General features: G+C 44.8%; 3 protein-coding genes across 4 annotated transcripts in view; 2 read left to right on the top strand and 1 right to left on the bottom strand.

Moving 5' to 3' along the window:
• The first annotated feature begins 4,119 nt into the window (after window positions 1-4,119).
• calm2a (calmodulin 2a (phosphorylase kinase, delta)) lies at window positions 4,120-11,965 on the top strand. Its single transcript, XM_061227435.1, has 6 exons — window positions 4,120-4,244; window positions 5,819-5,849; window positions 8,121-8,264; window positions 8,381-8,487; window positions 9,016-9,151; window positions 11,218-11,965. Exons 1-6 carry the CDS (start codon window positions 4,242-4,244, stop codon window positions 11,244-11,246), a joined length of 450 nt encoding a protein of 149 aa, XP_061083419.1. The 5' UTR covers window positions 4,120-4,241; the 3' UTR covers window positions 11,247-11,965.
• A 1,878-nt stretch (window positions 11,966-13,843) lies between these two features.
• stpg4 (sperm-tail PG-rich repeat containing 4) lies at window positions 13,844-28,982 on the top strand. The gene is made up of 7 exons (XM_061228816.1): window positions 13,844-14,089; window positions 18,254-18,310; window positions 18,996-19,250; window positions 19,862-19,926; window positions 20,762-20,807; window positions 26,444-26,548; window positions 28,098-28,982. The coding sequence occupies exons 1-7, from the start codon at window positions 14,030-14,032 to the stop codon at window positions 28,203-28,205; spliced, it is 696 nt and encodes a 231-aa protein (XP_061084800.1). The 5' UTR covers window positions 13,844-14,029; the 3' UTR covers window positions 28,206-28,982.
• Window positions 28,983-56,124: 27,142 nt separating this feature from the next.
• ttc7a (tetratricopeptide repeat domain 7A) overlaps window positions 56,125-62,500 on the bottom strand; it is a 75,810-nt gene continuing 69,434 nt past the window's right edge. For both annotated transcript variants that reach the window (XM_061227836.1, XM_061227837.1), the window contains exon 20: window positions 56,125-57,337. In XM_061227836.1, the coding sequence (XP_061083820.1) occupies window positions 57,119-57,337 (219 nt within the window). In that variant the 3' untranslated portion in view covers window positions 56,125-57,118. The remainder of the gene's footprint in view (window positions 57,338-62,500) is intronic.

The raw sequence follows: 62,500 nt of genomic DNA, 5'->3' as shown, positions 1-62,500 counted from the left end.
TCGGTTTCAGTGGTTAAAGTGAAGGAGAAACTGAGGTCCTCATGCTCAGTTCAGCTGTGGCTTCTGCTGCCTTATTACACCCCCATTGGCCCCTATTTGGGTTGTCCTATTTGTGTACGATTTCTCAGTCAGAAAAACGCCAGCATTCAGACGCTTCCTTGCTTACACACACAACAGAAACCAGGACTCGAAGTCGCTGTTGGCTGTGCTGGCGACCGAGGCCTAAACCATCCCACCCCGAGCAGCCTTCTCCAGCTCCACACTGCATTGTGGGTTAAGAGAGACAATCACCCCTCTGTTTGTGTGTGTGTGTGTGTGTGTGTGTGTGTGGCGTGAGTCAGGACTGAGCGACAATAGGCAGTGACTAGGCAAGGGTGCCGTTCCGTGCCACATTCCTGCGGACGGACAGGAGGCAGTGTGGGATGGCAACGGGAAGGCGAACGGTAAAAACAGAATCACGCACCGAATCTAGAAGCAACGGGCGTGAGCTCAGGGAGCCTGCCAATAAGGAGATATAATTGCATTTGCGATCAGTGATGTCACAGTTTGGCAATGTTGTGCGGCTAAAGTTGTTGCGCCATTTTAGAACGCTGGGAGGGAAAGTGTGTATGTGTGTGTGTGTGTGTGTGTGTGTGTGTGTGTGTGTGTGTGTAAGTGTGTATGATTCATCCTTTCCCTTGTTTTTCGTTTATTAACAACATGCACTGACGGCAGTCAAAAGCGCCCAGTCCCAGATCCTGCCGTTCTGGGTGCTGTGCCACTAATTTAACAACTTAAAATGCCTAAAGTTTCACACTATAGAAGTTACCCGCACTGTCTGGGCGTGGTAATTAGAACTGTCAATTCTGCTTTGATGTTCCCCCACCTTCCTGTAGGCCAGCAGCGCAGACTGTGGGTCAGGAGTTATAAGGGAGGGATAAGGGCATAAGTGGTTATCCTCGTGTGACGCACTACTAGGAGAACATTCTCAACCGGGTTGAAAATAGGACGATAAATTTAAAAACAACAAGCGGAACATATTTAACACTCACACTTCCATCGTGTTTCATCAATGCCCTCTTGCGCAAATTGCGTATCAAAAAAACGTAGAAAGCGTGACCGACCGCCACGTTCCTCCTTTAAGTAACGGGGAAGGGAAGCACAAGGGCAGCACAAGTTTGAAATGAAAGGGATGCTCGGCGGATGACAGGAAGAAGCTGCTACATTCCTGACCCAAATCCCCCCAGGGCCTCAGCGGTTTCCCGGGGACAGATGGCCAGCAGGGAAGGACAGCCACCCAAGCATGCAGAAGCAGCTCCGAGGGGCTATCGGATACCCGGCACACACCCCCAGCCCACGGCTCATCCCCACCATCTACACTAATCTGATGACACTGTGTCACTCTCCTCTCCCAGGACTGCCGCCCGACGTCCTCTGGATTCAGGTTGCTGTTTGTTGTTTTCTTGCACACACACACACACACACCCACACAGACACCCTGGCCCCACACCACCACCACCTCCAATCCTCTGCAGGATCTTCAATTGGTATTTGCCCCTCTGGAGAGGGACGGTGTGCTACCGTTAGGGAGCGGTGCCTTGGTTCTTGTGCTCTCTTTTCCGCATTTAATTCTTTGGGTATTTGCCACCGCTCTGCCTCACCCCAAGACGGAAAAGCTCTTATAATAAGAGCGGGAGCTGCAGATGCCCCGGGAGTTCTTCGCCTGATTAACAGAGAGGGGACTGTCACGGGGAGATTTGCGACATCGGTCCCAGTGCGTTGAGCCAGAAACAAAGACTGTTTCCATGACACAATCCCACTCCAGCTATGTGACGAACGCACAGATTATACCGGGCTTCTACCGACTGCACGTACAAAATAAATGTAAACTTGTTAGGATGATGACATAAGCAACCTGCAGTGAGAGGAATGCACAGCAGTCATAACTTTATTAATAAAATACCTTTTCCTACATGGTGTTCATTGTATAGACCTCAAAGTGCACGGAAGAAATAACAATTAACTATATGCCTGGATGTGCATATATACACACTCGGTGAGCACTTTATTAGGTATTTATAATACTTTTTTTTTTTTTTACTTATTGGTCTTCTATTGCTGTAGAGGTTTGATGTGTTGTGTGTTCAGATATGCTCTTCTGCATATGCTCTTCTGTTGTAATGTGTGGTTATTTGCATTACTGTCACCTTCCTGTCAGCTTTGACCAGCCTGGCCCTTCTCCTCTGACCTCTCTTATTAAAAATGCATTTTTGCCTGCAGAAATGCTGCTCACTGGATGTTTTGTTGTTTTTCGCAACATTGTTGTGCATGAAAATCAGCAGTTTCTGAGATACTCAAACCACCCTGTCTGGCTCCAACAATCATTCCACGGTCAAAGTCATTTAGATCACACTTCTTCCCCATTCTGACATTTGGTCTGAACAACAGCTGAACCTCTTGACCTTACCTGCATGCTTTTATGCATTTATTTGCTGCCACATGATTGGCTGATTAAATATTTGCATTAACAAGCTGGTGTTCAGGTCTACCCAATACATTGCTCACTGAGTGCATATGTGCATGAGGGTATGTGTGTGTTTATAACATAGGCAAAAATAAAACCACATCAATGTTATCTACAATGCTTTTCAATCCAAGGTCTACAACACTTATTGAAACCACTAACCAAAGAATGATTCATGATAGCAGACTTCTATTTATTACCTTACAGAGAATGCAATATCACCTCATGGGTGGTGAGCTGTTTGTGCTCTGCAATTTAGATAAAAGCCCTCACTCACACTATTAAAAGGGCACAGATGTGCATTGCTCCTGTGTTGCAACTGTGTGTGTGTGTGTGTGTGTGTGTGTGTGTGTGTACCCAACAGCAGTATACACATTGTCTGTGTCTAGTAACATCTTTCCGGGATTTATGTGTTGCCCAGCCAGTTCATGACAGAAGCATGTCTGTGCATGTTCAAATGTTTTTCACCGCCCGTGTGTGTGTGTGTGTGTGTGTGTGTGTGTGTATGATGGCTGGGCCTAGCATGTGGAGAGGAACAGATGGACTGCACGAAAAACATGCTGAGAAGGAACTGCACTGGTTCTGACTGTCGCCAATCATCATCCTGTTCAGTGCTGCCGGTGTGGCAAATATGACCGGCGAGGAATTCACTTCAGTGGATGGAGCCTCACAGTTGGCCCCTTGTTCCATGTTGGTCCGGACTCTCAGGAATCCTAATGTAAAGCATAGTAGTTTAACCAAATAAAATGTTATTAGTTGACTGAAATTACTATTCCAATTACTCCTAGCTTTCCGCAAACCCCGTACACAAATGTATTCCACAAGGTAGAGCGGCATAAAAATTATTAACGCAGACTATTTCACCTCGTAAGCATGCGTGTTAAACTTTAAACAACGCGTCACCTAGAGGCCGTATGAAAGCAGATGACAGGGCTTAACCGTTGCTGGATAAAGTTCGCAACTTAACTGCAGTGTCTTCAACACCTAGCCTACGTCATTTTATGCATCCGATTTTGCAGAAACAAGAACTGCCGGTGTCTTTTTCTGTTAAAATAAGGAGCGCAGCCAAACAGTTTAAATTGTAGAATTATTATCTCTATAAAGAAAAATGACTGTTGTACAGGCCGTCGCTGTCCACTATGACGGATCGCAAATATGCGTAAAAGTTGCTGGTGTACGCCTAGGTGTAGTGTACTAATGAACAGACTCTCGCACTGGCGCCTGCATCAAGTTTGCAGAAAGCCATAATTGCCCTTTGCATTCCTCGCGCCGCCTTGGGCAGTTCATGTGCAGTCTGGCGCTAGAGTGCATGTCCAAGGGAGTGACGCATTGCAGGTACAAACGCACCAATCAGAAACAGCTATCCCTTCCTAGTACGTCCTATACGGTGCAGGCGCATTACAAACCTGCACCATGTATACATGCGCGAACAAATAGTTCTGAATAAAACCCCAATTCTGTAGTCGCTATCACGATTTAAAAAGATAGATAGTTATGCTTTTTTACTTGTATTTGTTTGTGTGCTTAAATGTTGGTCGATAAACGCCATGTGTAATGGGTGTTTGTGACTATGGTAACTAGGGAGAAATGACGCCGGCGGATTGATACAGTGTAGGGGCGGAGTTTTGAACGATGGTTAAAGGCGGGTCAGAATCGTTCTGCTATCATCCCGTGGTGATCCAAGCAGGAAAGTGTGTTTGTCTGTTGTGGAGCTAGAACTTGAAATTAGGATAATAAAATGGTAAGTATTACTAACGCTTACTGTACCATGGTTAACGTTAATATGGAGGACTGCTGTCCTGATCGTGATTCTACGTCTGTGGGGCTTTTAATTATTTGTAAATAAATACTTGGAGGATCAAGAGTGGTGTGTGTGCGTGTCCCGCCAGAATGCATCAATGTTTCTGATCGCGGCTTGAATCGATGTTAACTTGGCAAATGCTAGGCATTTTGTGGGCCAGTTTTCGCAAGTATCGTGCAGTTATCTTGGTGCAGCTATCTATTTTTCTTGTATCCAGAATGCAATCAAGCCGGCCCAGGAGTTTGTCGTCTCTTTCGAGAACGTTTCTTGCCGCAACATGCATCACTGACGCTTTTGGTTTAACTTGTATCTCGAAGCTGAGATCTCCTGCATAGTTGAAACATTGTCCTTTGATGTTAACTCACTTGTGCTGAACATTTCTTGCATTGCTTCGTATTACACTGCATGCACATCTTTGAATTGTATCGTTTGGAGGGGATGTTTTTTCCAAAATATTCAGCGACGTTGGTTGAAACATCTGTTTAAAATAACGTTGTTTCCGTTTTGCTTGGTTGCCTAACGTGACGTTAGCTAGTGCTCACATGTGAGTCGGTTAAAGCTTGTCCAATGTGCGCATCTTTTTATCATGCTCATTGCATTTTTGCTAAGCAAATGGTACGTTTCCGTACTGTACCATCTAAATTCCCTTGGGCTCACACCCTTGCGAACTTGACAACTTGTTACCTTAGATTATCTGTGTTCGTATCGCCTAACGTCAATTGAATTGACTTGCAATAGGCTTCCGCTACGGAGCACAATTATCCGCTGTGATGGAGCGAAGTTTAGTTCGCTAGCAGATCTGACAGAGCAGATGGTCGGCTAACGTTATCTGATTTAAATTGCACCAGTTTCTGTAAGTTCGTCCTTTGTCGTAACTAACGTAAGAGTACGTTAATAGTAATGTTCGCTAACATACCGTTGATTCATAACTAATCAAGTTAAGCGTGACTCGTACAGGAAGAGACTTTGCTCACCACACCTAGTTTTTTTTTTTTTTTTTTTTTTTTTGTTGCTCTTGGTGCAGCAGGCTACCCATTCTTATCAAGAGATACGTTACAATTTCGCTGAATGAAACAAGAATCGGGAACCTACACTTACAGCCATGCAGCGATTTGGCTATGTAATTTGCGTTGTCTCTAGGCACTTATCGGGTATAATAGTATACAGATGCTGCAGTCCAGCTGTTGGTATGTTAACTGAAATTAGATTCTTGGCAAAAGTGTGCAAAATTTTTTACAAGACGTGTGCTTCGTTATATTAATGTTGCGTTATCTAACCCGCCTAAGCGTTGGTAATGTTTGAGTTGTTCATTCCTGCGCAAACGCCTTCTATTCGTTCAATTTGGCTGTTAAATTTATATTGGGTGCTCTAAAACGCTGACCAGTTTTGGCTACATTGCAAGAAATAATGTGGGTTTACTCGTGCATCAACTAAACATTGTATGTCCATTGGGAGTTATGTAGTATAGCTTGCAAGTTTTTCCTGTGTGATTTCAACCCCTTTTTTTGTTGCAGGCTGATCAACTGACAGAAGAGCAGATTGCTGGTAAGATTGTCATCTTCCCTCATTTTCACTCTACTTGGCCTGTGGCATAGCTCCTGGCTGTGCTGCCAATATCTCTCGATTAGATTGTTGCCTTTTAAGGCTTCCCTTGGGGGCAAGCCTGTTCATAAAGTGCCCTTATGAATCTCAAGGCCATTCACAGCCATAATCTGTCTCCCTGCAAAGCTATAAAGCTGGGCCCGTGCGTTGCGTTAATGTGGGGGGGGGGGGGGGGGGGAAGAGAAACTTTACAATTTACTTGCAATCAGCTGCACCTGTATGTGTCCAATAAATGTTACTGTTGGTGCAGAATTGGAAGATTTAAGGTGGGTGTAGCCAGACTTCAGACTCCTGTGTAGGTGGAGAGATTGGAAGTAGCCTGCCGATATTGGCAGGCGTGGCGTTTCAGGAAGGGTCCATCTGCTGTCCTTGCCTTCCGTTGTAAAGCTGCGTACGTATATCGTATGTGCATTAGAGATTAAATTCCTAGAAATGTAATTCAACGTTAACTGTGACCTGCAGAAAAGACTTTGGTAGATTGTAGGATTTAGTCCATGTCCTTAGAATGATGAATAGTTTGCGCTGTGCTTGGCTAGTGTGTATTTCCATCATTCTGTGCCCTTGGATGCATGTTCCTTTACTTTTGGGTTGTGCAATCCCAGGGTCCTTGAAGGTTATCTTTTTTTCAGGAACGGTGCCAGGTTTTTGGGGTAATCCGGTGTGGTCCATGGGCGTTGTGTAGTTCGTTTAGATTTGGTGTGCTTTTGCTCTGCCCCATTTGTTCAGCTGTAAAGTCCCTGGACATTGAGTGTGAAGCCTCAACAAAGTCAAAGGTTGTGTAAAAAAAAAAAAAAATAAATAAAAAAAAAAAACCCTGACTCACTGCACCCTGTAGACTCACCAGCAGTGGCACGCTTATTTCCTGTCTGGGTGAATGTCGTCAACGACACAACGCCGTTGCGCCCACCTCGCTGTTGTTGCTATGCTACAGAAATCGAGTGTTTTGGAGCCGCAAGCCCGAGATAGGGGTCACCGCGGGTGGATCAAAGTTCAGCTTTTTTTAATTGGTGCTCTCCTCTGCTTGTGTGCGTTCTCCTCAGACAGGACTGTAGTTAGTGACGCACTGCTGGCGGTTTCCAGGGGAGGAAGGCTTGGTTCTGTTGCCATTGTGCGATATCCCCTTTTGACTGACACGGCCCTTTTGTTTGTGGATGAGGGCCTCTTTGTGTTTGCTGTTGGGGCAGCTTGTCGTGGTTAGGTTCTCAGCATTTTCAGTTGTACGCCTAAGCCTGGTCTGGCTATTGACAACAGTGTTGACGCATTGTGTATGCTGACAGTTTGCCCAGTGGACGGCTTCTGATTTTTGTCTTGTCTCCGTGAAGACGCTTTGCTTCATGCTAGTTTGCATTTGTGTGTAACCTGTTTGAAATGAAACTACACACTGTTTTTGGGCAGAAGGGCTGAAATTATGTTTAAGCCACGTTAAAGTTTTTATTCTGTTAAACTGGGTAGTAGTCCATGGGAAGGCATGCAGTTCAAGAGGCTTTACAGCAGAGGTTGTTGTAGAGTACATTAAGTTTAATGTAGTCATAGCTGCTGAATTTCCAGGTATCGTTCATTTTGTGTTGCTGTCCTAACTCTTGTACGGTTGGTGCCATTTCTGGTGGCCTTGGTCGGTTTGCCATAGTAATGAGGGCCCCTGAATTTAAACAGTCTTCCTCCTGTTCATCACTTGCAGTTTGTCTTGATTGGGTCTGGCAGTGCTGGTTTGAATGTTTGAAAGCAGAATTGCTTGGACATCTGGCAGGGTTAAAGTGGCTACTCAGATTTTGGGCTGCGCTTCAGCCAGTTTCAGGAACACCCTGGAACTTTCTTTGGTGGAAAGGGTGGGTCTTTCACCGTTGGTGGTTTTGGGTTAAGTTACAGCATTCATATTTTTAGTGTTTGAGGCTGCCTGTTCACTTATTTTTAATTTGTATTTTTCTTCCCCTATAACGATTTTTGTTGAAGGACAATTATTACATTATTGTATGTAGGCAGATCTGTCCAGTTTGGAATCTTCACATGTGCTTGGGTTTGCAGTTTTCAGTGGCACATCCAAACTCATCTAGTATAATGTTAAATTAAAATCAATTTGCTGCTGGTTGTACTTTTGGGCCTTGCCCAGCTTAAAGGAAGTGGACCCTGGCATGCGCGTTGTCTCCAGTAGGTGGCGCTCTGGCATACGAGTGTTTCCCCATTAATCCTCTTTCGCTCTTTTTTTCCCTCTGGCAGAATTCAAAGAGGCTTTCTCGCTATTCGACAAGGACGGCGATGGAACCATCACCACCAAGGAGCTGGGCACCGTCATGCGCTCCCTGGGCCAGAACCCCACAGAGGCTGAGCTGCAGGACATGATCAACGAGGTGGATGCTGACGGTGAGGCCTTACCACCGCTGGCGTAGCCAGGCGTTTTGCCGTTCGCCGTTTTGTTTGTTTCAGCGTTTCACGCCCCCCGATTTTTTGGCTGAACCTAATTTTTCTGTCTTTTTCAGGAAACGGCACAATAGACTTCCCCGAGTTTCTGACCATGATGGCGAGGAAGATGAAGGATACAGACAGTGAGGAAGAGATCAGAGAAGCATTCCGCGTCTTTGACAAGGTAAAAACGCTGCCTTCGCTGCCTGTGTGTGGGACCTGGGCCATGTTCAGCCCTGACAAAATGTAGCAAAACGTTTTTTTTTTTTTTTACCGAAACGGTGGCGCATTGAAGATCCTGTTACACACCGTGGGTGGACTGACTGACATGGTTTGCTCCTTGGGCTTCTGCGAACGTGCTCCCTGGCCTTTAAAGCATAGGCCTTCGTCATTATTGATTGGGCTGCACACCCACGAAACGGGAGCAAAGCTACCTCAAAGCCTGTTGTAAAATGTTGCCCACCGTTGGGAGAACATATCGTTCAACACTGAAATGTTGAGGGGGAAAATAAATAAATAAATAATGGCTGCTGTTGGAACCAGTCAGTGAAATCACCATCTTACCATTTCGGCTGTCAAAATGGTGTTTGGTGTCTCTGAAACCATGGGTGTATAAAATGGTGCGTTAAACTACCCGAATGATGCCTGTGTGTGGGACCTTTTTTTTTTCTGTCTGTGGTGAGGGTGACCTGGTTTGTGTCTCTGTGCCCAGGATGGAAACGGGTACATCAGTGCCGCAGAGCTGCGTCACGTGATGACGAACCTGGGTGAGAAGCTCACAGATGAGGAGGTCGATGAGATGATCAGGGAAGCAGACATTGACGGAGACGGTCAGGTCAACTACGAAGGTGTGTTTGCAGCAGCTTCTCCCCCCCCCCCCCCCCCCCCCCTCTATAGCGGTGGTCTCCAAACCTGGCAGTGGAGAGCTACAGAGTCTGCTGCGTTTTCACTGTTACTCTGCACTTAATCGACTTGGAGCACATGCACCATTCACCTCACCTGGTTACCTGGGTCTCATCAGGGTGCTGATTTTTAAGGTGAAAACAGAAACCAGCAGATCCAGTTGCTCTCCAGGACCAGGGACGGAGACCATTGCCCTACAGTTTGAGGACAAACTAGTTTGTTTCTCGCTATTGTGTTTTTTGGATGGTTTTGGATGCCAGTCACAATATGGCAGTGTTCACACTGACAATGGGTAGGCAATAGAACCGGTGTGCAGGTATGTGTTGTGTGGTTGGTGTAGGCGTGGTCTTGAGTGCAACTTGTGGCTATTTATAGTTTTCTATAAGAAGAATGCCTTGGGCTTTGCCTTGCTAATGATGTGTTTATTATTTTTTTTTATAGGAAAAATATATTTTTCAATACATTTCCATTAAATATCATTATGTAAATATAAAGGCACAATACTTGCTCAGTCATGATCCAGCTCAATGTTAATGTCATATCTTGATGCGACTACTGTTTGCTCTGCTGTCCTCTTACCCTGCAGTCATTTAGCTGATGCTTTTATCAAAAACCGACTTGCAATTAATTAAACTAAATGGGGGGGCCCACCCCCCAGGAGGAATGTGGGCCACTAGGCCACTAGGAAGGGTGACCCTTCCCTTGGTGCTGCTTCTAGCATGTTAGCCTGATGCTTTGTGCTGTAAATTATTCTTGGTGTTTTTGCTAACCTGCCTTGACCTAGCCTTGTAGACTTTCGTTAGGTAAATGTGTTTAGTCTCTAGACCAAACCGATTGATCTCTGGATTCGCTGACGATGTGTCTGGCCAGCGGTCATGAGCTGTCTGTATATATTTAGATGTACTTTGAACTGTAAGGCAAGCAGCCATAAGTTATTCCTCTGTTTTGGTAAAAAGCAAAAGACTCGGGAGCTTTTTCAGCTGAAATGTGTTTCTTTGGGCTCTTGTGCACTGGTCTTGTGACTTTTTATTTTTATTTTAAAGATGCGAAAGTTGTGGTGTGAACACTGCCTTAATGCTATTTTTGATACTTGATTAGTGAGGTCATCCACAAACTTGGTACTTCCCACACGTGACCTAGCACTGGCTCAGTTAAATTTCAGTGCTTGTCTGACGGGACATTTGGCTAGACCTGCGGGGAGGTTGCCCCAACAGAGAAGCATTGAAATTAAACTTTGATCCAGATGGAACTTTAAACATTTTTTTTATTATTTTTTATGAATTGAGGCAATGTTGTTTCTTAAGCTTAAAACATGCAGACGAAAACTAAGTATCCAAAGGACTACTTGTTTCATTGACTAATACTCAAGACGTTTTATTGGCAAACCTGCAACTCAACTGGAAAGAACGGGCACTTTCTTGGGCCTTGTATGCACTAGCATTTAAGTGAGTTTCATAAACCATGTCTGCTCCTTAAAGTCCCACTGCCAGGACTTGTGATTATTTGTATAGCCTCAGAGTAAGGATTAGAAACTCTATGAAACTGGTTTTTAGGTGTGAATTTGTTCAGGACTGGTTTCTGACTCCTACCTGTAGAATCATTTTGCTAAGCTTCAGTTAATTTAACAGTTTAACATCTTTATTTTTATAACTACTTCAATTATGACTGATTGCGATTCAAATTGGCTGAAGGAGAACGACCGTCAGCTCATGGGAAGCGGGAAATTGAGTCGTTTTTATTGATTTTTCTGTTCAACTAAGCTTTGCTGTGGTTACCAAGATGCACAAATGCTCAAATCCGCTGTCCAGGAAATGTGTTGCATGGAATGCATTCTAGCTTTCGCCAAACCACAGAATTAATTTGAATAGTGTGTATGAACAGGCCAAGGTGGCAAACCTCAACTAAAGCCTTACCAAAAACCAAACATGCTAGTGTGTACCAGGCCTGAGAATCTGTACTGCTTTAATATTCACTTGAACTCTACTAATCTTTTTTCTCTTCCTCTTTTCAGAGTTTGTACAAATGATGACAGCGAAGTGAAGGCCTTGTACAGGATTTTTTTTCTTTTTTTTCTTGTATAAAATTATTTGCCTTTTCTTTGTTTGTAATTTATCTGTAAAATGTTTATTCTCCCCTCTACCCTCCCAACCCCCCAGTTGTCCAAAGGAACTGCATGTGTAATACTTAGGAATCAAGTCCTCATGTCCCTTCTTATTTTAGCTGTCATTGTTTTCTTTCTTTCTGTTCTTTCTTTTTCTTTTGAGTGGAAATGTCAGTCATGTGAGCAGGTGGTGGGCATGGCACTGGAGCCATCGTGGGATGGCCGTACAAACATTTCTGCCATATTGCCCCAGGTGAGACCTGGGCCACCTGACCTGAAGTTGGAGAATTCGGCATGTTGGCTTTTCTTTTCTTTTTTTCTTTTTTTTTTTTTTATGTGGAGGAGTTACTCTGCATGGACTATGGACAAAGGTATATATGGAAAATTCTCAGCATTGCACTATTGCAACAAAAAAAATCTAAACTTAAAAAAAATAATAATACAAACGGGTGTATCCACCAGGTACTCGTACACTGACTCTTTTTGTATCTGCTGTTCAATACCAGAAGTTTGTTTGATTCTTACTATGCTTTTTAACGTTTTAGTCACATTTCTTTTTCCTTTTTTTTAACTGCTTTTGGCACAAACATGCCTCAAAGAATCCATTCCAAGTTGTATATTTTTGTTTTCCAATAAAATTTACAATTTACCCAAACAATACATGTCCTTATTTTTGTGAAATTGTTTGTATTGGTGTGGGGGTGATGAATTGAACAGAAATAAAGCCAAAAATGATACCCAGTATTGTAGTGTGCTCATCTGCACCTAAACCAGGGATGCTTGAATTGCTTGTGGCTAGTAAAGGTCACCTGACCAAAACAGGCTACCGGTGTTTCATGCTTTTGTTATGAATGCTTTAGCCTTTTGGTAACCTTTCAGTTCCTTACTTAGAATGTCTCCTGAAATCAACTTTAATTGGTCTGTATATTTAATAGCTTTTTAAATTTGTCTCTGAATTCCATCCGCTCAGTTTGAGGTCGTATTGGTCTACACATTAACATTTGCACACGGCTGTAGCCAATGAAGATCAAAGCGGCACTGCTCCTCTGGGGGGCTGTTTTGCATTGGTGAGGTGAAGGGCTAGACCGGAATCAAAGGCCTCGATTTTCAAATGGGATACTGCAGCACACCACACTAATTCACCCATAAATTACCCGGCCTAATTACAGCAGCGGCTTTTGTCTTCTCAAAGGTGTTGGTTCTACACTACGCTGAAGCTGCCTAATCACAGTCATTGTATTTTTTTTTTTTCTTAATTGAGCAGGCGAGTAGCCAGTGATTTAGTCTTTAAAAACTATTCTGGGACAACGAGAGGCTGGTCGGTGGCACGTTCAGAATGGGGGGTGTGCTTTCTTCCCTAAAATTGTCTGTTTTAATATTTCACCATTTCCATTAGAAGTCTCAAAGAATATCAAATGAGGTTTGCATACTGCAAATCTAGAAATGTTTTTGCCAACAGCGTATGATGTATGATTTCAGATCAGTATGGCTGACCACTCAAGTCACTTGGTGTGTGTGTGTGTGCTGTTAAAACCCTATTCTGTGCCGTTAACCATGTTCTAGAGGGTCCTCCATTGTCTTTATCTTCGTCAATAAGCACCATGCAATCCTCTCTCCCACTAGTGCGCCTCTTGGATTAGTTTTTGCTGCAGCCCTTGACATTATGCAGTACATGCATGTAAGCCATGAAAAAAGGTAATGCATTAATCTAAAACTAGCTCAAAGTTTCTTCTAAAATTTCCCTCGGGATGAATAAAGTATCTATCTATCTATCTATCAGACTTAGATTTTCTTTCTGAAAATCGAATCTTTCTGTGCATACTTCAAGCAGGATTGGTTATCTCCAGTTCCTTTCGCAACTGTTAACCAGGTCAGGGCTTTGGGATTTTTAACCACAACCCTGTCCTCTGCTTTGCGTCAACCTGTCAACCTTTTACAGCAAAGCAAAAGCATCATCAAAGAAATGCCTCCAAATTAACTGCACTGTACACACAGCCTGGTAATTACAGAAACATTGTCCATCTCCTCCTGTGTGTTACCACCCCCATTTATTTCTAAAATAAGGCTTTGGTTTGCATAAAATACATAGTATAAATAGATAAAAGTACATTTACTTATAACATTTTATAACTTTCACTTAAAACACTCACAAGTCAGGCTAACCTAATTATTTATCAATTTAAATTCATTTATGCACACGTATTCAGTTTCACGGTTTGCTGTAAGGAGTTGCAGGTATCTTGAATAAAGAGGTTTACCTAAAGTTCACCTGACCCTAGGAACCTGAAGTGACAACCAATCTTTAGCATGTCCTATGGATACCATTTCTTCAAAGTTCTTGTTCTTAACCCCAATAATAGTAGCCTACCTGATAATAATATCAGTGTCGTCGTCTCCCCATCCACCCCCATTCCCTAGGCGCCGATTACCAGGTTCCTCATCAATGATTCTTAACGATGATCAATTATTGATTTGTCGCAGCTGAAAAGTAAGTCAAACAAAACTGCAAGTCTCATCTTACCATGGTAATATCCGCACAGGGATATGTACTGTAATCTAGCTGTTTCATTACCATCTATTTAATATATCCTAATAACAATACGGTTCAATAGAGAGTCGCAGATAGTAACGATATGAAATGGTCGTGTAATCAGACCTGAACGACGGACGCTAGGAACACTGAAGACGCGGGACGACAGAAAACAATGACCATTGGAAGTGAATGAGCATTCACCCAAACGCCATAACGAAGCCTATTAAACTTCACAGAGCAAGGGAAATGGTAAGAACTGAAAAACAAACGACGCATAGGAGAGCTACTGTCAATGCATAGTAGTCGTTATTTAGGATTACGGAAATGCCTTTTTTTTAGTCGCTTGAATGAAATAACCTAGTCTATGTTTAAATAAGCTACTTAAAACTGAAAGTTTATCTTTTGATTTGATGTTATTGATAACATGGTAACTAGCTATACATTGAAGCGCTTTTCAAAATGAACAGAGCCACTGAAGTATTGGCTCTATAAGGATAAAACTGTTTGGAAGAAGGCGTGAAAAACAAAATCTAGTGAATATTCCAACGATAAGTTCTATAAACTATGTTTAATGTGTGTTAAACCATTGTGTTTTGTTTACAATTGAAATGGCATTTTGCTCTTACATCAAAAGAAGTGACCGTTCGTTTTAAAGTAACAAGACGCAGCCTAAACTTCCGCGGCCAGTCTATATTTGTTGATGAAAGTCGGCGGAGCATTCGGCCGCCTGAGCTGAACCGATGCAGTTCAGTCCCTAAGAGATTTTTGTTCACATTTTCCAAAGGGGAAATGTACCGAGACCTGTCTGATTGTGATAAATGCCGCGAGGCACAATGCAGGCCTGTCAAATGCTGTAAAAGGTGGTCATTAGCTCTGGCGGTGTCAATATTGCGAATTAAGTGAAGCAGAACAGGGGTGCTCCTTGAATTAGAAGGCATTGTTATAAAGAGAAATTCTCGACGACACTTTACTGAAACTCACTGACTCAAAAGACTGTATTCGGTGATCTAGATAAGCAACTGTATATGTTGTTAAGAGGTTTCTGACCTATTTTGCGCCCCTCCGTTGGTCTAAAGATAGATCAGCCATTCAGCAAGGCCTCTGATCCCATGTAAAGTTGATAAGGTTATGTTATGCTTTGAAATGCATTGCTCTGGAAGGAAGTAGTTAACCTAATTGTGAATGCAAGAATATTACACAAGTTCTGTTTTTATATGGAAAGCTAGATCAGATTTTAGACAGTTCTATTCCTGATTATCACATTAATTATATTAAAAAAAGTCCCAAAAAAAATTAAAATGCCTTTTTTTGATATCATTTGATAGGAACTCATGTTTATTTAGCACCCATGGTCAAATAAGCCAGTGAAAAAAAATAAAAATAAATTCATGATGAAAAATGTCTTTTACTTGATTTTTGGAAAAATACATAAGACTATATTCTTATGTCCAAAATGTGAAAAAAGTCCCAAAAAAAATAAAAATGCCTTTTTTTGATATAATCTGGTAGGAAATCATGTTCATATAGCACCCATGGTGAAATAAGTGGGTGAAAGACATTTTCAAGACATTGATGATGAAAAATGTATTTTACTTGATTTTTGGAAAAATACATAAGACAATTGTCATATGTCCAAAATGTGAAAAAAGTCCCAAAACAATTAAAATTCCTTTTTTTGATATCCTTTTTTTGTAAATCATGTTTATATAGCACCCGTGGTGAAATAAGCACGTGAAAAACATTTTCAAGACATTTATGATGAAAAATGTCTTTTACTTGATTTTTGGAAAAATACATAAGACTATATTCTTATGTCCAAAATGTGAAAAAAGTCCCAAAAAAAATAAAAATGCCTTTTTTTGATATTATTTGATAGGAATTCTTGTTTATATAGCACCCGTGGTGAAATAAGCAGGTGAAAAACATTTTCAAGACATTGTTGATGAAAAAAGTATTTTACTTGACTTTTGCAAAAATATATAAGACTATATTCTTATGTCCAAAATGTGAAATAAGTTCCAAAAAAATTAAAATGCCTTTTTTTGATATCATTTGATAGGAAATCATGTTTATATAGCACCCGTGGTGAAAAATGTGAAAAAAGTCCCAAAAAAATTAAAATGCCTTTTTTTGATATCATTAGATAGGAAATCATGTTTATATAGCACCCATGGTCAAATAAGCCAGTGAAAAAAAAAAAATCATGATGAAAAATGTCTTTTACTTCATTTTTGGAAAAATACACAAGACTATTGTCATATGTCCAAAATGTGAAAAAAGTCCCAAAAAAATTTAAATGCCTTTTTTTGATATCATTTGATAGGAAATCATGTTTATATAGCACCCGTGGTGAAATAAGCAGGTGAAAGACATTTTCAAGACATTGATGATGAAAAATGTATTTTACTAGATTTTTGGAAAAATACATAAGCCTATATTCTTATGTCCAAAATGTGAAAAAGTCCCAAAAAAAATAAAAATGCCTTTTTTTGATATAATCTGATAGGAAATCATGTTTATATAGCACCCATAGTCAAATAAGCCAGTGAAAAAAAAATTCATGATGAAAAATGTCTTTTACTTGATTTTTGGAAAAATACATAAGACTATATTCTTATGTCCAAAATGTGAAAAAAGTCCCAAAAAAATTAAAATGCATTTTTTTGATATCATTTTGATAGGAAAGCATGTTTATATGGCACCCATGGTGAAATAAGCAGGTGAAAAACATTTTCAAGACATTTATGATAAAAAAATTTCTTTTACTTCATTTTTGGAAAAGTACATAAGACTATTGTCATATGTCCAAAATGTGCAAAAAGTCCCAAAACATTTTTTATGTCTTTTTTTCATATAACTTGACAGGAAATCATGTTTATATAGCACCCGTGCTGAAATAAGCGGATGAAGGACATTTTCAAGACATTGATGATGAAAAATGTATTTTACTTGATTTTTGGAAAAATACATAAGACAATTGTCATATGTCCAAAATGTGAAAAAAGTCCCAAAACAATTAAAATTCCTTTTTTTGATATCCTTTTTTTGTAAATCATGTTTATGTAGCACCCGTGGTGAAATAAGCGGGTGAAAAACATTTTCAAGACATTGTTGATGAAAAAAGTATTTTACTTGACTTTTGGAAAAATATATAAGACTATATTCTTATGTGAAATAAGTCCCAAAAAAATTAAAATGCCTTTTTTTGATGTAATCTGATAGGAAATCATGTTTATATAGCACCCGTGGTAAAAAATGTGAAAAAAGTCCCAAAACAATTTAAATGCCTTTTTTGATATCATTTGGTAGGAAATCATGTTTATATAGCACCCATGGTAAGTGAAAATAAGTGAAACTATTTTAAAAAAAATTCATGATGAAAAATTTCTTTTACTTGATTTTTGGAAAAATACATAATTTCACTTGCTTATTCGCTCATATATATTTCTCTTAAAAAATCAAGTAAAATACTTTTTTCATCGTACAAAATTGTCATATTCTTCAAATTTTGGACATAAGACTATATTCAAACACATTTTTATTCATTTGTTTCACCATGGTTGTTCAAAAGACATTTTAAAGTATTTTTTAAGTATTTTTTTTTTCATTGTGCAAAGAAGTCAGTTTCTCCAAATAAATATTTTCAAACACATATTTATTAATGTATTTCACAACGGTTATGGAATGAACATGATGTCACATGACTGTGAGAGAAAAAAAAACTTTTGATATTCGTTTTTTTTTATTGTGCAAAGAAGTCATTTTCTCCTGATAAATATTTTCAAACACATATTTTTTTAATTTAATTTCACAATGGTTATGGAATAAACATGATGTCACATGTCTGTGAGAGAAAAAATAACTTTTGATATTCGTTTTTTTTTTCATTGTGCAAAGAAGTCAATTTCTCCAAATAAATATCTTCAAACACATATTTATTCCTGTTTTTCGACAATGGTTGTGGAATGAACATGGTCTGTCCTCCCACACATGATGTCAAATGACATATTTAGATTTACATTCTTTACTCTTTTTCACATTTTTGAAATAAGACTTTGGTCATATGTGCCATTTCTTGTCCAAAGAAATACATTTCTCCACATTGAAATACATTTTTATTCATTTTTTTATTTATTTACTATGGTTATTATAGGCTTTATTCTGACCCTACACACTTTCTGTAATTATTAAAGGAATTATTAAAGTAAACTCAAATAAATATTATGTAAATATCATCATGTCAACAAAGGAATTATAAGAAAATGTGTTTCAGGTATTAAATTATTTTATGAAAAATGTGTTTGACTGAAGAAATAGGACATTACATAGGATCCAGACATAACCCTATTTTTTACACCACCAGGATAGTAGCCATTTTTTTTTAGCATGTTTACACTTTTATGTTCTCCACAGAATGATTCGAAGAACGAACAGACTGGGAGAGATGCCTGGTGGAGAGAAAGTCTGAAAGTAGGCTGCTCCTAATCCTTTCCTCTTCCTCTCTCTTTCCCGATCTCACACTTCCAATTCCACAATGACATTCCAAACTGTTAAAAGTTAAAAGTTCCTTCTCGGAGCAAAAATTGGAAGCTAAGAACTCCCAAGCCTTCTTTTAATCACAAAAACATCAGCACATGCTTTGCAGAACTAACCTGTGGATCCCCCTCTCACCTTCTGGTTATATAGCACCTTTATCCAAAGCGCTGTACAATTGCTGCTTCTCATTCACCCATTCATACACACACTCACACACTGACGATGATTGGCTGCCATGCAAGGCGCCAACCAGCTCGTCAGGAGCATTTTGGGGTTAGGTGTCTTGCTCAGGGACACTTCGACACAGCCCGGGCGGGGGATCGAACCGGCAACCCTCCGACTGCCAGACGACTGCTCTTACTGCCTGAGCCATGTCGCCCCTGACGATGTTTGAAGGAGTAGGGACATTCCATTTCCCTAATTCACATTTTCCCGGCCTTCGTTTCTCTTTCTTGTCACTTTTCCTAGCCTCTCCCAGACGGGTGGAGCTCGGAGTAGCAAACAGAGCTAGAAAAAGAAAAAAAGACGAGAAAAATAAGCAATATGAATGAGCCCCACAGTTTATATCATTGAACCCACTGCTACACATCAACAACCAGGCTAATCCTCGCCTTTGCAGGACTCTCCCAACCCAGGTTGCTACCACATCCGTGGCTTCCTGGAAGAGGCGGCACTGAACCCGGTTCGGCTGACGTATGGGTTCCAGGGAACAGGCAGGAACGTGCCCCTCCGGTGCGTCCGCAAGGGGGATCTGCTGCTGCCGGGAGCCTACAGCTACACTGACTCCACCCAGAAGGCCCTTCAAAGGCCGGCTTCCTGCTCCTTCAAGAACTGCCCCCGGCCCGAGAGCTTCACCATGGGTGTCCGAGACAAGGTCGGTTGGGACGATGCGTTTTGCGTAGGCTGGATGGTGCCAGTTTGGACATAGCCGTTGGGAGTTTCCATCTCTGTTATAGTGATAGGCGAATGGGACAGAGTCCCTGACAGTGTGTCACTGATTTTAACCGATCACGTTTTTGTGGAGGGTAGTCTTTTTGATGATTGGGCACTCACTCAAGGTCCACACAGTTTTGTGATCATGAAATGTCCCTTTCCGCGATCTTGCCTGCGAATCAAGCTTAGCAGTCGCCCATTATCAACAGCAATAATCCTTCAAGAAGGTGTACTGGAAATGTTGGAAGGCAACAAATGTAAGAAAATGTGTGTGCCCTCTAGATAAGAATTTCATTGAAGGGGCTTGGAAGCCAACCCTGATCTGATCTGAGAAGATTTGATTTGCACACATTCTTAATTTACTGTCAAATGAAACTTGTGCCATTCCATTATCAAGAAACATTACATTTTCAGATGTTTATTAACTGTGATGCTGACTCTCCAGATGTTGACATTCAGAATTCTGCAGGAGAGTGAGGACCCACCTGAAGCCCCCAAGACTACGCTGTCTAACAGTTGTTCAGATTATTAACTCCTCTGTTTCCGCACCAGGATGTAAACATCTCACCCTGGCACTATGACTTAATGGAGAAACCCATTCCCAAGTCACCCTGCAAGTAAGTAGTCACTGGAGTATCTGGAGCAGTTGAGTCACTGAGTCACTCTCTGCGTTTGAGCATTCAGTCTCCCTTCCCTTTCCTGTAACCCGTAAGAAATATTCTCTCGGAGGGTCAGTTTTAACCATGTGTTGGATCTCCTTTTCTCTGCCCAACCACTAACGGTTCTTTTGGCTCCTCCCTTTTTTTATATTTTCTATTTTTAATGTTCCTTCCTCCTTTTCTGTTCCCCCTCAACTTCTCAATTTGTCTTTTTTCTACTCTGCTTTCCTCAACTGTCTACCCCTCTTGTCTTGGGGCACGTTCCAATCACTTATTTTCCTCCTCTTTTGTCTTTTTCTTGCTCCTAACCTGGAAATCGAGGTTTGCCATCTTTAAGGACATTTCGACCCGTTAAATGTTCCTTCTAGGAGCCAGACGTAGAAGCTAAGAACTCCAGAACTTTCCTGTCTCATGAGGAAAGACGAGTGCATTCTTTGCAGAAGTAGTTTTTCCTAAAGCATGACATATAATGATCGACCTGTAGATCCACCTCTCCCCATCTGCCACGTCTGTAACTGACATGGCTTCGAACTGACGTTGGAAGGAGCGAGGACATTCCCATTGCCTAATTCACATTTTCTCAGCTTCCCCATCTTTACTCTTTTTTCTTTCATCTTTTCCCAGCCTCTCCCGATGGGTGGAGCTAGGGGCAAGAAAAGGAGAAAGCAAAAGGAAAAAAGTGGAGAAAAATAAGGGATTTGATCGAGCCCTTGTTCTTCCACATTCTTCTCCTCGCCTCTGAGTGCCCCCCCCTAATGGTGTTCCTCCTCTCCTTCTTCTTCTCTTCTTTCAGACATGTGATGTTCCGCTCAATGGTTCCCCGCCAGACCTTTCTCCCTGTGAGTACTTCTTGTCCGTCAACTTAGCTTCAGCATGAAACAGGATGAGAACACAACGAGCGATGAACTCAACATAGCTCAGTGCCTCCGGGAAAATACAGTCAGGGTTTTATTTTGGTCATCTTACAAAGAGGACCACCGGGGTCTCTTTGAAACAGTCGAACGTTAAGTGGGTGCCTCTGAGCCCGGGGAACATTAATTGTATCCATTGTGTATCGCGCATGAGGTGCTTTTAAACTTTCACGCGCTAATTACACGTTGCAGTCGCTTTACACAAGCACTATATTTATCTGTTCAGGAGGCATCACAGCAGGGCCTTAGAGAGTGGCACTTGTAGTGGCATCGAAGCCGTTCTTGTTGGTACACAGTGGAGACAGAATTCCCGCCATTCCTGAACGTGTTGGCCTCTGCACCCTGACGAGTCAGCCCACTGTGCTGACGTTAATGAGACCGTCTTCCTCTTCCGCCTCTTGTGCAGTCATCTAGAGGAGGGGTGTCAAACTCCAGTCCTGAAGGGCCTGCTGGTTTTCATTACATTACATTACATTACATTACATTACATTAAATTGTTGGCATTTGGCAGACGCTCTTATCCAGAGCGACGTACAGTTGATTAGACTAAGCAGGAGACAATCCTCCCCTGGAGCAATGCAGGGTTAAGGGCCTTGCTCAAGGGCCCAACGGCTGTGCGGATCTTATTGTGGCTACTCTGGGATTAGAACCACCGACCTTGCATGTCCCAATCATTTACCTTAACCGCTACGCTACAGGCCGCCTGTTTCAGCACGAGAGATACATTTCAAAGCCTTTCATTGGCTTAATGAGTCCACACACCTTGTTGTCAAGGCCTTAATTGGCTGCTGATTGAAAGGAAACCACAAACGCCTGTAGACACTGCGGCCCTCCAGGACTGGAGTCTGACACCCCTGATCGAGAGTAACTCTTCGCCCACGGTGATTGGCCGCTGATGATTGCAGAGGTGGGACAGGTCGACGTTGACCTATTGCTTGAGCCGGTGCCCTACTGGATGGTGACAGGGGGGTCTTTTTTAGGTTTTGTTTTTAAGGTCCTCTGGCAGTCATGCAGCACTGTAAAACTATTGTCAGCCGGCTCAACTTGATTCAGATCCATCACCGTAAAAAACAGGAATGGCACAGCTGCTGGCCTCTTGAAGATGCCAAAGCTAAGCAATGATGCGGCCTGTTGTTGCCCTGCTCTTTCTCCCCCATTCTCATTCTAATTTAATACGATGTCTCTACATCCCAGGGACAAGCTATGCCCTGGATTTTCTTGTCTTTTTTCTTTTCTTTTTTTTCTGAGCAGTCGCATACAACCAAAAACAAATATTTAATTTACTGTGAATTTATATCTCTGAATAATTTATGTCACTTCTCTGTTAACCCTTCCCCGCCAAACCATTACATTCATGCAATGTTGCTGCGGCATTGATTAAATGTTCCTACAAGGAGCCAGCATCCCTATGAAAGATTGCTACCCATTCAGGTGTCTCCAGGCCCGTTCCCTGCACCTCTTCCGAATTGTGCCTCTCTGAACACATTGCCCCGCCCAAATTCAAGTCCATTCGAGTGCAACCCACCCCGGCTAAGTTGCTACTCACCCATATTCCAGCCAATCACACTGCACCTCTAAATTTAAATCTATGCAAAGGTAAAGGCAAATGGGTTATTGGCACTGGACATACATAACATAATGGTGAGAACGGGCCATTCAGCCCAGTAATGCTCACATTTTCCTACAACTAAAGTGTACCTACTGCTTAGTTTGCCGAAAAGCTAAATGGTATCTAGTACCATATCAAACCTGGGCTTGAAAACCCCCCAGTGTTTCTGCCTCCACTAGGAGCACTACATGTCCTGGGCAAGCTATTCCACACAGTGACCATTCTGTGTGTGGGAAAGCACACCCTGATATCTGCGTGGAATTTAACCTTTGCCCATTGACATTCATTCAGGTGGTGCTCTTGTGGCCTTTCTCATGTTGTGGTCAGTCACTGTTATTAAAGTGACCGGTTTAAAGAGAAGCAGCTGAACCGATAACCTAGCGCGGCGCGGAGATACTCCGCCGATCGTGCCGCGTATTATTGGAAACAAAGCCACGAGACCCCTGCCCAGCACATTCTGTTAAGTCCTATAATTAACGGGAAAGGGCAATGGTCATGCCAGCACTTTGGAGCGGGGGGGAGAGGGGGGAGGGGGGCTAGGCGGACCTCGCCCCGAGAGAGAGGATCACACGTGCAGCAGGATGGCACAGGAAACAGGAAGTGGCCTGGCAGCGGTAGGGGGGGTGCGTGCCTGTGGACTGGGGGAGTGTGGGAGTACGTGCCTGACGGACTTCCCGCGAAATACACCTGAATTAACACCTCCTCCGGAGCTCAGCACTCACCCACTGCTGCCGGGAGTCTGAGGGGATCAAGTGATCCAGAGCCTGGAATCGAATGGCATGTAACGTTAGTAGCCAGCTTTGCATGGGCACTGTAATGGCATATGAGCATGTTTCTCTCCTGCCCTCTTTCTCTCCCTTTCTCTCTGTCTCTCTCCCTGTTGCACTCTTTGTCATAATAATCTTGAGTGTTACGATAAAGTTATTTTTCTTTCTCTCTCTTTCTCTCTCTCTCTCTCTCTCTTTTCTAGAAAGGAAATTGAGGTGAGAAACTTGTGTGCACCATTCCGGGCAGAATACCCACAAAACCCAGCACCGGGGGGGGGGGGGGTGTTTGTGGGAGGGGAGAGGAAGGTGACTAAAGGAGGCTGGAGAAAAACATAGTGTGTTATTGCCAAAGAGAAAGCAAAAATAATACTCAGAATTTATCAGCATGTATCACAACCATCAGCAATGTGTAGCAGCTCTCTGCCAGCCATTTTGTTTCCAAAATCAGAATGTTTCCTAAGTATCAATCTCTATGTGAAGGCACTTTAGTCTGGGCTCAGCAAAGGGCCCAGGCCTGGTGGGTTTGTAGGTTCAATTCCCATGTAGGGCAATGCCACCGTACTCTTAACCCGAAGAGCTCTGTCAAATATCCAGATGGATACATTGATAATGTGCATAAACGTAAACCATGCCAGCTCAGTCGGTGTCTGTTCAGCGAGGGATTAACATAATGGACGGTATGTGACGGAGATAGTGATCTGACATCACCGGGGTGAAACTCAGAGCGAGGTGGACTGAGTCAACGTGGCCTTTTCAGAAACGGGAGGCATCGCCAGTCCCCAGACGGTGGGAGGAAGGCCTGCCACTCAAAGCTGCTGGGTTCTGATTCGTAACGTTACATTACATTACATTACATTACATTACATTACGTGCCATTTAGCAGACGCTCTTATCCAGAGCGACGTACAACAAAGTGCAAATCAATCACAAGAACAAGTGCAAAAGTAGACCTGAGAGGACAGTACAGTTCCGAGTCCGAGTGTAAACATACAGAAATTCAGAACCCTTGAAGAGTACAATCAGCTTTCAAACTAGCATACCACTGTTGGCAGCTAGAATACAACAACAGTCAATAAAACAACAATACCTATACAAGTAACGATATCTATACATAAGTGCCATTACGGTCTAAGGCTAATCACAGTGATTGTGAGTTGGGGAGGGAAAGGTGTAGCCTGAAGAGATGGGTCTTCAGTCTGCGCTTGAAGGAGGTCAGAGACTCTGCCGTTCTGACATTCACTGGGAGGTCATTCCACCACCGTGGGACCAGGACAGACAGCAGTCGTGAGCGTGAAGTGCAGGTGTGGCGAGGGGGAGGCGCCAGAGGGCACGAAGTGGCAGAACGGAGGAGTCTTGTTGGTGTATAGGTATAGGTAACGTTAGCCGTGTCAATCCTTCTACAGGTGCCTCCGCGCTCGACTGAAATTAAAGTTGCTTCTCGCTGCTCTTCGCCATTTTAAGCTGGATAACGTATGCAGTCTATACGTGAGTCAAGCTGATGACTGGCTCAGTGCATTCGAAAATGAATCCTGTGCGAGAGCGAGACAGAGACAGAGAGAGAGAGACTCCAAGAACTCCTTAAACAAGATAAAAACCAGAAGAAGAAAAAATGTCACTCAGAATAATACTCGCATAGAGACAAAGGGACTGAGGAACGTTCACAGAACCACTTAATCTCAGTAGGCTTAGAGGGGTCTGTCAGTGTAGATAAGTGGGGCATCCAAGCTGCACTTGAAGCAGATGAACTCTGTGTGTTTAAGAGTATACTGTATTTCTGCCTAATTCCTGCACAGAACTCACAGCAGGTGGACAGTGTGGGCTGTGTTTCCTGAAAGCTACCGGGTGTGGGTGCAGCAAACTATTCCAGGAGTAACCCACAAACCACTTCCCCCATACCTCTCTGATGAAGTCATGTGGCTGATTACCCCCCCCCCCCCCCCCCCTTAATTCCCATCCCACTCCCCTCAACTCTTTGGCAGGTTGCTTATTTCCATGGCAACCATGCGAGAAAACAAGGGATACTTAAAAAAAAAAATTGAAATCATCGGGACGAGTGCGGTAGCCAAAGACATGCAGGTTAGGGACTACAGAGGAAAATTCGCTCATTAGCCAACTCTGGCTCATTTACATTGATGTGGAAACCGAAAATGTTGATTAATGTGAACTCCCTTTGTAAATAAAAAAAAGAAGTAGACTGAGATGTCTCTCAGTGTCCCTCAGTGCCAAAAGCCCCGCTGGTCTCTGGGCTGTGCTGGAGAGATAACAGGTCTGATGTCAAATCCGCCCAGAGCAGCCCTGTTAATATGGCCCGTGCATGTGATGTGCGGGGCTGCTTAGGGAAGTCACCGCTGCAGTAAACGGGGGAAGGTTGCCGCATCCGAGCGTTCGCTGTTTATTGATGCCATCTGTCAATGGCCGCCCTCTGCTTCCTGCCGCTCCTCCAGCACTAATGGCGTTCCAGAGCTGAGGTCACATCCTGTTTTCCACGGGAGATCAAGGTCCCGGGGCGAGAGGCATTTCCACTCTCTCACTGGGGTCAGCCGAGGGCACGGCGCCCCCGCCCATACGTCGGGCCGAGAACCACGTCTTTCCTTTTTTACCGTCTGCGGTTGTGTGGGAGGGGCGCTGTGGCACAGACCCAGGCTGCAGTGGTCCCACGATGCAACCTGGCAACAACAGGTTTGGTTTTGTAAATAGACAGGCTTATACCTGAATGTCACAATTTACTTTTCAAGCTTAAATCTGAAATAAAAATAAAATTATAGTTGTTGTGCAAAAAGAAAAAGGTACAAATATTTCGGAAGCAGACAAACTTGAGCTCTCCTCTGCAGCATGTGATGTCACTGCGGGCTTTTTTCACACCGCAGAGGACAAGTTAAGATCAAATAAACATCAGTCTGACGTAGACACCGCATGTGTAGATCAGCAGGTGAACCACAAGTACCTGATCGACTAGCAAGGGTACTGCTGCGCAGTGAAACAGCATCACCCAGGCCAGGTGAAACCCTCCCTCCCTGGTGACAGCTCTACTTCACCCAGTGCGGTTCCTGGCCACAGTCGGCCCCGGCGTGGCCTGGATTTGACATCGGACCCTGGGGCTCATCCGTGCACTGGAACCCGCCGTACTGACAAGCTTCTTCAGCAACTGATAATGTCTTTGCCCTGTCATTTCCTGTTTCTCTCCCCAGAGAGAAGGACCGGCACCGGGCCAATACGAGGTAAAGGAACGACGCACCAGCGCCGTGACTTCCTCCTTCAGGTCTACGGTGCCCCGCCTACACAGCGTGCGCTCCGTGAGTAAAGCGGAGACCGGGGGGGGGGCGCCTGTAGCGTAGCGGTTAAGGTGCAGGACTGGGACACGCAAGGTCGGCGGTTCTAATCCCGGTGTAGCCACAATAAGATCCGCACAGCCGTCGTTGGGCCCTTGAGCAAGGCCCCTTAACCCTGCACTGCTCCAGGGGAGGATTGTCTCCTGCTTGGTCTAATCAACTGTACGTCGCTCTGGATAAGAGCGTCTGCCACTAATGTGATGTAATGCAGCGAGCGCGGTGTTTCTACGCCCTCGCCGTCTCGACTGGCAGGCTGTGCGGGGGGTCGGCTGCCGGCGTCAGGGCTGTCAGTGAAGCCACAGGCGATGATGCACAAAGGATATTCAGTTCATCATTAAATTTAATCATTTCCGAGTTTTCCCCCTAGCACACAGAGATGGATGTTTCTATTTCCCAAGAAATGCTTGGATGTAAAAAAATAGGGGCACCCTCGTTTGGAAACTGCTCAAACGTTTATCATTGGTACATCCACCATGGTATGCAACTGACTCTGTGTCTTCTTCCTTGTGCATGTGACTGCCATTAATGTAATGTAATGGAGACTAATCGACCAATCAGATCCATCATATCGCACTGGATGTGGTCTATCTTGGCAGGCGTGATCCAAGGCTTTGATAGTCAGTGATATAATTTACAGCCCTTGATAGATACTTTTGCCGTTAGAGAAGTTAGAGCCGTTGGCCTATTTCTAACCGGGGATTCAGGCTTCCGCGGCTGTTTTAAAATAGAAGTCAAGCTGAAACAGCAGCTGCATGTTATGAGTCATATTTCAGGTCAAAGCCTTCAGTCTGGGCTCTAACCAAGATCGCTCACATAAATCACATATTCTGCAATACGCTGTAAATATGTGGACTTATAGGTAGAAAATATTATCTACACATACTGTAAGTACATAATAAGTTGTGTATACATTTAATAATAATAATGATAATAAAATGTATTTCAATATATGTATTGCAGTATACTCTATTTGTATAAGGTAAAGTCTTTATTAGGTAGACCTATACACCATTCTGTTCATAAAAATATTTAATCAGCCGATCATGGGACAGCAACTAAATGCATATAAGCATGCAGACGTGATCAAGAGGTTCAGACCAACTGTGATCTATGTGACTTTGACCATGGAATGATTGTTGGTGCCAGACAGGGAGGCTTGAGTATCTCAGAAATTGCTGATCTCCTGGGATTTCCATACACAACAGTCTCTAGACTTTGCAGAGAATGGTGTGAAAAACAAAAAAAAACATCCAGTCAGCAGCTGTTCCATGGGCAATGAGAGAGGTCAGAGGAGAAGGGCCGGAGTAGTCCGGACAACTGAGTTGCTTTGGATAAAAGCATCAGCGAACTGTACACGGCTGCTGTGTGTTTACCTATGTCTCAACTCTGCTTCCAACTTCAGTTGGAAATTAGATTAATACTGTGAATGTGTTCATGCTCTCTCTCACCTGTGTCTGGACTGTGTTAACCTGGGCCCTGACCTGTGTGTAACGCGTCGTCTGTGTTCTGGCAGAGGACACCTGGCCCTGGGACGTATGAGAGATTCAGGTGGAGGGGCCCACGGCCTGGAACAGAGGGCAGCGCGGATCGCGCGTACAGCCTTTTCTTCCGCAACGTCTGAGAGACACATCGTAAGAAGAAGAGGAGACTTCTTCGGTGGAAAAATGCACAATGCAATTCATCCTCTGCTTTGTTTCCTCACGATACTCAAACATATGTTCGCCTACTGATTGTGAGCTCAAACGCACCCTCACACGGTCACTCGCTCAACTATGGTGCTGAGAAAGTTTTTGTATTTTAAGTGAAATAATTAACAATCAACACACAAACCCTACACATACCCAAACACGTGCATCCATGTACCCACACATACCCATACACGTACCCACGTTACTTGCACAGACATGCATGAATACAGATGTGTAAAAACACACACACACACGCACGAACACGCGCGCACACACACACACACACACACACACACACACACACAAACTTCTGCAAACCTCCAACCAGTCTCTAACCTTTGCAGTCAGTTAATGTTGCCACAACCTCACAACTTTTAAAATATAGCCTTAAACAAAGCAGTCTCGCTCACTCCGCTTTCTAACTATATCATCTTGCGCTCTTCCCACAGCTCTCCTGCAGACTGTTAGACCCCATTATTGTCATTGTCATAAACCAATGAAAGAGAACGCCCCTCCTTCACGTATCTGAGTCTCAGGCATAATGCCTCCGGCCGTGGGCTCCGCGATAATGTAGTCAGCAAACACAATCGCGCATTAGGACATCAAAAGGCTGTTTGATCGCGGCAGGGCTACACACGCGTATTCGACGGGGAAAGCAAGCCGAAGCCATGAACCATACAAGACAGAGGTTAAAGAGCTACACTGACTAATGCTGCACCAGGGGGGGGGGGGATTACGTGTGATGTTTCAGCGGTAGATGGTGCTTACACTGCTTATCACGGACCCATTGAGGCCTAAAATAATTGCGTTTGCACCGAGGGGTGAATGTATGGCCGCACAATGATTAATTGAGTGGCTCCCCGGAGTTTGTTGTTGCGTCGCCGTAGCTTGGCTACTCCGGGAATTACGGCACGCTCACATACCGCACCTGTCTGCCACGTCTTATACCGCACCTGTTTTTCCCTACCTTTGTACTCGCTGTCGAAGAACGGACGCGTTGAACAATGCGTATTGTGTGTCTCGCCATACGTCTGTTTCTGTGCTTGCAGATTAGTTTTTATGTGGCTATGCAATCATGTTTTCTGCGAGTGGCTTTGTGAACGGCTTAGCATTTCTGATTAATAATCTTGTTTGTGTGTGTGCAATAAGAAAATGAGCTGACGATAATGGAAAATACCATAAAAGGATATATGGTTAATTATGGCCATGTGACTCTTGTCCTTGCTCTGAAATGAGACGGGTCGTGGTGGGGTGGGGGTGTGCGGGGGGGGGGCATATCTGGACATGTATGTTCGCTGCATGTAGTATGTGTACGTGCGTATGGGCACAGACATGCTGGCCTGATCAGCCTGGCTTCTCCCTCTGGAAACCAGAGCCATGCTGACATACCTCTCGCGCAGACACACTCACACACACACACACACACACACACACACACACACGCATACACACACACACACACACACACACACACACTCACTCAGACACACACACACACACACACGCATACACACACACACACGCACACACACACAAGCACACGCGCACACACACAGCTATAAACAGCCAGGCTGAGCAGACACGTCATGGCCGCCTGCCCCCCCCCCACCCCGACCCATCAGTGATGTACCACAGCCATGACCCTGCAGCCTAGTGGCTAAGGTGCATGACTGGGACCCGGAAGGTTGGTGGATCAAGCCCCAGTGTAGCCACGATAAGATCCATGCAGCTGTTGGGTCCAAGAGCAAGGCCCTTAACCCTGCATAGCTCCGGGGGGGGGGGGAGATTTTCCCTTGCTTCGTCTAATCAACTGCAAGTCACTTTGGAGAAAAGCGTCAGATAAATAACTGTAATGTAATGAAATCAGCCATCAGCACTACCGCTGTCAGGGGGGAGACTCATATCCCAGAGTTCCTCTCTGGGCGTGCTGTGTCACAGACTGTGATTATCCAGATATGAGACCTGTTAATAACTTCTGGACCTCAGAGAAGGAATGTAATAACCTGGAGGCAGAGGAAAGCAATCTGACACTATGACAATGCGCCACAGCTGATGAAACACAGATATCAGTCTATATTTATTAACTTTTGTACATTATTTATTTATATATTTTTGGGGGAGTATACTTTTTTTTCTTCACTTTCTAAGTGAACTTCAGTCTGCCAAGACCCACAAGAAAAGCAAAAACAGCAGCACCCCCGGGGGGGGGAGAACAATACAGTGAGCTCACTGTCGTGCCTGGAAGTGTAACTTTCTAGAAGCCTGCGCTTCAGAGCCCCAGAGTGACGCACTGCCAGACAAATATCACCTCGGCGTTGAAAAGCATTAAGAGGAGTAACTGCCAAGCCCCCCCACCCCCCACCCTCCGCCCCCTACCCAAACAGGTGACATCATCTCTGTATCATTCCGCCTCTGTCGCCCTTAGTAACGCCGTTGTCAGGGTGCAGAGGATTGACCTGCGTTGACCTCCCTCGGCGGTCATCTCCACCGCGACTGCGGGAGGAACTCAGCCGGGCTGACCCCGGCTTTAGATTTCATGGGCTGGGTGGTCTTCGCTTATTTGCACAGGTTTGCGAGCCCGCTATTCTGGTGCCGCGGAGACGGGAAGAGCCAGGAGCGGCGCGGCGTGGAATGTCTCCCCGTCGGGAGCGATTCGGGAAAAGCGGAGAGTGTGCGAGAATCCGTAATGGGAGATCTGACATTTGTGGGCGGCTTATTTGCATTCAGACTGACGGATGACCGATCTGAGCAAGGTGGGATAATGTTAAGTGTCTGTCTGTGAAAGTGAGGAGGGGGGTGGGGGGCAGGCCTTGCACTATGCTAGCTCCTGGATGAGCGTGTGTGTGTGCGTGTGTGTGTGCGCGCGTGCATGTACGTGTGAGTTAGGTTGGTGTACGTGCGTGTCTACACGCACTCTGTGCTTGTGTGTGTGTGCATGCATTTCAACGTGTGCATTCATTATGTGTCTGGACTATTTTGTGCATGTTAGTGGCTGCGACTGCACGTATTTGTACGTACGGGTTTGCGTGTGTACTGTATGTATGCATACGAGTCTACTGCATGTGTGAGTGAGTAGATGAGTCTGTGTGCTTCGCTGATCCCGCTGAGACCACATTTAGACAGGGAGCGCGCTAACCGTCTCTCCCCCCCCTCCCCGCCCAGCTGATCCAGGGTCAGCGCAAGTTCACACCGGTGAAGACACAGTGCGCCATCCAAGCCTGAGACAGCTGGCATGAGGCGGCTAGAGAGGACAGGGTTCTGTCATATAGGAGGACCAATGGGAGGGGAGACTCGTTGTGACATCATAATCGTTACATGCGGCATGTCCCAGATAGACAGCAGACCGTCGGCATTGGTCGACGATCTGCTCGGGGTCCCTGCATATTTCTGTTGCCAAGTGGACATTGTGACGTGTCACATTGTGATTGCCGTGGACCAGTAATCAGGCACTGGAAGCACAGCTATACAGAGTGTTGCTTGTGTCGAAACAGCTGCAGGCTGAAGTATTAATTTAATGTTCCGTTATGGAGAAAGAGTTGCCAGCACATACTGGATACACTCTAAGACTTTACCTGCAAACAGACGAAATTATATTGTCACAAACGGCTTTTCTTTTTAGGCAACAGTAGGGAAGTTCTGATCGTGTACTTTAAAAGTTAGCAATCAAAATGTCACGATATGTCAGTTATGTCACGATAACGTGACAGAGATATGCAAACCGCAGCCCTGGACCATTGCCATGCAACCATACGTGTCGCAGGTCACGGTTCCCAGAGACACCTCGGGTTTTAACGCTTTAAGTGGGGAGGCTACCTGATCGCGGACGGGAGCCCAGTTTGCGCTCCTCTCAGCCTGGACGGCTATTCAGATCTCAGGTCCACATGATACCGCGCTGAAGACCGCTGAAAATGGATGCCTTGCGGGGGGAGCATCTATGTTTCTGGGCATGACCTTTTCGCAGCGGAGTTAAATTTATCACCCGCGTGGGTGGGTGTCGTAGTCGCTGTGCCAGTTGATATAGTGCTGTGGCTGACACGTGGATGTTGACAGCGTTACTTTGTTAACGATGCAACGGGGACAGGGGATTAAAGTGCAGAGAGAGAAAGAGAGAGGGTGAGAGGGAGAGACAGAGAGAGAGGGATCGAGAGAGAGTGAGAGTGAGAGGGCGGGTGAGGAAAGGGAGAGAGACAAAAGGGTTGGACAGAGAGAGAGACAGACAGAGACAGAGAGGGAGATAGAGAGAGAGAGCGAGAGAGAAAGTGAGAAAGCGGGAAGATGATATTATTTACACTGCGAATACAGCTTTGGGGTTTTGCAGCGAATGGGAAATTGTGATTTATTCTTCAGCCGAGATGTTGTCTAGCGCATTTTCAGAACTGCGAATCAATGCCCCATCCTGCTAAAGCCTCACTCAGGCACAGGGGCAGGATAGCCGCACCTTAGTAACAGGGTTATGCTCAGCTGCATCACCCAGACCTGTCCACCAGGAAGGCCCGCTGTCCCAAGGCCTGTGTACAGAGAGGATACAGGGGCCACCGGAAGCTCACCTTCCACAACTGCACAAACATCACAGTGCAACCACTCAAATATTGAAATAAGACAATGACCATCACAGACATCTATCGAAGCTTTACCGATCATACACAACCAAAGCTTCCGCATCATCGGTGTCATTGATTCCTTAACTGCCGTGATCCAACGTCCCAAATTAAGGGCCTAGACTTGGCTGCACCTTATCTGTTCTGTCACTGTAGTCCAATGGGTGCACTCACTCACCGTGGTCAGATCACTCATCGTTCTTTCATAACCGGCAGGAGCAAAGCCGTGGTGTTCTCAGAGACCTAAGGGATGGCAGGCAGAGCAGCTGAGCGACCCAGTCTAGACCCAGTTAATTTAATCACAAACACAAGCTTCAATGGCTTTAAGTCCTTCCTCATATCCTCTTCCCCTCAGCCTAGCTGATTTTCTATTTCCGTTTTTACTGATTGCACTCCATCCTCCGATTGTGGCAAATAGACCATCCTACGGCTCTGTCCGATCGCAGAGTGGAATCCCACCCAGCGGACATGAAACGCGCAGAAAAATCAATACGATACAATGAAATTCAATACGATACAATATGGCTTCATTTGAACCCCAAGTGGGCTAATTCAATTTGGGCCGAGCAAGAACAAATTTGACATCTTACTAGATCAATTTCACCGTCGAATGTACTGTATATACCCATTTATATACGCAAGGATATATAACTGTCACTTTAAACAGATCATCTCACTCGATTCGGGTTGGGAGGTATACGGTACTGTAAGTGCTACACGCTGGACTGACAGCATTGCCTTGGGCTGATATTCTGTAATGTTGATAAGAGGCGGGCTGTTGTTGTTGACTACTCGGATTTCTGTGGGAACAAAGGAGGCTTTCCTCCATTTTGTTTGCCGCCGGGGCATTGAAAATATTGTGGTGAAGGAAGCGTTTCCACCTCAGGGCGTGTGGTCATGAGTACTCCTACTCAAAGCTGACATTTATCTGAGGTGAGCTGGCATACAGGTAAGCCACAAACACTGCCCTGCTGAAAAAAAAAAAATCTGCTCAAGCTCGGTTTTGAAACAGCTGGTTCAGACCGGCTCTCAGCTCGACATGGTTTAGCCGTTTGATCAGTTTCGACCAGCTCCCTGCTCAACATAGTTTTTTTTTGTCAAGCTGTGTTTTGAAACAGCAGGTAGCCGGTCATTTCAAGCTGGTCATCGCTGGACTTTACAAGCAGCAGTGACTATCGGCAACAGTGACTATCAGCGTTCCCTATATTACTGTAACACAGGATTGATTGATCGATGCATCTCTATGCCAAGCAGGTGCAACCACAGTGACCTACACGTCTAACATTATACATTACCACATGTAGCGCATACACTCAAATGCGGCCGTCCCCATTACCGATCTGGCTGTGTTCTCTGGCCTCTGACATTTCAGCTTCCCTTAAAGAGCACAGGATGTATGCACTGTGCCTTTCAAAGCCCCACTGGCCGTTGATTACCTGGAGAAATGGATTCTGCTTTCTCCATAACTACAGCAGAAACGGCACAACGGTGCAGCGCATGGTGAAATGGGCAGAGTCCCCAGAGCACAGCCCCCCTGAGATCTGCTTTCTGCACCGTGTGTATGCAGCCATGTAGCAAGACATCAATTGTTGAGGAAGTGTAAAATAGCATAACTGTAAGACAGAAGCGGTAGTGAAGCATGGGTTTCTTGGGCTGTGAGCTTCATCTGTGATTTCCGACGGCAGATTTGCACCACAGGACTAGAATCAGGCCAGCCAGAGGACATGTGGGTGTGTGTGTATTTATATGAGTGTGTGTGTGTGTGTGAGTGCAGTGTGTGCACTGTGTGTGTGTGTGTGTGTTTGTGTGCATGACTGTGTGTGTGTGTGTGTGTGTGTGTGTGTGTGAGAGAGAGAGAGTGTGTTTGTGTGCACTGTGTGTGTGTGCATGACTGTGTGTATGCACCGTGTGTGTGTGTGCAGGACTGTGTGTGTATGTACCGTGTGTGCGTGTGTGTGTGTTTGTGTGTAGGACTGTGTGTGTGTGTGTGTGTGTTTGTGTGCATGACTGTGTGTGTGTGTGTGTGTGTGTGTGTGTGTGTGTGTGTGTGTGCAGGACTGTGTGTGTGTGTTTGTGTGCAGGACTGTGTGTGTGTGTGTGTGTGTGTGTTTGTGTGCAGGACTGTGTGTGTGTGTGTGTGTGTGCAGAACTGTGTGTGTGTGTGTGTGTGTGTTTGTGTGCAGGACTGTGTGTGTATGTGTGTGTTTGTGTGCAGGACTGTGTGTGTGTGTGTGTTTGTGTGCAGGACTGTGTGTGTGTGTGTGTGTGTGTGTGTTTGTGTGCAGGACTGTGTGTGTGTGTGTGTGTGTGGGCCCTGCATTGAGTAGGGCTGCTCCACCCTGGGATTTGACATACTTTGATTTATCTGAATGTTCAGTCAGAACCAACTGCGCTCCCAATTATACTGCAAGTGAGAGGAAGGAGGAAGGGTGGAAAACGCATCGATGGAGTCAAAGGTCGAGCTAGAATCAGAGGAGCTTCATCGGCGCAGAAGACTGAATCAGGGGGACTCAATTAGTTTTAGCACAAGGGACCACTGGGGGCAATTGACGTTTCTGGGACCAAGATAAATCGGATTACACAGCAGTGACGAGTTCAATGAAACAATGCATTCATTTATTTATAGTGGTTTTCTTGTCAGTGATTCTGTGTTTCGTGCGCTGGGAATACGTGTCCCTTATCTTATCCGTGGTGTTTCTGAGCGCACTAAAGCTGCTAGCGTTAGCACCTATATAAATAACACATACGGGAGTGCAGTATTAACACTTCTGAGCTCCTGCATCAGTAATGTTAAATATACCATGAAGACGTGGAATAAGCAACTCAGAAATCCTGCATTGAACCACTGACATCAGAACTGATTTCTAAAAGATAAGAAACATGGGAAAATCAAAGCGTATCTGCAGGATTGCCTGTGTGGGACACATCGCCAAGGAGATGTAACAGTCACATATGAGAGAGGAAGGAAGTGTGTGAGCTCGGATAGGTCACATGACCATCAGCAGCCATTAATATTTTCATGGCCTCATCATCAGTCTCTTGGTAATGATATATAGACACTAAATAATACAAACACACATGCACACACATGCACACAAACGCACAGACATGCACACACAGACACACACAGTGTGTGTTTTTGTGGAAATCCTTGAATTTTTTGTTAACCGTGAGTCTCTAAAGAGCCAGCAGAAAATTAAAGATAGATTGTATGTTACCTGGCAACAGTTAAATCATTCTGCCGGAACATTCGCCTGTTGATACTTGGCCAACCTTGACCGATCAAGCCATGGCTCTCATCAAAATAGATAAGATGTAATCCTGATGTCATGACTAATTCAGTTTTTCACAAGGACTCCTGTGTTTCCGTCATGTTCAGTGGAAATTAGGCCACGAGAATGCCACAAGAAACCAGGAAACAAAATAATTAAAGACTGGTGATAACTAATAATGGTGGTCTAACTAATAATCTTTTTTCTTTCCTAATCTACATTAAGAAACTTCCAGTAGTTACCCACAAGTGATGCATAGTTAGAATATCCTTTTAATGGAAAAAAATGTCTTGCTTATCCAACAGGCTAGTTAGTTAGTTAACTAATAGCCACATTCACTTTCAGCACAACCGTCTGACTGATGGCTTGATCGGTCATACAGAGGAGGCGAATGCACTGTGTGGAAACTAAATGTGTCATAACACAAACTGTGTATATTCTACCTCAGTCCTCCCTCCTGATTTCCCCCGCCCCTCCTTTCTCATATCCCTATCCTTGTCTAACACCCTCAAAAAAAAAATGATGAAGACTATATGTTTAGAACAGCATTCCATGCGTATTTTCCTAGTTCTGGATGTGATGCTTTGACTTGTGGTACAACCTATGCACCCGTAAATCACTTTGGATTAAAAGCGTCTGCCAAATAACAAAAATGTAAAAATGTAGGAGGGTCAGCCAAAACCCGTTAGCCGCAGCATCTTCCTTAGTGCTCTACATCACGTCACCCTAAATTCTTAGCCAGTGTGGCACCACAGCGACATTGGGAAAGCTTAAAAGTGCTTGAAGGGTTCTTGCCTCTACCTCCAGAAGACATTGCACTGCTTCTCATTGAACCCCACTTTGATTGAACTCACGTGGCTTTCCCCGGCAGGAGATACTGAAGGATCATTCACAAATTATACATTTCGCGCCAAACTGTGCCATGGCATCATCCCGGTATGTCGAGATGAACATCGGGGGGGATCAATACACCAATGTCTGATGCTCTATCTGTCATCGGATGTAATCCAAAACCCCCTCATCCTGTCTGTTCAATCCTGGTCGCATGTGGGATCGGTAGTACAGAGACAGCAATGAAAGTGGAGGAGATATTCTGTGCGTAATTGGAGGGGAATTAGGTGGCCCTTGGCCTGATGTACTTGGCTTTGCAGAAGAAGACCTCTGTCTCCTTGGTGAGAATCAATCAGGGTCCGGTTATTGTGCCAATGGTCCTGGTAATCCTCAAATCCAGGGTTTTTTCTAGCTCGCGGTCTAATCTCAAACATATGCTCCTCAACAATGATTAAAACGCCATTCTTCTCAGATAGCCTCTATCTACTGAAGTGGATAATGCTTGTGCAAGCATGCACACACGTGTACACACTCGGTCTCTCTCTCTCTCTCTCACATACACACACACTTTGGCAACACGTATATGGAAATATGCCATGGCAATAAAGCATCTTTGAAATGAATTGAGAGAGAGTGAGAGAGAGTGAGTGAGTGAGAGAGAGAGAGAGAGAGAGAGAGAGAGATCTCAAAGACATTACCTCTTTTTATCCAAATGGTAAAAGAAATAGGCCTGCAGTGAACATGATTTGGGAAGCAAGCCAGGACCGCCATTAAGAGCCTAAAAAGCCCCCTTATGAGCCTCTACAGGCATTCATATTAACATCTCCGTTCTCAGATGGACTTTTCATTGAGTGAATCACCTTTCTAAAGGAGAGAATGAGTGAGATGGCCGCACACAAGCGTCCTCCCTGGACTTGTCACGCTCAGCATAAACAATAAAAAGCCATGAGGAATTAAACAGAATTGGGCCAAGATTCATTTCCAGGATTAAGTCATTTTCCTCTCGCTGAAAGCAGGACTTGGCTTTGTTTGATTTTTATTACAAGCAGCCAGACTGTTTGCAACTAGTAGCGCACACATATTGCAATCCTTACACGTATATAATTGGATTTTTATGGGAGGGGCAAGTGATGGTCACACCTGGACACATGGACCAGTGGGGATGGCATGCAAGCTCCATTACATTTACATTATTGGCATTTGGCAGACGCTCTTATCCAGAGCGACATACAGTTGATTAGACTTAGCAGGAGACAATCCTCCCCTGGAACAATGCAGGGTTAAGGGCCTTGCTCAAGGGCCCAACGGCTGTGCGGATCTTATTGTGTCTACACCGGGATTAGAACCCCCGACCTTGTGTGTCCCAGTCATTTACCTAAACCACTACGCTACACGCCGCCTACAAGCAAGGCTTCGAGCAGCACCAACTACAGGAACAGAAAAACGAGCGAAAAAGAACTGCAGCTAGAAACACAAATACAAGAGCAGAACCAACTACACTCTTAGAAAAAAATGGTTCTGAAAGGGTTCTTTGGCTTGATTCCATAGACAAACCCTTTCTAGTTCTTTATGGAACCCTCTGTCATGAATGTGAAACATAACCATTCTGCCCAACATAGAGGGGGTGACATGGCTCAGGCAGTAAGAGCAGTCATCTGGCAGTCGGAGGGTTGTCAGTTCGATCCCCTGCCTGGGCTGTGTCGAAGTGTCCCTGAGCAAGACACCTAACCCCCAAATTCTCCTGACGAGCTGGTTGGCGCCTTGCATGGCAGCCAATCGCCGTTGGTGTGTGAGTGTGTGTATGAATGGGTGAATGAGAAGCATCAATTGTACAGCGCTTTGGATAATGGTGCTATATAAATGCCAACCATTTACCTTTTACGTAGAAGAACCATTTAACTACATATGGTTCTTCCATGGAATCACAGGGTTCCTACAAGAACCATTTTAGAGTTTACAGTACACAAAGAGAAGCAACTAGAGAATAAAACAAATAGAAGAACAAAACCAACTACAGTGCACTGACACAAAGAGAAGAGAAGACACACCTAGAGGATATCAAACCCTTCTGAGATTCTGAGACCCTTCACGCTGTCTAGGGCAGAATAGCAAAATATCTGAAGGGCGTGTCTTATTTTTCCCATTGTTGGCTCACAATGGAACACATGTCTGGCTGTTACTACAGAATCAGAATCTACTAATGTAATTATTTAGCCTCATAATGAACATTAACAGATGACTATATGGACAGTACACACTGTGTGATGTTCGGATGTCTGGACACAGGACGTAAGAAGCACATCATAGACGTTGGTTGAACAGTGTTCAGAGTGGTGCAGCTGGCATTACACCACTGGCTGATTGGTCGAGAGGGTGGACCTATCGCAGGCCGCTCTAGTTCCCAGTGTGATGGCCCTCCCACGCGTTACCGTTCAGTACGTCTCAGTAGAGAACAAGCATCCATCCAAGTGTGCAGGAAGGGGTAATGGATTTTCCTCTCATTTGACCGAACAATTCTTTCCACCGAGGAAACTGAATTGTCCAAGCTGTGCGATTCTGCGAGACGAACCGCCCAGATGGACTCAATAAAACATTATCGCTTACCCCCCGGTGGGGGCAAAAGGGCGGACCAGTTGAGGCAGGAGTGAATTCAATTAATTTGATAATGAATAACATGTGACGTGCCTATTGAAATGGAGTCACCAACACTGGGCAGCGTACAGGACTTCTGAGGGACACAAATGTACTTTAGCATCTGCAGGCTTGCTCGCACCCCACCCTTCCTCATGAGTCACCACCACTCCAATTCTCACTCCAACTTTTCCATTTCATGCGTTTTCTTTTCTTGCGCCTTACCAGACAGTTACTGTAAAGTGTACTCTCATTGCATTACATTACATTACAAGGCATTAGGCAGACGCTCTTATCCAGAGCGACGTACAACGAAGTGCAGATCGAACACAGGGACAAGTGCGATGAGGACCCTAGAGGACCCTAGAGGACCCTAGAGGACCCTAGAGGACGGTACGGTTCCGAGTCCTAGCGTGACCGCACAGATACAATCGGAACCCTTGAGGAATACATCAACTTATGAACTAGCATATCAAGGTTGGCAGCTAGAATACCCCCAGTGCAACAATACAATACTATATCTAATACAATACAATACACTCCAGACCCATCTTCCCCCAGTCAGAGATTATTCACCTGGGAGGACTTGTTTATAGCTTAGGCTGCAAAACGAATCTATGTGTACGAAAAGTTCAGTAAGAATAAAGTTGTCAATAGCTTAACTATCTATTATTATTAGATAGTCATGTCACTCCCTCTTGCTGCTTGGCTCTCAGTATGCCAGTAACTGCTCTAATTTTTCTTTGTTTACATGTAAGATGCTCTGTGTATGATGGTTTAGAGTGCTAAATAAAATTGGATTGAATCTGTGAATTTTTGGCGCACACTGGCCTAGTTCCATCCACATTTGGCCATCACTATTTTATTGCTTTTTTTGTTGCTTTTCCATTTCAGGAATTGACTAAATTAATTTACTTGTGAAGAATATACTTTTCACCAAAGAGCTACACAATACAGCAAAACTGTGCGACTGCATTAATGTTTGGTTGTTCAGGAGGGGGGTCAGGGGTTCAGATTGAATCTAGTCCCTCCTGTTTTCCTACTCCCCCTACATTTCCAGATGTGAATCCACTGCAACATTTTCATTCGGGCTGCCTGTAGCGTAGTGGTTAAGGTACATGACCGGGATCCGCAAGGTCGGTGGTTCGACCCCCGGTCTAGCCACAATAAGATCCGCACAGCCGTCGGGCCCTTGAGCAAGGCCCTTAACCCTGCATTGCTCCAGGGGAGAACCGTCTCCTGCTTAGCCTAATTAACTGTACATCGCTCTGGATAAAAGCGTCGGCTAAATGCCAATAATGTAATGTAATGTAATGTAATCCACACCTACACCCTCAGACAGAGCCTGCACCGGAGGACATGTCTCATCGTTCATCTATTAATCTATTAACCACCCAGCAGCACCAGCGCCGGTGATGTCACCGCCATGACGCCATTCCTTGGCACAGATTCCATGATGGAGACCGGAGTGGACGTATAGTAAGGCGGCCATATTTAGGCCTACGATTCATTATTTTACATTAAATTACATGGCATTACATTAATGGCATTTGGCAGACGCTCTTATCCGGAGCGACGTACAGTTGATTAGACTAAGCAGGAGACAATCCTCCACCGAACCGCCGACCTTAACCGCTACACTACAGGCCGCCCTATTCCCCGATTCCTGAAGAGCCCAGAGGTGACACGAGGGACACTGGACCCCCTTCAGCGAAACTGGAGAGCACCCCCCCGCCCCCCATCCCAATTTAGCTTGATGAGAACAGGCTTTTGAGGAGCACCGAGCCATATACTCGATGTACCGTGTTCACCTAATACTTTTGGCCTCCTTGTCGTGCCCAAACACAAAGCATTCACACAATGACGGGAGGGAAGATCACTCTGCCCAGTGCTAGCCCAGGCGCCCAATCACTCACCAAGCGGAATGGGACCACTGCGGAATAGGGCCTGACTGCACCCGCACAAGACCCCACTAAATAATCCAGGACTCCCTGACCACCTGCCTCTTCCCAAGGGCGCCCCGGTCAGGCCTGACATCTGGCTGGCACTCAGGTGTCCATTTCCCACTCGCTAACGGAAATGGGCCGAACCCCTCCATTCAGCGACTCATGAAACTTTGATGATATTGAACAAGCTACTGAGAGCAAACAAGAGGGTTGTTGTTTATCCGACAATCACGCTGGCGCCGCTTTGCCCCGGTGGGGCCCATTTCAAATTGATTATTAGGTCATTCGGTGAAGTGCTGTCGCAGGACAAAGCAAGTCTCTTGAACTCTGAGGGCACTCCGCATGTGACACGATTCATGAATTCAGATGACCCGACATACATTAATAATGTTAATTTGTAATGTCTGTTTTTTAAATTATTCATAAGCAGGTATGTAATCAATGTTAATCTATTCCTCTGGTGAAGGAAGTTTCAGTGGCAATTACGGAAGTGCATATATCACCATATGCTTTAATAACTGCACACCCAATGCACAGTACATACTAACATCTTCAAACCATAGTTTAAAGTCATTTTAATCTAATCGCATAAATGTGATTTAAAGCTGAAGCCAGTTCACTCAATTTAGAAAATCACCTGTAAACAAACGTGGCCTTCATTTAAAAATCATATATATCAGTAACTGTGACAGTGGGGTTTTCCTCAAACACAAACTGTAACTACGTTTGATTTTGATATTCATATTCGTATTCTATAAATACAGATTACCTTCAATTATGGTGAGCGAATACGCATTGTTCACCACTAGAAATTAGATCATTTCATTGGCACAGATATTCAATTCAAATCCTTAGTTCTTTATTAGTGGAAACACATCTCAGGTGTATGATCACACAGCAGGCCCTGTTCGGGTCGTGAGTATGCATTGTGTGCTTTCTCCAGTGAACGCACCATTTGTAGTAGCAGTATTTGTAATTAGACCATCGCTCTCTAATTAAGCACACGGCAAGGCTCGCTTGTGTTAATTGGAGAATACAGAAGCGGGAGAGGCTAGAGGAACAGTTTAAATTCTCAAAACTCTCACTGGGTTAATGAACACATTAATCCCGAGGGCAATAATTGGGCACCTGGGGCACGTTCAATCGGAAAAACATTTTGCCACGGTTTCCGTGTTGAACGATACACTGCCTCCCAATGGTGTGCAACAATTTGCAACAGGCTTTGAGGTATGTTTGCTCCCGCTTGGTGGGTGTGTCAGGGTGCAGCCCGAATCAATAACGATGTAGACCTACGCTTTAAACCCTCCCATAGAGGCAAACTGTAATACGTCAGTCAGTCGGGCTGAACGTGGCCCTGAGCTACTCCAGGCACACTGCAGGTGGGGCACCTGGCCGCTCAGTCACCTGGGGGAAACCGGAGAGGCCAGCGCAGGGAGGACCGGGGCCCAGACAGGGCCCACCTCGGGCTGATGGGTCAACTGGAGCAGCAGAGCTGGGACACAGCCCGAGGAAGGCCTGCAAACAGGAGGCAGAGGGCTGGAGCACACAGCCCACAGGGGGCTGACGCTGGGTCCATGCACGTTTTCATCAAAGGCCTCCAGTGCCCAATCTCATGAATGCCCGTCAGTCGTATAGTTGGAAATCTTTGCATTTTAGATATGAAAAACCTATTATGAATCCAAAAAAAGTAGGTAGTGTTCTGCACACGTTTCTCTCTCTCACTCACACACGCACAGTATGTCAAATTGGGACCACATGTACTCTATTAAATTACTTTCTCAGAGATTATTTTACACGGGACATGTTTTGATTGCTTCCATGTAAAATAAAAAAAACCAGAACCAGGCGTTGCCAGCCTTGACCTAAATAGTTTAACTAGCAAAACTATTTGCAAAGCACATTTTAATTTATTTGCAACTCAAATTCAATTGGAGATTGAATCCACGGGTAATGCACATCACATGCATTTGGCCCACCTATTTAAGGGTGATTGACACGTTGTTCTTTTTCTGTAATTAATCACTAGTAACAGACACTAATCTAATATAAATTGTTTTAGAAAAATGTCAATATGCATACACCCATATACAGTACTCGTGCAAAACAGAGTACCCTCGAATCAGCCCTCAATCTCATGTACAAAGTGTCCTTCTGATCCACAAGCGTTGCCTATAAATTATCATGCAATTTTAATGCTTATGCTGGTGAAAATTCAAATCTACAGTAAATGGATGTCCCCTGGATACTGTGTTTATATTTTAATGAATCATTCTTCTTTATGTGTATTAAGAATGAGTCATTAAAATATAAACACATTTACTATGCATGACAGCTTCATGGCAGTTTTTACGTTTCTCTGTTTAAATTCAACATACACATCTATATGTATTTGTATTGCATAACAGCAAGCAGCAGAATGGAGCGAGAAAGCCTTCCTACCCACTAGGCCTGGAGAACCTGATTGAGTGGTAAGAGAATAACAGTGTCTTTTCACAGACTGAAATTATGTGATTATTCAGCCAACAAGACATTGTGCAATGAACAGGACTGTTGTCGAACACCTTGTTCAGGTAATGAGGCGTAGCAATTTGGGGAAACTGTTCAGTTGCTGTTTATCTTATGAATACCTGTTTCTGTCTTAGCTTCGGTTAGTGACAATCAGACATGTGCAGACTGTAGAAGAACAGCTTCTGATGCATCAGAACAGAATGCAGAATTCATTACAGAATGGCAACTCAAGAACTGATTCGCTTTCATGCACTGACAAAAAAAAACCATTGTCATAAAAAAGGCTGGGGAGCTAGTTGCATGACAGGTTCTTCACTGAATCCAGGCAGGGTTCCAGGTCTTCCCAAACTGCCTGCATTCAGTGTGTGTGCAGGTGTGTGAAGAGGAGAATGCTCTGTGCCTGTGTGTGTGTGTGTGTGTGTGTGTGTGTGTGTGTGTGAGAGAGAGAGAGAGAAGGGTGTGCTGTGGCTGTGTGTGTGTGTGTGGCTGTGTGTGTGTGTGTGTGTATGTGTGTGTGTGTGTGTGTGTGTGTGCTGTGGCTGTGTGTGTGGCTGTGTGTGTGTGTGTGTGTGAGTGTGTGTGTGTGTGTGCGCTGTGCTTAGCACAATGCATTCTGCTTTGCTTTGTCTTGCTGCCATTGATCCCTGTAAGCGGTGTTGTTGGGGAGATGGATAGCCAGGCTCAGCGTTTTTGAAGGTACGCCAAGCAAATATTCAGCTCATGTAGACAGCAACTAAGCCCCTGCCATCCCATTCTGTGAGCCCTGCCATCCCCATCCATCAGCCATGCCATCCCGCTCAATCAGCGATGCCATCCCACTCCATCAGCCATGCCATCCCACTCCATCAGCCATGCCACCCCACTCCATCAGCTGATGTCAATTCAAAAGGCTCAGGCCAGCCAGTCCCTAATCTGTCATATTTCAGCAGAGCTGTGGAGTTCCCCCCCCTCCCCCCGTCGCATTATAGCTCCCTCGACATAAGGGGAGATTATTCTATTCAGGGCCCCGCAACGTGAATGCAGAGGCATTACCCAGTACATTTTTTATTTTTATGAAATTATTTTAATATATGAAATATATGACAAATATCATACAAGGTATTCAAGTTAGGCAGCAATTTTTGACCGAAATAGTTCAGAGCACTGGGAGATGGGTCAGGCAGGAAAGGGCAAAGCTGATGTTCGCCAGCTTTTAACTACGCTGTACCGCACGATGTTAGTCGATGTCTGTAGAGTGGGGGAGGATTTTATATTCGTCTCATTGACATCCGAATCGATAGCCAAGGCAGGTACCTGTGCATCTGTTCTCAGTGAAAGCGACTGGGCATCGAGGGAATGTTCCAGAATAGAGCTGTGGGGAGAAGTGGGCGCTCCTGTGAGTATGGCAGCCAGCATGCATGCACACACACACACACACACACACACACACACACACACTCACTCACACACACACACACACACACACACACACACACACACACAAAGCACGCCGCGCCTCACCTCTGTTTTGGAAACTTTGATTGCTGTACATTAGAGACGTCTTATCAGGGCGGATCAACAGCCCTGTAAGTCTGGCTTCTCCACTTAGCCTGCAGAACACGCTCCTCTCTGTCAATCCGTCTCTTTTGTACCACCAGCATATGAGTCTGCGTGCCAACAAAATGGTAAATTAATCCATCGTGAGAGGCAAAACTATTTAACACGATGCTTGACACTTATTAATCACAAAGGACACTTAATGTTACAGTACAAACATGCAAGCACAATTACACACACACACACACACACACATAAACATTCATACATACACTCTCACACACACACACACACACACACACATACACACACGCGCACACACACACGCACACACACAGCGTGGCACATTAATTCACAGACCCGGCGATTACGGTGGTCTGTTTCCTGCTGCATTTCTGAATTCCTTCGAAAGCAGATAATGCCGGAGCCGGTCCAAACAGAGGCCCCCGCCGGGCTGGTTGCGGGGCGCAGTGAAACTCATTACAGTAATGGGCCCGTATTCTGAGCCGTCCGAAACCCCAGTGAGGGGGTCGGGCCCGTGCGGAGGCAGGCTGTGGTTCCACAGAATCCATTTCCCCCAGGGCGTCCGGGCCCATTAGCCGCAGGATTAGCATACTTGTTTTTTCTGATGAGTGCACACTAATGGCCCATCCGCGGCCATCAGACGTAGTTAAGCCTCTCGGTGTGCGACTGTGCGGCAGGAACGGACGGCGGGACAGGACACCGCTTGTTTTACGGGCAGGCCCCCCGAAAACGCCGTCTCGCCCATTTGCAAAAGGGTGAAAACATTCGACCGGAAATGCTCGCCTAACACCAGTGATTCATGTCCCGCTTATTTAAAGACATGTCATCAGACTCAATCGGGATCATGAGAACAGCCACTCAATCTGCACACATGTAAGAAAGAATTTAGGAAGAAAGCAAGCAAGGAAGGAATACTTTCTTTTTTCCACTGTGTAGCATAGCTTGCTAGGACATAAAGTGGATGCAGAAACACTGGGTGTTTTCAAGACCAGGTTTGATCCGGTGCTAGATACTATTTAGCTTTTAGGCAAACTAAACAGTAGGTACACTTTAGTGGTAGGAAAGCATTGCTGGGCTGAATGGCCTGTTCTCTCCATTATGTTATGTTATGTTAAGTGTGACTGCTCTTCTTTTGCGTTGGGTAACAAATCTATCCTGGGAGTGAGATCATTTATTGCATTTATTAGTCCTGGCATTGGCCTGGTGTCTCCATCCAAATAAAATCCTGAAATGTGCATCAGTCCAAAAGCGTACTGTAAAAGTCTTTGGCAATACCACGATAGTGACATCACTGTACGTGTTAAAACTCACACATAGGAGCAGAGAAAATATCTCATTCTTTAATTCAAGGCTTTACATAACGATACAGAACACTCCCTGGAGATCTTCTGAAGGCACAGCTGGTTCCAGCCAGATGAACATGCTTTAAAAGCATATCATACGAACTGTATGGGTCAAAGGCCAAAGCACTAATGCAAGGCTTTGTTATTGGTCATGAATCTGCTATTCAAATCAGAGACAGTTTTGTGTCGACCTGCCAATCTCCCTGCAACTGAGATGCACACTACATGTTTACATTTTACATTTTACATTTTAGTCATTTGGCAGACGCTTTTAATCCAAAGCGATTTACAAGTGCACAGGTTCTTCCACAAGTTAAAGCAACACATCCATACACATGAAGTGCTGTTCTAAACTGTTCTAAACAGTTTGATTATGATATCTGTTAAATTCCGAATAGATTACAAAATACTACTTCTGACTTTTAAAGCCTTACATGGGCTTGCCCTCTGTACTTACTTCATCCTTATACTCCCACACGAATACTCCGTTCGCAGGGTGCAGGCCTCCTTGTTATTCCTAGAATAACTAAAAGTTCCATAGGTGGCAGAGCCTTTTCCTATCGTGCTCCTTTCCCGTGGAACAAATTGCCTGCTCATGTTCGGGGTGCTGACACTATCACCTTATTTAAAGCTAAAAAAGTATCTCTTTAGTCCTATAGTTGAGGGGCAGGAGTGGGTGGCTGGCATAAGCTATAGAGTCTCTGGTGGACTTGTGCTGTCAGTAGATCATTGTTGGTAATGCTGTGTTAAGTACAACCAGTCATGGTCTGGTGGTGACCGTCTCAAGCCTGCCCTCATGGATGTGTTGGCCACTGCCTCTGTTTCCCTTAGCTACGCTGCCATAGCTTTATTCAGCCGGGGTTCTCCTTATCGCACGCAGGTCCTCTCCCTCCTGCTGTGAATGACCAATTATCATTTGGACCCCCTAACAATGTTACTTTCCTCTTCTCCCCGCTCTGGGCACCTGCCTGGAGCGCTAGTCCAACTTTCCTGCACACCCCCTCCTGGCCTGGAGCTCCAGCCCAAGACCAGCCGCACAACTCCCTCCTGCCACAACTGTAGCACCAAGCCTGTCCCCTTGCCTGACAGTGCCACCCATTGGTGTTCCTGCCATCTGTGCTTCAAGTTATTGGACATTTATGAACTTTTATTTAATCTGGTTTTCTGTTTAAAACCATTGTTTCTACAAACCGGTGTTAACCAGCGGCAGACAGGTTCCCCTACTGAGTCAGGTTCTGCTCAAGGTTTCTTTCTGTTCCAGGGAGTTTTTCCTTGCCACTGTTGCCCTAGGCGTACTCTTGGGGCCCGGTTTCTAATTCTGTAAAGCTGCTTTGCAACAAAGACCCTTTGTAAAAAGCGCTATACAAATAAAATTGAATTGAATTGAATTGAATTTAATATCACATTGGGCGCTTCAGTCCAACTTGGACACATGGACACTGATTATGTTTTTGCTCTAATACCCCAGAGTTTTATCCTAAACAGAGAGAGAGAGAGAGAGAGAGAGAGAGAGAGCGATATACTCCCGTGACACCTGCCTCCCTGTGAGGACAAGACAGGCCTGGGGGACACACCCAGTTGCACACCTGGGGGACATATCCGGATTCACACCTGTGCAACACACCTGGATACACCTTTAGGTGACACACCCAGTTACACGCCTGGGGGAAACGCTCTGACACTTAACAGAGAATGACCTGGAAACATACCTAGATTAGTCCCATAATCTATTGTCACTTATTTTTCACCTGTCTACCTTTAGCCCCTTGAATTTTCTACATTAATCCAAGACTTTTTAAATTTGTACGTATTTGTCTTGGTACTGTAATTCCTGAATTTGTTGATGTCTTGGTATGGCAGTCACAGACTTGGCCTATCTACCTTGTGTACTGGACTCATGCTCATGGCCATACAACCAATCATATACCGACCTGTTCTGTTTGTTCTATGACCTTGGTGTAGAACAAACATCGCTTTGGATCAAAGTGTCTGCTGAATAAAATGTAATGTAATACCGGGTTGACACACCCAGATACACGGTTGTCCCAGAGACACACTCGGATGCACTCAGAGACATGTTTGAGCCGTGGTTTTTTTTTTTTTTCTGGGCTGTGTAGGAAGGCATCACACACAGTGTGCCCTCCCATTACCAGGCTGGCAACACTCATGACACCTTATGCTTAGTCACCATGGTTACAGATGAGGAAGCCACGCTCTTCACACTAGTTAGGCAGAGAATCACAGCACATCTCTGCCCTTCTATTAAAAGAAAGGGCGTCTACATGACACAGAACACAGGAAGGAATATATTCACAGTTGTGATCATTACCGCTACTTTCCTTGTCAGAGTTTTGAATTTATCTTTTTTTCTTTTTTCTATTTTTTTTTTTTTTTTTTACAGTTACAGTCTAATTAAATTCTTCCACTTAATTGAAGTTACACTGATACATGCTTTAACATCTCAGCCTATTTTTACAGCGCGGTTACATAAGGCTTCACGGAGGGGAGATGGAAAAACACTGATCTTTCCGGAACACTTTGTCTCAAGATGCAAAGCTTCAATTATTCACAGCGCTTTTGTGCACACAGGCAGCAGTGCCTGTCACTTATAGGCCCGATGGTCCACAAGCAGGCCAGGATGGGCCAATAGAATAACATATATAAACCAAATGAACGTACCCAAATTCATTTCTGTGGAGCAACTCCCAAGACTATATAACATCAGTGTTTGTGAGAACTTCAGCGTTACTCAACCAGACTCAGTGGTCTTGCGGCCATTGTTAGTGAGAATGAGGAAACCCTGCTATAAAATCCAGCTACGACAGCATCACCAGATTCAAAATTGAGCTGGTCAAGCTGGTCAAGCTGGGTATGAACTGGTCAACCAGCTAATGCTGGTAGCTTGTCTGAGCTGGTTGACCAGCTACCAGCACTTTCAAAACATAGCTTGAGCAAGTCAAACCATGTCGAGATGGGAGCTGATCTGAACTGGTCAACCAGCTAAACCATGTCGAGCCGGGAGCCGATCTGAACTGGTCAACCAGCTAAACCATCTCGAGCCGGGAGCCGATCTGAACTGGTCAACCAGCTAAACCATGTCGAGCCGGGAGCCGATCTGAACTGGTCAACCAGCTAAACCATGTCGAGCCAGGAGCCGATCTGAACTGGTCAACCAGGTGAACCAGCTAAACCAAGTCCAGCTGGGGAGCTGCCGCTATGTTTCAAAACCTAGCTTGAGCTGCAGAGAAGGTCATTTTTCAATCAGCATACAATGCACACGCACGTTCAGTCAAACCACAGCATGTGGAGAATTTCTGTGGGCACAAAGGAGAACAATGCACAAGAAAACCCACTCCCTCTCACTCTCTGGGGCCACCAGGCATCTGAAGTCACTTCTGCTACGTTCACTGTGCAGTGGATCGGGGCGTTGCCAACCAACCCGTGACAGGAGACTATTGTGATAAATAAAACCCAGTATAATAAATATACTCTTTATTAGAATCTTTCTAATAATAAATATACGAAAATCGAATGGTTGAATCATCAGAACACCAGAAAGAAAAAAAAAGAAGAAGAGAAAACTCTGAATGGGAAGTGCTTTTACCCTATAAAGTATGTACTTAATTTTTTTTCTGCAATGAAGGACATTTCTAATATAATCATTTTTATTAAGTACAGTTTAACAGCCTATGACTATATACTTCAATTACATTTCAAATTAACATGCAGCTCTAGTGGTTGCACCTACATATATCATTCCTGGTTAGGCAGCTAGTGTATTATCTTTGCTACTTAGTATCACTTGGTTTCATTATTTCTTGAGGTAGCATGCTGAAGACAAGCGTAAGAGCAACTGGATGTTGACTTCAGCCCCACATAACCTGCTGAATGCATTCTGCACACGTTCTGTTCCCGGAATAAGGGTGTGGCATGTAGATGTCTACCCTGGGAACACACAGGGCAGTGACCACCCTGCTGTTGCCATGGACACCACAATCTAGCCTGAGCAACTTGATCAAAGCATTGTGCATCTGATAATTGTGCCGAAACGGTCGCTCCAGAAATTGTGGCAATGTTCTGCAAAGATTTATGCAGCCCTATTAGTTTATTATCCCTCAATCAGCTGTCCTCAATTGACTGATTTGTTTGCAGTGGCGTTTGTGAGTGCGTTTGCGTGTGTTTGCACGTGTGTCTGTGTGTGTATGTGTGCTAGTGTGTGCTCATGTTGAGTGTTTTTTTTTCTTTTACCTCTGGTTTTCGCAGTTAAGCTATGAGTCTGGAAAACCTGCCATTTGTGAGTACCCAAAACATATCAGTGTTTATGTAACAGCTCTGCCTGCGGATTACGTAACCCGGGCAGGCGGGAGTCGCCACGCGCTAACGAGCTAACGTGCTACAGTATAACGAGCGCGCTGACACAACTCGAGAGAGAGAGAGAGCGAGATGGCCAGGAGGCTAACGCTAACTGCAGCTCTCCACTGCACATAAAACACCAAATAATGAATTAACCAAATGGGGGAGATGGGGGAGATGGGGGGGGGGGGGGGGGAGTGAGAGAGAATCAACAGAATAATAAGATGTGTGTGTGTGTGTGTGTGTCTCTGGCCTGATGCTCGGAGAACAATCCTGAATGATCATTTCTGTCAGCCCCCTCAGAATGGAAAAACACAACAAAAGCGGAGAATGGACAATAGAGGGGATTGTCAGCACGTGGATTTGGATCAGTCAGCCCGTATTTTCTGGACAAAACCTGGCGGTGCCCGTCAGCGCTCGATTTGGTGGAGTGATTTTCTGCTGCGTGTGTTTATTGGCAGCTTACAAAAAAGCTCAACAACCCTATTGTGTTTATATGTCAGTGTGTGTGTGTGTGTGTGTGTGTGTGTGTGTGTGAGAGAGAGAGGAAGAGAGATGCTCATCTCTAAACGGAAATTTACTGGGGATCTGGAATGCGAAACAAATACAAAATATCCAAAAGTAAAAGCTTGTGGTTCTGAAATACATGCAACATAAAAAAAAACCTAAATTACAGAAATGCACCATGCTGTTCACTGTATCACTGAATTACTGGTGTAGTGCGTCATTTAGCTCCAAAGTAGCATGTACAGAGATAGAATCCCAGAGGTTGTATGGATGTATAGTACCCAATTACTCTTCAAAATTTTTGCTTAATATTTCCATTTAACCGTCAACAATACCATGATGCTGGTAACAGCGTGACACATTTCTCTAATTAAGCCACATCTCCTGTTTCTTTAATGTTGCTTCTGTACCTCAGGGCTGCTAGTTTTTCTTTTTGTGCTTTTCTTGTTGTTGTTGTTGTTGTTGTTGTTGTATTTTGCACTTCAGAGCAACCAAAGAAATTCCACTCAAGATAATAACAATGAATAATGCATATATCGTTTGAATATGCATGGTAAAATTACTCCCCATTTATTCAGTTCACATGGTCTAAATTTGAAGGAGTAATATGAAATAAAAAAATTAATTCAAAGCATTGCACAGACCAAGTTATTTAGCAAGGTATCCAAGCAAGGCAGCCATTTTGATCCAAGATCAAAGCATAGCTACAGAATCAGCAGATAAGAGGTCGCAACGTTCTACTCTGACTATCAATTGGATGAATTCATTTCTGTGTGCATCACCATTATGCATTATGCAAGTCTTGCCATTTAAAATGCTTTAAACGCAGACAAAATACTTGAATACAGATTCAATATCTATACTTCCCTGCCCCTTCCTAATTACAGCCTATTTCCTTTCCTTTAGTTGACATCACTTACAGAGAAAGCTACGAAAACACACCATTGCGGTTGTTAATCTTGTTTTGTCACAAGAAGGATGCGGGTTTAATATTCAGTGTTACGGACCACTGGAGTTATGCCTTTGAATGATGTAACCCGTCTTGCCTCAGTGAATGTTTTATGCAATTGTACACCGCACTTTTCACGTCTGCTTTTCAGAATAAATGCTTCTGCAACGCAAATACATTTATAACTAGCGTTCTTAGCAAAGCTTACAAAGAATTACAACAAATATTCCTGACAGAGCAGTGTTCATAAATGCATATAATTCTCAAATACCTGATGTTTATACACTAACTTTGGTTAATGTAGCAATGCCACATTAACATACAAATTCAAAAATATAAGTAAAACAGATTTGAATATAATGCAAAATATCTTCTGAAATAGCCTTACACAACCCGCTGAAGACGCAATGGGACAAATTTTGAGAAAGCCTGTTTTTACAATAGTAGTAGTAGTACTTTGTTGGATATGAAAGTTTAATGTTAATGTTAATGTTTTATGAACGACAACCAGGCTGCACCCTGCCACTGGGAGTGGCCTCATTCGGATACGGGACATTAGAGCCTATCGTAAGGCAGAGAGGAAAACGTACATCTCGCCCGCGGCTTGTACACGGTACTCCACCTCTCCTGGACCCAGGATGTGGGCTAGTCGAGGCCGGTTAACAGTACTCGGGACTTCTCTCGCGTTCCCTCAGCACTTCTGAGATCTCTGCATAATTCATAGGGCCATCCTCACAAGTGTACACACATGGCTCCGAATGCACCTATTTCAGCTCTGCCACTGATGACATTAAGGTTTAACGAGGAGCCATGTAAAGTCTGTGCTCCGGGGGTGCACATCCCCAACTCGACGTGCGTTCAAGATGGCTAACGTAAGCTAACGTTCGCAAACATAATCTACTTTTCCTTTGGCCGCAAACATGAGCTAACAGTTTGAAAAAAAAAAAGGCTGCTGATGGGGAAAATGCAGAGAACAAAAGTTGACAATTATTTGCCTGTTCTACTACACTTTAATCAATGTAATACTTGTTATTGCCTAAAATACGAATCGGCTAGCTGGCACTGTTAGACCTAAGTCGCATCCATTTATATTAAAAAGCCGTTGGTGGTGAACTACATGGAATGTTCATTTAAAATCGGTCAACAGTAATTCTTTACTGCAAACATAGTTCGCCGTGAACTTTCGCACATCAAGCTAGGATTTCTGAAGCTGGGTGATTGGGTCAGTGACTGTAACCAAGGGCAACTAGTCCTGCCACCTGTCACCCCAAAACCCACCATTATGGATCAGTATTTTTATATTCAGGCACAGTCAACATTTCTTCGTAACTGACCCACTTTCTAAAGCAAAATAGAATGACAAGCAGTGGTATCTAAAGGTTTTTTTTTCTTTTTTCACTGTACAAATGTGAATGTGTAATTTATCGCTGAATACTACATGAAAACCAAATGTCTACTCAGCTTATTTTTCCACACAGTGGAACTTCTTTATTTTTTCCATTCGGATTTCCATCCTGAGAGACTGCTGAGAAATAATGCAAATCCAATGCACTCACAAGGACAAATGGTAAATGGTCTGCATTTATATAGCGCAATTATCCAAAGCGCTGTACAATTGATGCTTCTCATTCACCCTTTCACACTCACACTCACACACCAAAGGCGATTGGCTGCCATGCACGGCACCAACCAGCACGTCAGGAGCATTTTAGGGGTTAGGTGTCTTGCTCAGGGACACTTCGACACACCCAGGGCGGGATTAAACTGGCAACCCTCCGACTGCCAGCCAACTGTAGACCAATGAAAACCTCCCCGGACAGCAGGAGAACGTCCAGTATAGATGGTCTAGCATATTAATTAATTTTCTCTTTAAAATAATGAAAGTTTGTGTGCCCACACAGGGATGTAATTCAAGGAACAGCACACAATTAGCATTAGCCACACAGGAAGAAAGGAAACAGCCCCCTTACACACACACACACACACACGCACACGTGCGCACACGCACAAACACACACACAGGCAGCCAGTGAATGTGCAGAACTGAAGACACCCCACAGAGGAACTATGTCCTACACCCAGTGAGCCGATTCAGTCATGGATCAGATCTCTAGTACACAGAAACTTTCTTTCTTTGTTCTTGATTCTAGGAAATCAATCATCGATTGGCACGAAAACACAGATGAAAGCAAAGAAGACAAAGTAAAGAGAACACAAACAAAACAATATGACCTTGAGCTGAGCAGCAGACATACACAGTGAGGGTACAAAAATAGGCGCACACACCACACACACACCCAAATATACACAATCAATCTCACACACACTCAAATACAGTCTCACACACACATGCACACATAAATACACACAAACTCAGACACACACCCACATATACACACACAAACTCACAGACACATGCACACACACACGCACACGCACACCACACACACACACCCAAATATACACACTCAAACTCACACACACACTCAAATACAGTCTCACACACACATGCACACATACCACACACACCACACACACACCCAAATATACACATATAAACTCACAGACACACACACACACACCACACACAAACACAAGCGCACACACACACACACACACCACACACAAACACAAGCACACACACACGGTTTATCAGAGGACTCCCATTCTCGGAGGGTGTTGGAGATAAGTGAGCACACGGTCCCTTTGCTGTGTCACCCTGGGTCACACTCTTTCCACTGTGGACTCCAGACCTCACGGACTGCCCCAGTTACTCAAAACAATGGCTGGTTGCCGGGCAACCACACAACATCAGCTGACGCACACCCCACACCGCCCTGCACCGGAGAACAAGAGGGCCTTCAGAACCAATAATCTGAACACATCCATAATTACCCGAAATGCACCAGGCCGCAGTCAGAGCAGTCACGCAGGAGAGAACTTACAAGACGGCAGTGTAGTTAGTGCTGGGACGGCGAACTGCGCCTTAGCTTAACAATTATGCTGAAATGATTGTGGTTTTGTTTTTGTTTTTTTTTTTGTTTTTTTTCAAAGATGGACCTGAAAACAGAAGCTGAAATAAGGGAATTTTATTACACAGGTATGAAATTAAGATTTACATAAAGGTTTCAAAAATTCGAAATCATCCAGCATTACAGATAAGTCAACCCAAGATCTAAATGGAATTCAGGCGTTCAAATTCTGCAGTTAAAGGACCTCGTAGGCAAATCTTTACATATAACGCCCGGTATCTTTGGTAGCTGGTATATTTGGTTAGAATTTGTAATTGATTAAAACTCAACTGTTATTGATCAAATACAAATTATATTTTAAAACACTGTTTATGGAGAACTGGTGGAACAATCAATAAAAGTTCAAAACATTTAAAACAGCAAAACAATAATGCCAAAATATATATAAACAGTGACTAACTTCACACAGAGATTGAGAGGAGAGTACGTGCAAGTGCGCATAACCGGCGTTCCTGAGTGTGTGTGCCTGTGTGCATGTGTGTATGTGAGCAGTGTGCAGGATTGAGGCAGTGTGAGTGTGTGTCTCTTTGGTATAACTGCTCTCACCAACTTCTGTTGTGTACACCGTTTGCTGTTGTTGTACAGGATTGACGCAGTGGGCGAGTGCGTGTGTGTCACTCTCTTTGGTATAACTGCTTTCAGACTCCTGTCGTTTACACGGTCTGCTGTTCTTGTGCAGAATTGAAGCAGTGTGTGTATGTGTGTGTGTGTGTGTGTGTGTGTGTGTGAGCGCGTGTCTCTTTGGTATAACCTCTCCCAAAGACTCTTGTTGTGTACACTGTGTGCTTCATTATTGGTAGGCTGGAGGGGTTTTTTAATGACCCTGAGGAAGAGGAGGAATGATGAAGGCCAAATTGGGAATGTGTTAATTCTCCCCTGTGAGTGTGGCCTAGGAAACCAACCCTCCTGTCTGCACCACACGCACGTGTCCCCTACCTAGTGACTGGAGCGGATCTCCGAAGAGGACGACCAGGTGGAGTCTCAGATGACCAGGTGAGATCTCAGACTAGCCAATGGGGAGGAACGCTCTGCGTGCCCATAAGGATGCTGGGTAAACCCCCACACCTGCAGCCGAGATCTGTAAACACCCAGCCCGGCAAACAAACGTGTGCAAAAAGAGCTGTTTGGGACACCCTGAGCGCTGTCACTGAATTTGCATGTAACTATGGGAACGAGGTGAAGGACATGCAGTCGGGAGGTGAGGGCAGTTGTGGGCGTGTCCCCCGGGTTGCCGTGACGCGTGACGGGCGGCGTTGACCCCGCCCCTCCGGAACTCGTGCGACGCGGTTGGCTCGTTGGGTTGCCCCCCCCCCCCCTCACAGCTCCCGCGGTACGACGGTGAACGGCCTGATGGGACAGCTGGCCTCCAGCTGCAGGGCGGTGAGGAAGCAGTCGGGCGCCTGAGCGCTGCCCTGGCTCTGCAGCGCCTCCCCCAGGCCGCTCCACGCCTCGTGCGCCGTGCTGTGGGCCTGCACCGCGTCCCGCAGAACCTTCTCCCCCAAACTCACCCGCCCCGTCCGCACCAGCAGCTTCCCCTGCACCACACAGCCCAGAGAGGGGAGAGAGAGAGAGGGGTGGAGAGGGGGAGCGAGATGGAAGAGGGGGGAGAGAGAGAGAGAGAGAGAGAGAGAGAGAGGGGTGAAGAGGGGGAATGAGATAGAAGAGGGGGGAGAGAGAGAGAGAGAGGGGTGGAGAGGGGGAATGAGATGGAAGAGGGGGAGAGAGAGAGAGAGGGGTGGAGAGGAGGGAGAGAGAAAGACGGGTGGCGAGGGGGAACGAGATAGAAGAGGAGGGGAGAGAGGGAGGAGAACGGGGAGAAAAGAAAAGAGAAGGGAGGAACAAGGGATGGGGAGGGGAAAAGGTGAGGGAGGGATGCAGCGAGACGGGGTGGACAGAGGAGTAAAAGAGCACAGGAGGAGAGAAGGGTGAAGGGATGGTGGGAGAAAGAAAGGGAAACAGGTGTCATTACAGTGATAACAGACAACAAGCAGCACATGGTGAGAACACAAAATGGCAATCCCTGGGACAAGGCTGGGCCTGAGACCCGGTCCTGGAGCATCGTACACACTTCAGCCTTCTCACTGCCCAGATCAGAGGGTAACTACGGTGCTGGTGATACTGGGTTGTGGGGAGAACACTGGGAGCTGTACAGGTAAACACGCAAAACAATTCCACCAATAAACACACACACACCAAAAGCACTTCTATCTGCCGGTCATCAAATAGCACTCACTAACAAATGTACATGCTTGCAAGCACAGATACAGAACACACAAACACCTGCACTCACGCACACACTCGCTCCCACTCACATACACACACACACACTCTCTCTCTCACACACACATCCCACTAATCCGGCTGAGTGATGTTTGAAGCACATTTTGAGGCCAGATTGGCCATTTTGAGACCAGATTGTTCCTTCTCTCCTCCTACCTCTCTTCTATTCCCTTCTTTCTTTTCTGTTTTTCACCCTGTCGGCCTGCCCTCCACCTCTCATCCCCTCATCTTATTTCTCTTTGTTCTGTCTCTTTCATCCCCCCTTCCATTATCTCCCTCTCTTCTTCTCCGTGTTTGTGTGTGAATCTCAAGGATAAAAGAAGGAAATATTTTTGAGGAAAGATTCATTACCTCAAGGCCAACACAACCGCAAGGGTATTCACTGGAAACAAAAATGGTGTTTTAATTGGTGGCAAGCACAAATATCTGATCTGTGCATGTATGTGTATGTATGTATGTGTGTGTGTGTGTGTGTGTGTGCGTGTAACAGGTCTACAATGTGGGTACTTTTACAGCACAGCTGAAGATGAGATGTCATGTCATGTTGGATGTGCGAGAGTTTTAGATGGTCTGGGAGAGAGAAGTAAGAGATTAAACAGACTGCACAGCTGCTGTCAATCACAGGACTGTCTCTCTATGCTGCACCAATCCAGGGGACTGCAGGGCTCTCAGCTAGTGTCTCTCTACAGCACCAGGCCCCTGACCATCCATTAACTGTATCCATTAACCATAACGGTATTTTACATTTCAGTCCGATGGTATCTGTGTGTGTGCACGTGTGCATTTGTGTGTGCGATCCTGAGTGTGTGCATGTGCATGTGTGTGTGCTTGTGGTGTGTGTGTGTGTGTGTGTGATGTGTGTGTATGCTTATGGACAGAGTGCTCTTCTCCCCCACACTCTGACTGCAGGGAGAACAGATGGTTTTTCTGCCGAGCCAATTCACTGCACTTTCACACCTTTCTCTTGTACCACAGGTGTCGGAATTAAAGTGCTAAAAATCCCCCATTTCATACGAGGATGACACATTTCAGATGAGAATTCATTTGGAAAAACAAACACTCGGGCAGTCAAAGCTGTCTGCGCTGAATGAGCAATGGCAGCCCGCGGCAGGCTGGTGAGAGTGTGGAACATGGGAGTCAGTCAGGCCCACTCTGAGGTCAGGTCACATGGTCTGGAGGATTACTGGGCCTAAAAGCAACATAGAGCGCTATGTAACTGAGAGGATATAGAAGAGGGAGCAACAGTTTACAGGGGAGAGAAGAGGTGAAAGCAGCCAATGAGCTGTTTACAGATGCGAGCAAGAGGCAGCAACAGCCAATTAGCTGTTTACAGAGGAGAGAAGAGCTGGTGGCTGCCAATGAGCTGTTTACGCAAGAGAGATGAGCTAACAGCAGCCAATGAGCACTTCACAAGGGAGAGAAAGAGGCAGAAGTAGCCAATGAGCAGCTTACAGGTTGAAAGGGGTTGGAGTCACTTCTCTTTCCTTCCCGGGCTGCAGAACTGGGTATGCCTGAGATAGGACCGTCTAAATGCCTTTAAACGCTACAACAGCATCGACAGCAACAGTGAGTGGGCGAGCTGGACCAGCAGGCTGGACTGTAAAATTCACCTCTCATGGCTTTTTCTGTTCATGCGTGTCCACTGTGCTCCGTCGTTTATAATCCCTATAGAAATGTCGCTCTGGATAAGGGCCTCTGCCAAATGCCAATAATGGATGACAAACAATACAATATTTAAAAAAATATTATGTTCATGTCTTTTCATAATAAATAAAATTCATAATAAATGCCCACAGACGGCAAAGCACAGAGCTCATATGACTGCATAAAAATGAAACGTAAAGTGTGTGTGATACCCAGTAAAGGCACACAAACATCTTGATGAGCGAAACTAACAAGAAATCAGAACAAACGTTTTTGTAGCATAATCAACTGATTTCATTTTTATTTAAGTTAAGTATTCACAATTCAACTCTCCTGTCTGTTGTTTGTACACATTGATTTCATATTTAGTATGCGATAGTGTGAAAATAATTTGGACTGAATATACTTCAAAACCATAATATTGACGTCTGATTTTGTACACATATGGAAATGTCATGCCAATAAATGCATTTAGAATTGGACTGAACTGCAGTGTGAGACAGAAATTGAGAGAGGCAGAGAGAGAGGGAGAGAGGGAGAGAGAGAGAGAGAGAGAGGAGAAGCGGAGAGATAGAGTGGCAGAGAGAAAGTTTATACAGACTGCTGTATTTTAATCTATTTATTGTTGTTATTACATTCATAGTTTTTGTTAATATTATGATAGCTTATATAACACGTATAATATGTATAGCAAAATATTTTATGCCAATAAAGCATTTTGAAATTGAAATTGAATTGAGAGTGATAGAGAGAGGGTGTGAGAGAGAGAGAGAGTGAGAGGGAGAGGGAGGCAGAGAGAGTGGTAGATAGAGAGAGGGAGGGAGAGAGAGAGAGAGAGAGAGAGAGAGTACAGCATGGGCCTGTGGTGCATGTAGATAAATGCCAGCCTGGTCCTGAGCCCCATAATGCCATTAGGCACTGAGCTCTGATTGGATCAGTAACAATTACCTGCTCTCACATCCTGGCACCATAACCCAGCCAGAGCCAGTCAGCCCCCATACATCTAAACAAGCATGCACAACAACTTACCCGCACTCACACACACGCACACACGCACACGCACACGCACACGCACACGCACACACACACACACACACATACACATACACACACGCACGCACGCACACACACACACACACACACACACATACATACACACACAAACACACACATACACACACACACACGCACGCACGCACGCACACACACACACACACACATACACACACACACACACACACACACTTATTACAGTTGTTCAAAGCCCATGAACTGTACAGAGTGGCCATTCTTCACCTGCCTTTGTCTCTGGGTGGGGTCTGGTTGCCATGACGATTAGACCCACGCATGAACCCCAGAACTCTATCTACCCCACGCCCTGTGGGGTCCGGTCCCACACGGCGAAACTCGTCAGGTCCCCCACTTAAACGGACGGCGGATATTTAAACTGTCCCCGGGGACGGTAACTCCATCCTGAGGAGGACCCCCAGCTGAGCCAGGCCTGGGGGAGCTCTCAGGGCCAGGGGATTGAGTGATGAGAGAGGAGGAGAGACAGACAGAGAGGCTGCCAGGTGCTTTTCCTGTTCTCACGCTTCAGCCTGTCCATCAGCTCCAGCAGCCGGGGGGGGGGGGGGGGTCAGACACAGAGAAACTCGCCCCCCCCCCCAAAACCACAACCCTCTGAATGACAGCGAGGCCCTGCACCCTCTTTCACTCTAATCACTGAAGGTAATCACTGTCGTGGGTCAGTCCTGCGTCTTCAGAGCGGGGGAAACAGGCCGTGCGGTAAGGCTTCACAGTAAGGCCCCTAACCGTAAGGTCTCACAGTAAAGCCTGATTTATACTTCTGCGTCAAGTATAAATCACACCTCCCCAGAAATGCAACTACGCGTCGCGGACCGTAAGAACTGTGATCGGTCCGCTGGGTAGCATTGCATTACGCATTTCCGGCTGCCCCACCACTGATCGGTTTCAGTCGCCTGTGCTGTCTCCGAAACCGAAATCAGTCGACTTGACGACAGTAATCTGTCGTTCAAAAAACGGCGACTTCGGCGGTGCGTTCACAGCACGCGATTGAGACGCACTTTGAAGGCAGACAGTTGTCGGAGTGAAAGTAAAGTGATTACGTGATGCGTAATTACAATTAGCAATTCAGCTGGCTAGCTCATGGAGCCTTAAAACACTACATACGTTATTTCAGTGTTAAGCAATTAAAATGTTGTTGATGAAGTATAACTAAAACAAAATGTCAAGCTCGTTGTGTGCTTGCACTTGTGGACCAGCTCTTTTACAGTTCTTTGTGAACTGTTTTCAGCCACCATTAATATAACGGAAGTAAGATCCGTACAGTTAATCGCAAAGGATTATGGGATATGATGACGACGAGAACTAGCGTTTTGGCGGAGTGATTGCAAGGTGATGCAGACGGTGTAGGGGCTCCACGTAGACTCAACGCAGAAGTATAAATCAGAAGTATAAATCATACACCCATATATACACACAAACATACATACACACTATCATAGACCCATATATACACACAAACATACACACACATACACAGACTATCATACACCCATATACACACACACAAACATACATACATACATACATACACACAGACTATTATACACCCATATACATGCACATACATACACACATAAACACACACACACACACACTAATATATACACACAAACACACACACACTATCATACATCCATATATACACACAAACATACACACACACACACACACAGATACACACACTGATA

This window comes from Conger conger, chromosome 18, assembly GCF_963514075.1.
Source record: "Conger conger chromosome 18, fConCon1.1, whole genome shotgun sequence".
NCBI lineage: Eukaryota > Metazoa > Chordata > Actinopteri > Anguilliformes > Congridae > Conger > Conger conger.
The sequence above is the reverse complement of the archived record's forward strand: the minus strand, read 5'-3'. Positions and strand labels throughout refer to the sequence as shown.

Bases quoted from the DNA above. Each gene is read 5' to 3' on its own strand.
- stpg4 (XM_061228816.1), top strand. From the start codon at position 14,030: ATGAGCATTCACCCAAACGCCATAACGAAGCCTATTAAACTTCACAGA. The intron at 19,251-19,861 runs GTCGGTTGGGAC...TTTCCGCACCAG, and splicing joins CCATGGGTGTCCGAGACAAG to GATGTAAACATCTCACCCTG. The intron at 19,927-20,761 runs GTAAGTAGTCAC...CTCTTCTTTCAG, and splicing joins ATTCCCAAGTCACCCTGCAA to ACATGTGATGTTCCGCTCAA.
- calm2a (XM_061227435.1), top strand. The intron at 5,850-8,120 runs GTAAGATTGTCA...TCCCTCTGGCAG, and splicing joins GACAGAAGAGCAGATTGCTG to AATTCAAAGAGGCTTTCTCG. The intron at 8,265-8,380 runs GTGAGGCCTTAC...TGTCTTTTTCAG, and splicing joins CAACGAGGTGGATGCTGACG to GAAACGGCACAATAGACTTC.